The sequence below is a fragment of the Sprattus sprattus genome (assembly GCF_963457725.1).
Source record: "Sprattus sprattus genome assembly, chromosome: 15".
In the NCBI taxonomy this organism is placed as follows: Eukaryota; Metazoa; Chordata; class Actinopteri; order Clupeiformes; family Clupeidae; genus Sprattus; species Sprattus sprattus.
In genome coordinates this window covers 20,130,088-20,200,385 of record NC_137913.1, presented here as the reverse complement: position 1 = coordinate 20,200,385, position 70,298 = coordinate 20,130,088, and the positions used below count along the sequence as shown (strand labels likewise).

At 41.4% G+C, this 70,298-nt stretch overlaps 7 protein-coding genes across 8 annotated transcripts in view; 3 read left to right on the top strand and 4 right to left on the bottom strand.

The window, feature by feature from the left end:
- nol6 (nucleolar protein 6 (RNA-associated)) overlaps positions 1-8,626 on the bottom strand; it is a 16,328-nt gene extending 7,702 nt beyond the window's left edge. Inside the window, exons 1-16 of the mRNA XM_080853196.1 lie at positions 8,485-8,626; positions 7,825-8,055; positions 7,468-7,584; positions 7,192-7,368; positions 6,824-6,992; positions 5,897-6,031; positions 5,583-5,746; positions 5,226-5,346; positions 4,975-5,033; positions 4,755-4,856; positions 4,537-4,652; positions 3,301-3,478; positions 2,939-3,061; positions 2,452-2,600; positions 2,116-2,191; positions 1,602-1,742 (exon numbers count right to left, since the gene is read on the bottom strand). Of these exons, the coding sequence (XP_080709322.1) occupies positions 1,602-1,742; positions 2,116-2,191; positions 2,452-2,600; positions 2,939-3,061; positions 3,301-3,478; positions 4,537-4,652; positions 4,755-4,856; positions 4,975-5,033; positions 5,226-5,346; positions 5,583-5,746; positions 5,897-6,031; positions 6,824-6,992; positions 7,192-7,368; positions 7,468-7,584; positions 7,825-8,055; positions 8,485-8,529 (2,103 nt within the window). The 5' untranslated portion in view covers positions 8,530-8,626. The remainder of the gene's footprint in view (positions 1-1,601; positions 1,743-2,115; positions 2,192-2,451; positions 2,601-2,938; positions 3,062-3,300; positions 3,479-4,536; positions 4,653-4,754; positions 4,857-4,974; positions 5,034-5,225; positions 5,347-5,582; positions 5,747-5,896; positions 6,032-6,823; positions 6,993-7,191; positions 7,369-7,467; positions 7,585-7,824; positions 8,056-8,484) is intronic.
- Positions 8,627-11,129: 2,503 nt separating this feature from the next.
- rabl6b (RAB, member RAS oncogene family-like 6b) lies at positions 11,130-20,294 on the top strand. The gene is made up of 17 exons (XM_080853044.1): positions 11,130-11,260; positions 11,688-12,053; positions 12,215-12,349; positions 13,445-13,492; positions 13,766-13,795; positions 14,768-14,820; positions 14,951-15,045; positions 15,141-15,281; positions 15,375-15,480; positions 15,934-16,037; positions 16,218-16,606; positions 17,364-17,517; positions 17,789-17,995; positions 18,131-18,431; positions 19,112-19,295; positions 19,391-19,449; positions 19,586-20,294. Exons 2-17 carry the CDS (start codon positions 11,924-11,926, stop codon positions 19,775-19,777), a joined length of 2,328 nt encoding a protein of 775 aa, XP_080709170.1. The 5' UTR covers positions 11,130-11,260; positions 11,688-11,923; the 3' UTR covers positions 19,778-20,294.
- Positions 20,295-24,343: 4,049 nt separating this feature from the next.
- On the top strand, positions 24,344-27,601 carry imp4 (IMP U3 small nucleolar ribonucleoprotein 4; the record flags this gene model as incomplete). The annotated part of the gene is made up of 9 exons (XM_080852177.1): positions 24,344-24,472; positions 25,215-25,323; positions 25,622-25,705; positions 25,789-25,898; positions 25,990-26,122; positions 26,213-26,367; positions 26,647-26,741; positions 26,836-26,909; positions 27,042-27,601. 9 exons carry the CDS (start codon positions 24,344-24,346, stop codon positions 27,152-27,154), a joined length of 1,002 nt encoding a protein of 333 aa, XP_080708303.1. The 3' UTR covers positions 27,155-27,601.
- Positions 27,602-30,945: 3,344 nt separating this feature from the next.
- On the top strand, positions 30,946-40,992 carry araf (A-Raf proto-oncogene, serine/threonine kinase). Its single transcript, XM_080852394.1, has 15 exons — positions 30,946-31,157; positions 31,454-31,557; positions 31,798-31,900; positions 31,993-32,147; positions 32,283-32,402; positions 32,485-32,629; positions 32,819-32,843; positions 33,255-33,382; positions 33,483-33,685; positions 34,135-34,311; positions 34,763-34,809; positions 35,128-35,246; positions 35,439-35,570; positions 36,313-36,447; positions 36,822-40,992. The coding sequence occupies exons 1-15, from the start codon at positions 31,050-31,052 to the stop codon at positions 36,960-36,962; spliced, it is 1,842 nt and encodes a 613-aa protein (XP_080708520.1). The 5' UTR covers positions 30,946-31,049; the 3' UTR covers positions 36,963-40,992.
- A 3,852-nt stretch (positions 40,993-44,844) lies between these two features.
- LOC308376699 (leukocyte surface antigen CD53-like) lies at positions 44,845-48,533 on the bottom strand. Of its 2 annotated transcripts, none has more exons than XR_013968920.1 (8): positions 48,397-48,533; positions 47,470-47,542; positions 47,007-47,195; positions 46,646-46,720; positions 46,314-46,424; positions 46,112-46,216; positions 45,765-45,837; positions 44,845-45,492 (listed from the first exon to the last, which is right to left on the bottom strand). XR_013968920.1 is itself a non-coding variant. In XM_080853140.1 (8 exons), exons 2-8 carry the CDS (start codon positions 47,524-47,526, stop codon positions 45,421-45,423), a joined length of 693 nt encoding a protein of 230 aa, XP_080709266.1. In that variant the 5' UTR covers positions 47,527-47,542; positions 48,397-48,533; the 3' UTR covers positions 44,845-45,420. The 2 variants fall into 2 exon arrangements, 1 of the variants encoding a protein (XP_080709266.1); XM_080853140.1 differs by having other exon boundaries at positions 45,765-45,848.
- On the bottom strand, positions 48,299-51,699 carry LOC308376329 (leukocyte surface antigen CD53-like; the record flags this gene model as incomplete). The annotated part of the gene is made up of 7 exons (XM_080852624.1): positions 48,299-48,322; positions 49,646-49,729; positions 49,889-49,996; positions 50,132-50,242; positions 50,375-50,449; positions 51,020-51,208; positions 51,637-51,699. 7 exons carry the CDS (start codon positions 51,697-51,699, stop codon positions 48,299-48,301), a joined length of 654 nt encoding a protein of 217 aa, XP_080708750.1.
- Positions 51,700-52,890: 1,191 nt separating this feature from the next.
- On the bottom strand, positions 52,891-59,272 carry lman2lb (lectin, mannose-binding 2-like b; the record flags this gene model as incomplete). Its single annotated transcript, XM_080852969.1, has 8 exons — positions 52,891-54,705; positions 54,836-54,958; positions 55,332-55,446; positions 55,751-55,912; positions 57,067-57,149; positions 57,263-57,380; positions 58,135-58,253; positions 59,077-59,272. The coding sequence occupies 8 exons, from the start codon at positions 59,270-59,272 to the stop codon at positions 54,563-54,565; spliced, it is 1,059 nt and encodes a 352-aa protein (XP_080709095.1). The 3' UTR covers positions 52,891-54,562.
- Between the last annotated feature and the right edge of the window lie 11,026 nt (positions 59,273-70,298).

Below are 70,298 nucleotides of genomic sequence, written 5' to 3'. Positions count from 1 at the left end.
TCTGAAAGCATTTCTTTATTTATGGGTTTCCTCTGGTTTTGGTTTTAGGTCTGGTGTTCAACAATCTGTGTGTGTGTGTGTGCGCTTTGTGGTGAAAATCCATGCGAGTCTAGGAGAATCTATGCACATTAGAATGGTATGAAAATGTCACATTGCAATTACAGTCACCAAAATTATCAGGGTTTGGGGGTGTAATGGTGCTATTGATAAAAATGTGCTGAAAATCAGAATGGTGGTCACACTAATCCCCCTCCACAGAAGCAGCTTTCGTGCTGCACGCTCCATGCCGCGTGCAGGAGACAACCATCTGGGTCACTCAATGGGAACTCAACAGAAGCCTCCAGAGGTCTTGATTTGGAAGGAATGGCAGTTTCGGTTGTGCTGAAGACTGTCACAAATTGGATTATCTCAACAAAAACAACTGTTTTATTTTTAAACAAATCAAAGGAGCCAATGGACATGGAGCATGGTGGCAAAAATGAAGCCCTGTCATACGAAAACAAGAACTGTACAACTGTGACAAAGACAGTACCTAACTAAACTCTGATTTGATGCACCAAGAGTAACTACAGATATCAGCTTCCCAATAGGGCTAAGCAAGTATGAACAGGTACACCAGAATAGCAGGGCCTCCGCTGACATCACGAATCATATTTTTTTGACAATTTTGAAAACCACAAACTTGTCCATATAAGGGCTTACAGCTGCCAATGCATGCATGTGTCGATTGTGTCGAGGCACAGATCTAGAGAATGTTAAAACATAATTTTTGCTGCACTGAAGGTTTCCAAAAGCAGAGGGCTCCATATTCTTCAATGGAAAATGTCTGACAAACAGCCTTTCTTGTTAGAGGTGTAGATTTCTTCCTATGACGGTAAGGAGGATCTTGGCCGTCCATCATAGCTTTACTGAAGCAGACTAGAGGATCAGACTCACACTAAACACAGTCTCAGCATGGCTGGATACTTTGTGGGGAGACTGTCAGCTAACTGGGGTTGGTCCTGTACAGGAGGCCATTTACCACAAGGCCTTGGCTTTTTCAAACACAGTAATCTGATACAGCTAATTATAGAGACAAGAAGTTATAGAGCAATTAGAAATTGAGACAGCATAATTACCACAGGATATTGTACTATATTAAACAGTCGCTCCGTGTGAGTGTGTGTGTTTGATTGCCTGTGTATGAGACTGACCTGTATTCATCTGAGGGCAGGATGAGCTTCTTATACTATGGTGATAGAGAGTGTGTGCTTCTCTCTGTGTGCTGCTGTCTGTCTTTTTGTGTGCTGCTGTCTGTCTGTCTGTCTGTCTGTCCGTCCAAGAGGGCATGGAGAGCCTTTTACATTTAGGCGATTCTGTGTCTGTGTCTGCGAAAGAGACAGTATATGTGAAGGCTGTGGCATGCTTATAAGCTATGAATGCTTATAGACACACACATATCTGTGTGTGTGTGTGTGTGTGTGTGTGTGTGTCTATACGCATTCATAGCTTATAAGCATGCCACAGCCTTCACATATACTGTCTCTTTCGCAGACACAGACACAGAATGGGTGTGTGTTTGTGTGTGTATGTGTGTGTGGGTGTGTGTGTGTGTGACTGACCTGTGTGTATCGGAGGGCAGGGTGGGCTCCCTGGACTGAAGTGATAGACAGGGGCAGATTCTCCAGCTGCCACAGCTTACGGCTCAGGTCATCATAACTCTGAACAACCTTCAGGCTCTCCTCCTCTCCTGTGCCACAGTTCTGTAGGATGAACACACACACAATGAATCACATAGCTGAATAAATTATACATGTAAAACAATGCATGCATTCAAAGAGCCCTTGTTCTTATAAAGACCAGTGACCATGGAATATCTTGCATCATGATCCAAACTATGAATGCAGCACTGACTCCTTCTGGATAAAAGTGGCATAGCTGTTGAGATACTTTAAGATGCATTTATTTTTATTTCCCTAGAATGTTGTGTCCTAGAGCTTCAGTAGAAAATAAGATTTTAAAAAATATTTAAGAAAAACTAAACTGAAAAAGTCCTTCTTGAATTGGAAACCAGGAGAAATGTATAGAGCATTCATCGGCTATGATTTGACAAAACATTACAGGTGCAAGACCTACCTCTTGTCGCACTATGATGACATCATCAAGCAGCCCACCAACGTAACGGACACAGGAGGAGGGTAGATCAGCATGACTGGAAGAAGAAAGAAAATAACCAACACTTACACTTGTTTCTAATGGAGGTCAAATGTTGAGGTTCTTCCCATCCAATCATGTATTTTGTTAATGTTGAGTGCTGACATTTCATCACTGTTGCCCCCCATTACTAACAATCCAAGTGTCTTATCCTATCAAAAATGTAATTTCAGGCTTTCTGTCCTACGCTTTCAACTCCTCCCATATCATTCTACCCAGACACACTGCTAAAGAGAGACAGAGGTAGGTTGAGCTCACAGCTGCAGCAGGTGGCCGATGATCTGCTGAGGCACCAGCCTCTTGAGGCAGGCAGTGGAGGCCTCCCACAGCACCGCCTCAGTGATTGAGCCGTCCTGGAAGCGCCGCAGCTCAGAGCGATCACCCCACAGCTGACGAAACTCTTCAGCCTGGGGAGAGAGACACACGCACACACACACACACACACAAGTACGGACACATGGATACAAACACACACACACATACAATCATGTGGAGCATTAGACACCATACTGAGGGAAAGTGATCACATATGACTGGCTTGAAGAAATCACAAGGCATGGTGAAACTGAATCCTGCTAAAACCAGTGGAGCAGAGACACAACAATGTAAAAGTCAAGAGTTCAATCTTCAGACAGCACACTGCCTAATCAAACTCCTAGTTACTGTAATCTGCTTCATCTAAGGCAGAAATAAATAAGGGGAGGGGGGGGGGGGGGGGGTGTTACTGATGTGCAGTGATGCTAACCTGTGGGTTGTCTGCAGCAGGTCCCTTATCCAGCACAGAGGCCAGGTGTTCTGGGTTGAGCAGCAGGCCAAAGGACAGGGGTGGCTGGTCTTTGTGTTTCGGGGGCTCACTGGTCACTGGCCACTGCAAAATCACATCAACCACGAAATCACAAACAGCCTACTAACACGGGGCATGTGAAGCGTGAAAACTGTACAACTGTTAGCTCATCTATAATTGGTTAGCATTAACTTTGAGTATCAGCATTTTTATGTGTTTATAATGTCATCGTGGGAGCTTAATACTGGATCTGTCGCACATGAGTAATCAATAATACTATTCTGCATAAACCTATATACCATGACGGTACCAAGAAGCCTCACCTCGAGATCAGGAGCCAGTGAGTGGGCAAGCAGGCGGATCCGTTCTCCTAGTCCTCGTTGCAGGAGGGACAGCAGAAGAGGCAGGGCAGTGCGGACGTAGTTCCCACTGTGGTCCATGAGCTCGCTGAAGAGATTGAGTTTCTTGCATGAAGACTGCAGTTTCGCCAACCCAGACAGCCTGACAAACAGACAGAGAGAGAGAGAGAGGAGGTGAATTGTATGGAAGAGATTGAGAATGGGACACACCAGTCATGAAGAATAAGGGAGAGATGAGATATCAATATATAGGCAATTCAGGGATATAGGGACATAGTTCAACTCAGCTGACATGGTGCAGCGATGATTGATCATTGTACATACAGGCAATACATTATATGTGGTTTGAGAAATTCCATTTGGAATTACAAAATTCATATTCCAAATTAAGCCCCCACTCCTCCATTGCCTATCTACTTAACTAGAGGAGAATTCGTTTTCCAGCACCAGACACTCATTGCGGTAACATGATGGCATAACCTCGATTTCGGCCAAAGCCAGACTTCTCTATCCATGGGGGGTTAACTGCGTTATCTCACGGTACATGGCAGAGACAATTCCTGATCTTGGCTCCGTCAGTTCAAATCAAATGTGGAATGTTTACAAGCGGGCATTTGCTACCGTTGATTATACAGTAAATAAGTTGTGAAACGAAACAAAAACACATCACAGTTAAAGTTGTATTAGTATTGATTGATTCACATCGATATGAATGGATTACATGACTAACAAGTGGTGGAAAAGTAATATGAAAATATTTGTTCAGTGAATTAGCGCGTTCTGTCCAAAACAGTCGCAGTCAACGTTTCAGTTTCAGTTTCGTTTCAGTATTTCAAAGTGAATGAGAGAGAGCACAAGAACAGTGAGCGTCTAGCAGCGATTATCATATCATAGACATATATGATGCATGTATATATGTCTATGGGCAGGATCTCAAGCATGCGCAAAAGTTGTTGTTGTCCAGTTGTAATCTAGTTTCGAGAGTTGCATGCGCGCGTTGTCCGATTTCCAGCGTAATCCCATCACTTATCTGGGGGTGTAAATCGGATTTCAGTCGGACACAGGAAATCTAGATTTGGGGAGATACATGAATTGGATCTTCGATTGAACCCCGACTACGCTCGGAAACTGGACACATGTAACCGCACTGACAGACACTACTTGGCATAACCAAGCCAGAGTGATCTCTCTGCTACTCACTGGAAGACGTGGTCGTAGGTTCTGATGAAAGGTTTAGCAGTCATAAGCAGGGCCTGGAAACTGTCCATGGTGGGGTCGTCCCAGAACCGCACTGACAGCGAAGCTTCGTGCTGGATCTGTGGGAGCGGGCGATTGCGTTAATATCCAAATAGACACTTAAACAGTCCACACGGCCTGCCATCGGCTTACAGAGGGTAAGTGTCAATGCATCATCTCACCTGTTTGTAGGTATGGGCTGTCATATCGGCACACAGGTTAAGGTGTCCAGAGGGGTCAACAAAAACCACTGGGAATGCACTGTGGAAGTCTGAGAGACTGGGCTGATGGAGGGGTGGGGACAAAAAGAAGAAGACGGGTGATTGGTTGATGGCTTACAAATGAAAAAAATGAGAAGACAACACAGGCCTGACATGATTGGACCTTAGATAAACAACTCACAGCTGTTGAGTCGGGGCTTCTGGCCAGGGTGATCCCATTCTCTGTCAGGTCTGTTGAAGCTGAGAGGAGAACAAATCGAGAGGTTCACATGCAAAGACACCACACAACAGTGAAACATGGAGATTTAATTTAATTGTAAGAGGGTGTTCAGAGCTAGGTTTTAATTACAAAATGTAAACACTGTCTCTAAGGACAGCTTACAACAAGAACAAAAAAGAGAGTTCCAAGGAGTGAAGAAACAAAGTCCTCACCTAGGAAGTGCAGGGTATTCCTGAGCAGCTGATAGGCAGACATGTGGTTGCTGACTTTATGAGACGTAAGAAGGTAGGACACCAACATCGACGCCAGAAACCCACCAAAACACCCAGAGCCCTGAATGGAAAGGTGAAGAAATCAGGGATTTTAGAAAAATATGTTTAAGGTTGCGCTAAAAAGCAAAACTTTTTGCTGTTACCACAACAGGACCCAGATAAAACACACTTAAAGTAACTCAGAGGTGTTCCACAAACCAAACTTAAGTGTAAACCTTTAAATTACTTTAAAACACACTTCAGTAGTCCAACATGCTGCCCGTCACAGTGTCAAATGAGTGTATAAGGAGAACCTACCTGATCCAGCTCCCTCTGTCTTAGCCACACCTTGAGCAGGGCAACCGCGTCTTTGAAGGCCCCACACTGGTCACTGACTGCAGAGAGGAACTGTAGGTGGGCACCAGGAAGATGATCTCCCAGCACTGTGCTGTTATAATGGGGGGTGGGAACATCAGGCCCTCCTGGAAAAGACAAAAAAAAAAAAAAAAAGATCTTAGTTTAAGGACTCAGTAAGCAATAGCACTCATAAAATAAATGCTCTGATGCTCATGTCCACAACCACTCTCTCTAAACATGAGTTAATTAAGGCGTATCAAAGATGCTATATTTACCTGGCTGCGGGGAATCAATACCAGTGAACCACTCTGTCCGAATTTTGCTCTTCTGGGGGTGGAGTTGACCAGGCTTCAGGAAGTCAGGTGGGGGGCAGGCATGAATGCGGAGTGTCAGGCTACTAGCGTCCTTGCCTTGGAGGTGCACAAAAGTAAAAGAACAAACATCTTTTTTTTGGTCAAGGAACATTAAGTGTGTGTGTGTGTGTGTGTTTGTACCTGTGAGAGTGAGAAGGAGAAACCTAAAACAATTACTAGCAATCAAAAAAATAACACATTGTGCGTGTGACAAAGGGAGTCATGTTCTCTCCAGCATTGCCCAAGCAGGCACAGAGAACGCCAAAGGGTTCCGCTCAAAGGAGAGCTGTTAATCTCTCAGCAGAATGCTGATCCAGACCTACCACACAGAAACCTGGATCTGCCAAGATGCTGATAAAAGCGGTTATACCCCGAAGACGAGAAATACTCCTTCCTGATTGGCTGGCAGGTGTCCCGATATTTAGTTTAGTTTAATCATTGTTTTATGTCAGCGCTCTAGAAACTTGTGAACTGAGTGGTGTAAATGTGATTAATTCCGTGGATAAACATGTTTCCTTGTGGCCCAACACATATTTCCTTTGTGGGCCATTCCTGCTTGCCTGAATAGTTGTGTCAACTGGGGTAGAACTGCCTTTCGAGGTGTCCTGCTACACAAAAATACTGGACTTGGCTTTAACGTCATGGAGGTCCTTGCCTCTGCCTCGTCCAATTTTTGTTATAATGGGACACCTCAGACAAAGAGTCCACAGATCAAACATCTTTGGTTCAGTTTGGCCTTCTCCCCGTCACACAGACCTGCTTTCAACATGGCAGCAATATCCCTGTAAACTTTAGTTTCTAATTTGGGAAAGTTGAAAAGAACATACAGGAGGAGACCGGACCATTTACCTGGCGGTGTCAGCAGCAAAATGGGTCGGAGACGGTTGCCATGGAGACAAGAATAGTGAAGTGTTCCAACCTCCTTTGAGGAGAGGAGATGCTCTGCCAGGCCAGCAAGATATAGTGCCCTCTTACGCGAGTAACGCTGGTTGATGGCATCCATTGGGTGTACTACACTCTGAGACAAGGCAAAGAAGAAAAGCTTCAAGCATAAATGGTTATAAAACATACTGCAATAATCATTTAAAAAAAAAAAAACAATATTAAAACATATGTAATGAACAAATTATGGGTGCATAATAAGTAACAGACAATCTTAAACATGAACGTTTATCACAAAATTCAGTGTATACTTGATTTCCATAACTGTGACTTACAGAAGGAATGGTGACCATTAAGTCAACAGCCACCCCTGGTTTAATGCAGGTGCCCAGAGGATAGCTGCCAATCATGGCCACAGAGGTAGGGGGCTCCATGTGGAACTTGCCTTTGGTCGATTCGGGGACAAGGATGAACGGCACCTCCACGTTTGCCAGCCAAGTTGTGTCGCTCAGCTAAGAATGAGAGAGGGCAGAATGACACTAGTCTTTCAGAAGCCTGCTGCAGTTAAAAAGCTGTGCAATGGGCCAAACATACGGTCACAATGTACTGACCTCGACCACAGGGGTCTCTGGTACAGACTGGAGAAGCTCAGTGATCTTCAGCACGAAGGAGTCCACAAGTCGCTTTTTGCTCTCACTTAAAACCACCTCCTTCAAGAGTTCCTCCATCTGATCATGAGTAAGGGTAAACAACTAGTTAGCAAAGCAATATCACCACAGACTACACAACTATAACATCAAAAATACACATTGCATGGCGATGTAATGGGTAAATAGGTTAACAGAATAGAAGTAAACGGCTCTGTGTTCACAAATGACACATGATCTCAAATGCGATGTACATAATGTATAGACTCCCAACGTGACAAAGGTAGGAGTGAGCCATATCCATCATAATCCCAAACTGACCTGCATCTTGAGCAGGCTGCAGTGGAACAGACTCTCGGTCTCTTTCAGCTGGTTCAGCTCCTCCGGAGTGGGCGCTTTGTATAATTCCTTATTAGAAACTTTCAATGGTCGAATGAGGCCAGTATTGGAAGGCTTGTCCTTTGAGTCGCTCTTAAGAGCTTTCGTCGGCCTCTCGTCCTCATCTTCACTTCGATTCGCCTCAATGGACTCTGTCTCGACATGGCATGTAGGCTTCACATAAAAAGAAAAGCAAGCTGGATAACTACAGGGAAGCTCTAACGATAGCTTGCATTAAATCGAAACACAACCTTTCGCTCAGTGCACTGTCATCTCTTCCTTAAAAATATGAACGGTGTTATCAATAAATCAATATGAGCTAGAACACTACCTCAGAAACAGACTTACGCCAGTAAAAAAGTTTATTAACACACACACAGGCCTGTCAAAACGCGTGAGAAAATATATATTAGTGTTGAAGTCCTGATCTTTGAATTGCCAACAAACATATGGCACAGAACGAATAGCTCAGTTAGCTAAATAATCTGAACTGAGTTTATACCACGCTATTTGATATCAGGCATGCTAGCAATAGCGGTGGCTAAAATATATGAGGTGTAACGTGAACTACTCTCCAATGCCATAATGTGACAAGTATTTTACCTCACTGCCAACCTCCGTAGTTGTTTCTGCCACCTTCCTCTTCATTTTGATGGAAATTAATCACAAACACTTAACACTTTAAGAATACCTAAGAATTTGTACTGTACAAAATAAACGTGCATGGGCAAAGCATTTCTCACATGGCCAAAGCATTTCTCACATGGCCGGAAGCAGTGTGTAGTAGACAGCGACAATACAAAACATTTCAATATGGCCGCCATTCGTACATTTTAAACAAAATAAGAGTCGAAATGCATTTTTTTTTAGGTTTAAATTTGCAAGGACGAAAAATTAAGATTTATTAAATAAATCGTATGTGCTACCAAAGACACAATACACGTAAACGTGGGAAAATACCAACCAAAAAGGGGGGGAAACTATTGAAATGCCCTTATAAATGCATATATATATATACAAAAAGCCTACTTAAAAAATATAGTGCATAGTGTAGTTCACCTGAAAAAAGTAATTTATTTGTCCATAAAATTCTGGGAAATGTCAAATCCAAAAATGTATTTTCAAGAGAGAAGGTGTTCTGAGTAGATAGATGCTGACACTTGAATCACTTTTCTAGGTACAAGGGCATGATAGACTCCAGCAGAGTCATATACTATAGGCCTAGGCCTACACTTATCGTCTACTAATAAACTTTAAATTGTGTGGCTGAGTCAATAACACATTGTACATGGAGATGAAATGTTATCATTATAACAAGTACTTTAAATAAGTCTATAGATATTTAGGCCTGAATCGACCAGTGCAGTAGATGGAATTACAAAAATACAGGAACACTTCCTTGTGGATATAAATATTGTGCAGTATGTGTATGCTTGTGTACATATTGTATATACATATATATTTTAAATAGGGAACACAATAATGGCACTCTTTAACTCTTTGCAATTAGTTGCATAAAGATGTCAACAGGTCCTTTTTAGAAAGTACAGTGCATACTAATATTGTGATCTGAATCGCTTCGCCTTTGTATGTACCCGGGTATAATAACCTCAGTCGACTGGCATATACAACGTACTAAGTCTTTTTTAATATATAGACATTGAGGCCTGAATTGAGCCTAACAAAGAAGGCTCAGCAGATAATTAACTTCCTGAGGTTGCTGAAGATGTTGAACTTGCCAAAGGCCATGATGGTGCACTTTTACACTGCCATCAGTGAGTCCATCCTAACCTGCTCCATCACCATCAGGCACACTGCCAAAGACAACCGCAGAATGCAGCGTATCATTCGTTCTACTGAGAGGGTGATTGCCTGCAATTTGCAATCACTCCAGGGCCTGCACAACTCCTGGGCCTTGGAGCAGGGAAGATTATGGCTGAGCCCTCCCACCATGGTCAGGTCTTTTTGAAAAACTCCCCTCTGGTAAGAGACTGCGGTCTATCGGGACCAAAACCTCACGACATCCCCGGCAGCCGTCAGTCTTATCAGCTATTCATTATGTCATAGTGGCCCAGCCTCGCACTGATTATCCTTTTAAATGCATATTTATTTTATATTTTAATTATATAGATATTTAGCTTCATCTATGAGAATTTGTATCCAGAATGCTATTCTATTTGTCTATAGTTATGTTTCTTTTGTATAAAATCATGTCCCCATTGTACATATAACCTATGTGTAAAATTGTTGTATGTGGAAACCTACTAGGCAATAGTTCTATTTATGATTCTGAATCACTTTTGTAGGTACCAGGGCATGCTAAGCTCCAGCTGAGTCACATACAGTAGGTTTACAGTCTTCGCCTACAGATGTACAGTGCCTATGTCTTCCTAACTGATATGGAGTCAAAGGTTATTGACTTAGTTATTTGTTATTAAATAATTGTCATGTGTTAACTTATTATTAATAGCTGTATCCTGCAAAAAGGAATTGTTGTTTTTTCACGTGTTCACCAGCACCACTTTCATAAAAGTATGCGTTATATATATTTATGTATGTGTGTGTGTGTGTGTGTTAACAATTTGTACTGCATAGTCACATAATAGGGGAAGTTCAACTTGCAACACTTTTCTGCCTATTCTTATATAACAGTCTATAGGCACATTTTATTAATTTATATTCTATTTTTTTTTTTTTTTTTATATTCTATGATTCAGAAACAGTATACATAAAGCACTTTTTATCAGCTATATGAATCTGGGAAATTAATTAATTTCAAGATGACTGTTAAAATGACACAAGCAGAGGCATATGCCGTGTAAACCACCTAAACAGTTGCCAAACCGGATTTTCAAACAAACGTTGGCGGACTATTATTTTGACGCTTTCACCGTTACAGTGTTGTTTACTGTCGCTAGCTCCACGGAACTGCCATGTTTACAGATAGATTCGTGAAACCTTGTTACTTTAGGAGTACGACCGATACTGCCACCTTTCAGTCTGGGTGTAGAATGAATGTGAATATCTGATTACAGTGAAGTATGAAAATATGTGGCATCATCATTCTCAACAAATTGTCTTTTTAATTAATAAATAACTTATCAAATAATGCAAGAGTTATTTCCCGAATATACTTTCAAACTTAAACTTAAAAACGTAACTTACAAAAAAATGATTTGCAACAAACAGTAGGGGCAGTAGTCTTCCGGGTGCCTGCGCTCTAGTGCAGTGCAGTGCAGTACCAGGACCACGAACCCAGGAAGAGAGAAAAATGGTTGCTGATGTAGAGGAACGAAAGAATCAGTGTCTAGGTCACGATTAACCTAAATGGATTGGACTTACGTTTTCACACACATGCGCTTTGTCATGGCTCATTGCTGTAAGTAAAGGCCAGGATAGACACGTTAATCTTAATTGGTTGTTTTGGTTTTGTTGTGGATGGCTAGCTACAGTTACAGCTGATAATGTTTAGAGGGTTCCAATGTGATGTTACTCTATAACACCAACGAGATCGTTGAAAGCAGCGTTGTTGCAAACAGATAGTTATGCATATGAACATTTGGTCGACGGATTGCGAAGATTAACATGTTGTGACATACATATTAACCTTACCTTGCTACACTAGCTATCAAGATCATTTCTATGCAGCCTGCTGAACTCTGCCTGTTAATTAGTCAGGTGGTCTTGCACGTTATCATAAAACCACAACAGAACGGTATAGACAAGTCAGTGGTTTCGAGTCAGTTGTTTGTGCATCGTTCATCCATTGCATTTCTAAAGCAACCTTTTCTGTGGTGTTTCCTCAGGGACTTACTTCTAAATGCCGATACACAAACATGACTTGGAACGTTGAAGAGAGTTGACCTCAAGTCCAATGATATAGTGCCCAATATCTAAAACAGATATTTCATGATGGAACACTACATTTAGTCACTCCTATTTTGCCTCAGTGTTTTACATGGTGACAGTCATTTTTTTAATGACCTAGTCAAGTCCTTTCTTCCACTTTACCAAAGTGTAGTTCAATTAGTCCTCCATCAAAATGTTTTCTGCACTGAAGAAGTTGGTTGGCTCCGAGCCTGGGCCACCAAAAGAGAAGAACATCCCTGCAGGCCTTCAGTCAATGAACCAAAGCTTACAGAGGCGCTATGCAAAGGGTGTTCAGTACAACAGTAAGTAACTCTGCACCGTAGTTCTGTTGTCCAAATGTGTGTGCTAATGATTTTGTTAATGGTGTAGAGAATTTGATCATAAACCATCATGAACAAGTATATGCAGGAGGAATGTCCTTTACAAGTACTTCATACATTTTTTTTGTCCTCCTTTTTTTAAGTGAAGATAGTCATTCGTGGAGACAGGAACACGGGCAAGAGCACCTTGTGGCAACGACTTCAGGGGCAGAAGTTTGTGGAGGAGTACATCCCTACTCAGGAGATCAAGGTCACAAGCATCCACTGGAGCTACAAAAGTATGTGGGCCTTGTGGCTGGGACGATCATTAAGTCATTTTTAACCTTTTTTAATGAACTGTATAATATATAAAGTAAATATTTTAGTGTTAGGGATGTGAAGGGATATCCTTATCTCCTTCTGTTGAGTAGTCAGAGATTATCATTTGTCGCTCTGTTTGGCCTTTTCTCTGTATTTTAGCTAGTTCATCAGTTGTTCTGAATTTTATTTGATTTCATTTCCTTTTTTTTGTTCAAACCATGCCTTTTCATTCACTTCAAATTACATCCAAATTAGGTGCCAACCAAGGTAAATTAGTTTCAACAAAACTATTATTCTAGTATGACGGTTTCTTACTTAGAAATACAGCAGATTCTAGAACAGTAATGGTTACAATTAAAATATAGTTTTTTGTGTTTGCTTTTGCTGACAATAGTGCTGTCCTTTTTATATATATGAAAAATATCTATAAGGAATATATGCAAATTAACAAACATACATACTTATCTCTCACAATTTAACAATTAGGGGGCAAGTAGCGTTGTTTTTTTGTTGCTTTATAGTCAGTTAGATTGAATGTATTAATTAGAGTAATAGTGATTTAATAATAGTGAATAATAGTGATTCATTAGAAAAGCCTGTAGGCTGTCCCTTGTTATTTTGTGAGCAGATGTCTTCCACTAGTCTAGGGGCTCAGATACACATACGCGTCTTTTTTCAGGCAGAATCGCTTCAGTAACGCCTTGGCAAAGTGCGGCGGCCAAAACAGAAGCGGTGCGCTTCCCTGCCTTGCGCTGGAAAGTTGAGAATAGTTCAACTTTTAAGCGCACCTAAAAAATGCTTAAAAGATGCAGCGCGCGGTGGAGAAGGGGCGCACGCTTTAAACGCGCCGTAGCATAGGAATCAATGCATTTGCTCGCGTCCCGTTTTTACAAAAACGCGTATGTGTATCTGAGCCCTAATGCATGTGACTAGAATTAGTAGTCAAAGGAATCCATTGAATTCTAAACCCCTTGGGGTGGAAACTAATGCTTTGATGATCTCACAATGCAGCATATTAACCAATCTAAACCTTTCTTCATGTTTTTAATTGTCCTTATTTCTCTGTCCTGTAGCAACTGACGATGTGGTGAAAGTGGAAGTGTGGGATGTGGTGGATAAAGGTAAGTTTGCAGGGGAGAAGAGTTTACAGTGTTACCCTGTTCCCAAAACTATGTAACTGTAACTGTCATGTCAGCCATGGGCATTTATCATAGACAAGCTAAAGACCATAAGATGACAATGTGTTGTCACTCTGTCAATGTATTGGGTGGCTCATGACCATTTTATCTAGTTCTGATTCTGATCTGAAGATGCTTTATGGATGTTTAAGAATAATTTGTACTATTAACGGTGGCATTTTTGTCCCCCTTTGCCTGAACGCATAACTCCTCAAGGCCAAAAATATCCTCTTCCTGAAGGTGTAGGTGAGAGTTACAGTAGTTTGTAGAGGTTTGACTGTGAGCTAACTGTGTTCAGTAGGTGTGTCTTTACACTATGCGCTGCTTGTGTTGTTTGACTGCAATTATTCCCTGGCCTGTTCATAGATGTGGCACAGTTGTGGTACAGCTGAAGTGCAGACAGAGATTTTCTGTTCGAACTCTCTGTCTACGCGACTTGAATTAAACAGTGGTGTTTTGTTGTGTTGGACCCTGTATACTGTATCTCTGCATTGGGCACAACGCGTAGGACTAGTCTGGTCAGCCGCTCAATTTGGATTCGCCCCCACACAAACCTAGACCCACGTAAACCTAAATTCCTGTGGAATCTTTCCTTGTATTTTAGGAAATGATGTGCTACTTAATTTCACAGTGACAATCAAGGAAGTTCCACTTCAAAACAGCCACAGAGCGTATGTTTGCCAATGCATATGTACAGCGGTTATAATATGCAATATCATCGGAACAAGACTCGGTTTGACTGGCCTGGTCTAATAATGTCATTTATTATGCATAAATGTCTGTTTATACTGCAGTAAGACAAAAAGCATGAATGGCTTAAGCACCCCTCGAATGGCACCGACTAATGCAATAAGTGTAATAAGCTTTGCCAATGGCCAATTAAATGCATAACCGTTTTGCTGTCCATTGTAAGTATGAACAGAAAAAAAGATATGCATTACTTTAAAATTGCTCCCGATGCAATTCAATGGTACTAACATTGTGTTTTAAGGTGATATTCATTCCCTTTTAAAATGTATTACGTGAAATTAGTTTTACTGTCCCTCCCCCTCCCCTCCCTGAAATGCAGATTTGCAAGATATTCTTGGTTTTATTATTCTTTTTTTATTCTTGGACCTTTGCATCACTGTTGTACATACCTGAGATTATGAGTCTCTTTTGTCATTGTGACCCCTCCACACCTCTTTTTATATGTTTCCTGTCTTTGAATCTCCAAAGGAAAAGGAAAGAAGAAAGGTGATAACCTGAAAGTAGAGAATGAACCACAGGAGGCAAGTATGGCAAGATACTGAAGGCCCATCAGTTTCTTTAGTATTCTTAAAGCCTGTTTGTTGTCAACATTCGATAATTTTTTTCAATAGTTTATTTGAATGTGTTCTGTGTTCTTTCCTATTAATGTAGCAATCAGACAATGAAGTGGCTTTGGATGCAGAATTTCTGGATGTTTACAAGAACTGCAACGGTGTGGTCATGATGTTTGACATCACCAAACAATGGTAATAACATTTGTTTACGTGAACACGCACAATCCCTGTCAGTTATTCACGTCGTGATAAGAATCAGACCACAAGTGTGCCTTCTCTGTTTGCAGGACGTACAATTATATTCTAAGAGAGCTGCCAAAGGTGCCCCACCATGTGCCGGTGTGCGTCCTCGGCAACCACCGTGACATGGGCGACCACCGCATCATTCTGCCGGATGACATCCGCGATTTCATAGCGGGCCTCAACAGGTAAAGCAATGGATATTTCCGTGGCAAAGCTATAAGCCTACTTCAGCGTGGAGCGATTAAGCAAGTTTCGCGTGTGCTCTTGTCTTTCTGCAGGCCGCGCGGCTCGTCTTACATCCACTACGCTGAGTCCTCCATGAAGAACGGATTTGGCCTCAAATACCTACACAGATTTTTCAACATTCCTTTCCTACAACTGCAGGTATGCCCTCCTAGCACCTCAATCTCCATACATCCCTCGACTCAAGCCCTATCCGATTTTTAGTGATTTAGATCATGGTTTACTTTTTTGTTGAACCTTTACTCCATTGTGGCCACTTGATCTGTGTCTTAAAAAAAGCACCAGCCCTGTCTTAAGGTTCCCTTCATTATTGATTGAGTCGGAGAGGAAAACAACACAGGTGATAAATGATCCTGCTGTAAGCCTAGAACCAGTAAAGACACAAGTCACGTGCTGAGAAGATGACACCAGTAGCGAGTCTATCAGTGGCCTCCTTATGTGTCGGCAGGTTATTTAATATGCAAGTCTGGATCCACTGGCTCATGCTGATAGCCTTTGACTAAGGCAGTGCTAGAGTGAGTGGTTGCCCCGGGCACAGTCACTTGATTGTTCTTACGGCTGCCGCTCTGGTCTGCTCTGCTCTGTTCTGTGCAGAGGGAGACTTTGCTGCGGCAGCTCGAAACCAATCAGCTGGACATTGACGCCACGCTGGAGGAGCTGTGTGTGCAGCAGGAGACAGAGGACCAGAACTACGAGATGTAATCCACCTTTATGTGTTCTGCTCTTTAATCTTTCGGCTTCAGTCCATTACAGTTGAATTTGCAGAGCTTGATAAAGAAAAGTAATGCTGTATTTCTGCATTTTAATGTATGCAAGTGTGGTGGTCATGTCTTTACTGATGGCAACTTGTTTATGTTGTCTGTGATGTGGATTGGCAGTTTCCTGGAGATGACGGATTCCCTCGGTAAAGGGTACAGCTCCCCTGGCCGGGCCAACGGACAGAGCCCCTCCTCTGGGTCCCAGTCCCCTGTCGTCCCCCCGAGCCGGGACTCCACAGACTCCAGCCCCGGGATTCCGCAGTCCCCCGTCCCCACCCAGTTGCAGCAGTCTCCCCCGTCATCCTCTCCGTCCTCCCTGCTCGAGCCCTCCAGCGCTGCAGTGTCACCTCCTCCTCCAGCTGACCTCCAGGCTCCCGAGCAGACGACTCCCTTCCCTTCCCTCTCCACAGCACCTCCCACCCCTGCGGCCGCACCTCCCCCGAAGCGTGGTATCATATCCCGGCTGTTTGGATCGTCTCCCGTCCTGGAACCTCCTGCTACCAAACCAGGTGAGTCAGACGGCTGCTATTCCTGATTAGCTTCCAAACTACTAAACTCTAAGAGTAATTAATAGATACTGTGACTACACTGTGTTATGGCAAATACTTTGTTATAACTTTTAATGGAAGTCAACAAAATAGTTTTAGATGGATAGATTTTATGGGTTAATTATTGTGTCTGGACTGCAGGGTGTCAAATCTCTTTGACTTTGCTGGGCCATGCAGAGGATTTAGTTCCCCTGCACAGACTGGTACGAGAACTTCAAAGTGCTAACAATGGTCTTCACGGTCTACTTGGCAGTTCTGTGGAACTTGCAGAGACAGGGATAAGCTACTTGTAGTTCTGAGTCAGATGTTTTCACCCAGTGGAGGCTTGCCTTCTTTTTGCCTCCGAGAAGCACTGTCAGCAGACTCTTGATCAATGAAAGCCATTGTACCAGCAATGCTTTAAAAGGACAGGTTTCAGAAACGGCTCTCGTGTCGAAATGATTAGCTTTACTGCTGGATGGGTCCTCGATTTGGCCTATCTGTCTTAAAGCCTTATATTTACTTGAAAGCAATGTCCATATCCTCTCTAAAATTCCAATCAGATTCCAAACAGAACTGCCTGCCACTCACTCTTGTATACACAATGTTGTCAAAGTGTGTGATATTTATCCACTATGAGGAACAACTATGAAGTGGGAATATAGATCGAAATGCAACACTGTGCCATTGTACTGTATGTAGACTTATACTGTAGATTTTGTATGATTACTATCCCCAGAGCCCCCTGCTCCAGTGTGTCAAGAGAAGGTTCAGAGTGTGGATGACTTTGTGCCAGATGATGGTCTGGACCGGAGCTTCCTGGAGGAGAGCATTCCACCCAAAGCCCGTGTGGCACCCCCACCCTCAGCCTCAACTCTAGTGGACAGCGACAGGTATGGAGCACTGCAGAATCATTGGATGTCTGATATATGGAGGACTTCACTGATGAAGCTGACTAACTAAAGCAATATAGTAGTAATTAAAATATCTCCACCCTTGATATGCCTCTGTATTTATTATTTCAGCAGTGAAACATGTTTTGATTTATTTGTTAATGCTTTTTGTTTATTTGTTAACCTGATCACTATCAGATGTAGATTTTTGCTTGTGCATAGCTGTGAGCCGTGGCATATATTCAGTTATTTTTGTTTATCCCCGCCAAAGTGATGGAGAGGGCCAAGGAGGAAACCCAATGGTGGCTGAGTTTCAGGACGACCTCGACCTCGAGGACGTCATGGCTGCCCCCCTCCCACCCCCTAGCGTCTCGATACCCAGCAAAGACCTCCCATTATCAAGTGACGAAGACGAACGGCAGCCCAAAGTCACCGTGGCTCAGGATGAGGATTTGGAATCAGAGCCCCAAAATCTGATGTAAGCACTATGTCCAAAATCCACCACTATAAAAGTATATAAACCGATCTGCTTCGGTTTGCTTCTTCTTTGCTTCTTTTTTCTTGGTGTTATTGTGAACAAGCATGTTTCCTCCTTCTGTCTCCTTCGTAACAGAGAGGACTTGGACTCATTGAGTCTCCACAGCCAGAGCAAAGCTCCAGAGGCAGTACTCACCAGTCATGCAGAGCAGATTAAAATGGACGCTCAGGCCCCAGAGCCAGCCACTCTCTTGCCAACCTCAGTGCCCGCGCAGCCGATCAAGCAGAGCAAGAGGAGAGAGGCGAAAGAGGCGATCGCCCAGGCCGAGTCCTCAGACACTGACGGCGACGCTCCTGTGGCCAAACAGATGCTGTCCTATGTCATGGATGATCCTGACTTTGAGAGTGAGGAGTCAGACACCCAGAAAGCTGTGAAGGTAAGCTGAACTGAGAAACATAGACTTCTGATGATATGTTAGCGTTGGCATAGCAGTTCTGGTCATATTTTAGGTACGTGAAGATGTGTAAACTTGCTAATCCTATTGTTTGCTTGTTGTTTTTAAGACAAACAATATTAAAATGTATCATTATTAGTATGATTCAGTGTTTAAAATGCTGATGATAACTTTCACCAACATGGTGTCTGTGTCTGGATAACTTATCTGTATAGGGGAAAAATGCTTGTTAACAAAAACAGAAGGCATTATGATTGTAATGCAGTCTTATCCACTAGATCATGTTTGATGGTAGTCTGTCTGAATGTTTTGTTTGGTATCAGATAGGTAAAATGGTATATAGGTGCGTACAAAATATCCATCATTTGATTATTTAATGTTGCGTGCCAAACATGACCTCGGATCACATGACGGGCAACGGGCATGCATATTAATACCAGATGTAAATGCAGAGAGATCAGAGCGTTTGTTATCTAGACGCTGACATCCGCATACATAGTCCATGTGAATACAAGGTGGAAGTGTGGCCACAAAGCTAATGGTGAAGTTTCTTTTCTTTTGTGTGCAATACATTGCAAAAAAAAAAAAGGAAACCTGTTACCTGTCATACACTTTGGCTTTGTCCAACATTTATTATTAAAGTTATTTTCCCTTCTTTACAGGAGTCGTTTCCTGTCAGGAATGACCTCTCTGACCTTTCTGATGAAGACATCATTCCGGAGAAAATGCCCGAGCCCATGAAACCCACACTGCTGTCTTTCAAAAGCAAGAATGAGAATGACCTCTTCGGTTTGGGTTTCGAGAACAAGGCAGCGACAAACAAAGAAAGCAGTGATGAGCAAGATGGCAAGTCCTCTATTCACCTTCTACTCAATAATGCCTGGTATTTTCTATTTGTGTTCCACTCACATCTGACGGTTGGCTTATTTGTTTTCCTTCAGTGAAAGAGAGCAAGCCCTCTACCAAAGAGAAGAAGAAAAAGAAGAAGAAAAGCAAAGAGGTGAATCACAGTCATAGGATGAAGGCAGGCAAAGAATGTAGCAGTCATTAGTGTTTGACGTTGATCTTGTCAACGTGTGTAGGTTCATGTGCCAGTGGAAGATTTCAGCCTCTTGACTCTCCTAATTTGATTACAGGAGGAGGATAAGGCCAGCAAGAAGAAGCACAAGCACAAGAAGAAAGAAAAGGACGAAGGCGGAACGGGAGATGAGAAGGAGAAGAGGAAGAAAAAGTCTCGGAAAAGTGGCGGCTTGGACGACCTGGAGTCCTTCTTGGCAGGTGGGGCGGAGGTCGCGAAGAAGGACGAGGGGGATTATGAGGAGCTGTAGAGGCCTTCCACTATGGTGAAGAGATTGGACTGCGTTTGGATTGTCCTATCCACGACGGGGGACTCGCGAGCAATTGCCCCCCTTCCCCCCGAGCTCTGTGGCACTGGTTTATCCTCCACGGTGTCCCACACCAGTGCCACTGAGCCAAGACACAGCGCAGAGGGGGCACCCAGCTCCCACCTCGGGCACAGATTGCAATAAGTACAGATGCTACTGAGAAATGCTAAGTTTTATCCTGGCTAACTAGCTTTTTATATCGGACATAGGAAGCGCTGAGTATTATATACTGTTACTCTTCCCACTTTAAGACATACCACTCCAATTTTAGTTTGGGTCCTGCTGTTGTAGGCAGCGCTGTAATGCATGCCTCTTTTAAGTTGCTAATAGATAGAGCCTTTGTCATTGGATATTTCTCTTGTTTACCTAGTAGTAGAATTTCGTATGAATGTAAGAGTTGTCAATTTTTTCTGGGGTATATGTATATTTTTTGTGAAGAGAAGATATGACTTTTAAAATATCCGTATTGAGTTTTTGTCTTTTTTTCTGGCTTTCATGGTGAAAAATAGTATGCAGCCCCTTCGATTAATGCCTTAAAGAAAATCACTGCAAAAAATGCATGTTCTGGTAAATGCCATCTACTCCATTTAAAGTGGTCTTACTACAATGTCTATTATCATGTCAAGTTAATGAATTGTAATTGTGTTATAGCTGTGTGACAAGGCACCTTATGGTCTTTAGTCAGTCTGTCATTATGTCAGATACATTTCTAAATGGTTAAACTAAATGGCGGCTTACATTTTTCTATACAGGTATGGTTTCTTTTAGATGCTGTCATTAAGAAACTTACTGGCCTATTAAAGTTATTGGTTGAGGTGGATAATTAGACTACTTCATTTATCAACAGACTTTTAAATGATAGGATTGAAACAGTGCAGAGACAATAAAGCAAGAATGCTGTACATTTCAGAAGTTATTTGTTTTTCTTTTAAGGGTTGTGATGGTATATTTGGCAAAAGCATTCAGTTAAAGATTTGGTTTAAGTCTGTTCTGGGTGTGTAAACACCACCACAATTGTATGTTGGGTACGGTTTCATTTTGTACTCAAAGCTGTCCTTTAACTTGAGAGTAAAATAGGGGAGATTCATTTTCCTTCACTTAACCATGACAAAATCACAAGTTTTTGTAAAACATTTTGTCAGGGCGTTCTGATATGTGCTTTTCTTTTGTGTGGTTGTGCTCAACCATCTCTTGCCAAGAGATTTCAGAAACCTAGGACGTCACGACAGATCTCACTACCTAGAGGCAAGCTTTTGTGACAGCCCTCTGTGCAAGTGGAGGCTCATGTTGACTTGACTGTGTGACTGCAAATGAGAAGCATGGGCTGTACCACTCAGGCTCTTTATATCAATGATGGCAAGGATCTCCATCTTGATGAAGGGGACAAACTGCTGTGCATGCCATGTTAAGTTCTCTTGCCATGAAACCATATCACCTGTGCCCTAATGGCTGTGTAATCATGAACCTCTGCTTTGTGTCTCTGTTTTTTCTTTTTACCTGTGTGGTTTTGTTCTGTAAGAGACTGAAATTTAGAGGTTATAGGTGTTCCAAGTTGTCCTCAAAAAATAGTGACTGTTGCATGCTTATTAATCATGTAGGCTGTGCTCCCTATTAATAAATACACTAATGAGAGACGTGTGTGTTAACAGCGAGCTCACATGGCTTTAAAATACAGCCATCTGGACATTTCAGCATCTGCAATAGACCTCAGCTCTTTTATGACACCAACAGATGGCAATATTTTCTCAAGCTCTACTTTCTTGTTTTTATTTCTTTTGAAGCTAACAAATGCTATGCATCAGTCTAAATGGCAGTATGCATTTGTACCATTTTATCTGAACTCCACAAATGGGAAAATGAATGCACTATCCTCTTCTGTAAGATTTGATTTAACAACAGACGGGGCAAATCCTTGGAAATTAAGCCTGAATTAATGTTTATTCAATGTCAAAGACCTGTCATCAATTAATATGTACATGTGTATGCACTTGTGAAATAAATGGCAGCACATTTTTTAAGAGTCAAAAAGGTGTTTGTTGTACGTATATTGCGATAAATAATTAAACATATACCGGTACATGAGCATTTTTACAACAGATCCAGGACGAACAATTGAGAAAACCAGGAACACAAGTAAATGAAAGTAAAACAGTAATATTAATAGTAGAAAGTAAAAAAAAAAAAAAATGAGATAATCACCGATGTGGTTTATAATTCTACATTTTCTAATATTCCTAAACACAATTAACATGTAGTCTAATTACTACCCTTTACATTACGACAAAAGGGATGTGTTGAACCACCACTCTACTTCTGCTGTTATGCCTCAATGACGATGTCAGCCTGACCATCTGTGCCTCTGGTGGCACGCAAGGAGACATCCTCGTATGTGCAGTCATCAACCTAGGAGAGAGGTTAGGTGGTGATAAAGACAAAATGTGGGCACGTTGATTCTCTGTAAATTGTAAACTGTAAAACAGTCAACGAGCATACCTTTTCCTTCTTGGCTGTCTCTAAAAGTGGAACAATGAGAGTAAACATAAGAATGTGTTTTCAATTGTTCACCTGATTTGACAAGTGAATACATAGACATTACATAATACATTTGGAGAATACATACTGTGTGTGAACAAAAAAATACCGAAGGATGACAGTAGGAGAAGGGCAAAGAGAATCCAGCGTAGAAGGCTCCACACATAAAATGGAGAGTCTGTCAGAGAGGCAACAGAGAAAAGTGAGACCACCAGGTCTGGCAACCTAGAACTGGGCACAGTTTTTTTTTTTACTCTATTTTTTTCTGTTGTTTTGAACTGATTGTTAAGCAGATTATTAAAGCAAATCTACTCCTCTTATATGCCAGATGTCTTAATGATAAAAAGAAGATTCAGACACCTTGGTGTCCTTTCGCATAATTAGTACGAGGAAACCAAACAAAACCTGTATTGCAGTTCCTGTGTCTAAAAATAGCATATAATACAAACCACACCAGGTTCTCACCGGTTGAAAAGAATTTCTCTGCCAGTTTAATGATGGTTTGATTCTTAAACATCAGGCCACACCAGTACACCCCACTTCCTTGGGTCAGATTTTGCACTGTCACTGTGAAAGCAGCCGCTGTGTCGTTGGTTATCTCCACACTTCCATTGTCAAGGGACATTATCTTCTTACCGAAGGCAAAGCCCGTACAGCATTCTTCAGAGTCTTTTTTGCACCAGACTCTCTCCAAGCTTGCATATTCAGAATCATAGCGACAGACTAAAGTCTCACTCTTCTCTGAGTTACATATGTCTGTAGGATGTGGATATAGAAAAAATATTCAGGTCTTGTGATGAGATAACATGAAAATCTTCACTGTTTAAAATCTGAACAAGCCTCAAACCTTATTGTTCAATGTTTTATACGGTATGTAAAGCCATCTCTAAATGCATCTAAAAACATTTAAATATATTTCAAATGTGTTCATGCATAGGTTCCTGTGGTTGTATGTCACATATTGTTCAAGCAACTTATTGCACATATGGAATCACCCAGTATTCATACATGTATTTTATCCATTCCCAAAGTAGATAAAAATTACCAAAGAGCAAAACATCAAGGTAAGACTATATTTCAGCAGAGATAAAAGTACATTCTCTAGCTATAAGATTTATCTAGAATTTTCTGTTACACAAACCTTACAAAATCTGCTAAAATATATAAAATCTATTGATACCTATAGCCATAATAATCAATTACAGTTGTCTTTATATTTACACAAGTTTTTATCACTTCCAATGTATTAGCAATATTAGGTGTACATGCACAGTAGTTCATTTATATGACAAATAGATATATATTCCTATATATCACTTAATGTATGACTATATGAAATGTGAGAGACTTTACCTGTTAGAATGAACACAATTATGAGGACAAAATAGAACATTTCACAGACACTTTCACAGACGAACTTCACATATACTTTGAGAAGAGGAAAAAATCCTCTCATGACAGCTTCTTCAAATTGTAGGAAGTTGAAATAACAGGAAATGGCCAGCAGTACATTTGAAGCAAAAAAAGTCAAGTCAGCCTTCATTTACCATATCTCTTCCCCCACCACGTCCATATAGAAATCTATGTCTGATCATATAAAATAAAGAAGCACATGAAGAAGTGAAACACACATTGCTGTTAAAATATGAAGATATGAACTTAAAAATGCATGATTTGCTTGGCACATTCTTGTACCACTAACCATTCTATGTAAGAACACAAGACACACATAATGATATTAAGTGGTAGTCTGAGCCAGTCTGATACATTTAGATGCCCTTTCTCTAAATAGGACATCTTCTAAGAATTATAGGGTGCCGTTACAGGATAGTGGTCCTGACTTGAGAAAGTTCCTGGAAAATAAGATTTACAAATTTTAAATAATGTTCAATGCTCGAACAAAATAAATAATTAAAAACAATCAATCCACTAAAGAGTTGTGTGACTTTTAATTTGTTTAGAGACTCTTATTTCAACATGTTTCAAACGCCAGTTTTGTTTGAGCAATCCCATTGGCTATTGGTGTTGTCCAATGACAATAACTGTTATTCAATTGATGCGTATACTGCACATGTGGAGCAAGAGTACATAGTCAACGTCAAAATGGTAAGTTTCTTTATAGCTGTTTCTCTTCATTAATGTATCATGCCATAGGACGTATGATTACAAAAACAATAGGAAAACTGGCAAACGTGTTGACTTTTAATTGTTAAGCTAATATAGCTAGGAACCTTTTCTGTGTAGGTTAGCCTGATAGTTAGCCACGTTAGCTAACAGTCTAACAGTAGCAGTCTTGTTAAGGTAATGCTTGGACAATTATTAAGGTGGGAAAACTCATACTTATGTTTGCGTGGTCACGTTGATGTGTTGTTTTTCTGCTGTAGGCCACTACCGCTGATGCAATAGTGCTTCACTGTAAAGTTGCCACACGTTACTCTAATATAGCTAAACTTCGTGTGTCTGTGCGGGAGGGTTAATCAACATAACTAGTGATGTCTACAATCTAGCTCATATTGGGAGTCACATATAGCTTATAGCAAATACTAATTGTGTAAGTTATTTCAGGTGAACACAAACTATTTTTGCAATGACCACAGACCATAAGAAGACCGTATATATAAGGCATAGACCTATTTTAAAGTTTTCATTAAGACACTCCCTAAACGTTCCTGTTTTGTTTATGGTTGTGCACAGCAATACATGAACAATCAATGTCCTCCTATAGAAAAAAGGATCAGCACAAAGACAACAAGAAATACGACTCATTGACACTTTTTAGGTGGTATTGTGTGCTGGTGTATTTTTGGAATAGTAACCTCATATGAATTTTGCTGTTGTCCCAATCTAGTTGCGGAGAGAGGTAAGATTACGACGGGAATACCTGTACAGGAAGGCGCAAGAGGACAGACTGCGTACCATTGAGGAGAAAAAACAAAAGCTCAAAACCTCTCTTGATGGTAAACACATCAATTTGATATTCTATATTCTACCTTGGACTATGTTGTCAATTCTGCTTTATGATTGTATGTTCATGTTTTGAATGTATGTTCAATGCAAATTCAGCAAGTTCATGGTTTCAAGTCAGCTGCTCTTTGCCATTGTGGATGAACATAATTATAGTTATAGACATATTCTCCTCGTTATTGCTGCTGTTGATGTTAAGCGATCAACAATGTTTTCTACAAAGTGAAAGATTCATGCAAGTTTTTCTACTCACTGATTTTTCTGATCTGTTTTTCTCCTTTCTCTTGACAGAAAATCGACTAATCCCAAGTGAAGTGCAAAAAGACGCCTTGCAATTGCAAAAATTGTTGGAGTATGATGATGAGGGCGGCGAAGGTAAAGGAAATGGTGAAGTTGTAATGTTTACAATCCTTCTTTTAGGGCTTCCTCTTATTCTGTGGGTTCCATGATGTTTACAGGTGTCAGTTCTCACATGGATGATGAGTATAAGTGGGCTGGTGTGGAGGACCCTAAGGTCATGGTCACAACATCTAGAGACCCCAGTTCCAGGCTGAAGCAGTTTGCCAAAGTGAGTCTCATTATCTAAGCCCACTCTCAATCTGCTTTAGCGAATTAAAATAACAGTAGCTGATTGTACCATAATGTGGTCTTTACCAAAGGAAGTGAAGCTGCTGTTTCCTGGTGCACAACGCATGAACAGAGGAAACCATGAAGTGAAGTCACTGGTCCATGCTTGCAAGGCCAACACTGTAACAGATCTTGTCATAGTTCACGAGACCAGAGGACAACCAGGTGTGTTGTAGTTGATTCCTGCCATTTTAAAACCATACCTTTTCAGCCAGAGACATTGATGTAAACAAATCTAAATTCTGCATTTTCTAGACGGATTAGTAGTATGCCACCTGCCATTTGGACCCACAGCATACTTCACTTTGTACAATGTGGTGATGAGGCATGACGTACCAGACATTGGTACAATGTCAGAGGCCTACCCACATCTCATCTTTCACAACTTTACCTCACGACTTGGCAAAAGGGTGAGACATGTTGGATGTGTACGCTGTATGTTCTTCCCAGTTTTATTCAAATGTTCTTTAATGGTGCAGTAAATTTACAGTACACCAAACATGATCAGACTGTGTTTGTGGTTCTAAATATATTAAATGCATTTTCTCAAATGAACTTGAAGTGTTGGAAGAGGCAAAGCTGAGAATATATCCAGTGAAAATATTGAAAAGGAAGGAGGCATGAGCAGTGTCCTTTTATGCATGAGTAATTACTGGTGTTTTATGACTACTGCGAATTGTCACTCTCAGGTATCCAATATCCTCAAGTACCTGTTTCCAGTACCAAAAGATGACAGCAGACGTGTCATTACCCTTGCCAATTATGATGACTATATCTCATTCAGGTGAGGCAGTGATACTACAATGACTGTGTATGGTATATTTGATATGGACTACCCCAAATGTTAGATTTTTATGAGCTTTAATTGTTATTTTCAGGCATCATACATATAAAAAAACCGACCACAAGAATGTTGAATTGTCAGAAGTGGGACCCAGATTTGAAATGAAGTGTAAGTTCATTCCTAGTCATAGCTCTCATTTCCTTCCCATAGATTTGACTGCTACTATCAATTTATTATTAATATTTATACACTATCTGTCAGACATAAGCTTTATAGTAACAATGAACATTCTTTTGTCAGTATACATGATCAAGCTTGGCACCCTGGACAATGAGAGTACAGCCGATGTGGAATGGCGTCACCACTCATATATACGCACGGCCAAGAAGAGGAAGTTTTTAAGCGTGGAGTGATGAAGACTAGTTTTATATGGACTGGTAATATGTTTTAATAAGATGTACCCAAAAGTCACGATTAATATTTGGAGGACTGTTCTGTTCAAGGACTCATTCGGCTCAAAGGTGTGACGGGAACTTTGCACACAGGTTCTTCCTGAACCATCAAAGGACTACTATCTTAACTGCCAAGAATTTTGTTGCGCTATACTAATGTATAAATTGGGACCGGTTATATTGGTTAGTCACTAAAAATGTAAAATTCCTTGTCAAATCTCCCTGTAAGCAGTCACATCTGATGGGTCCAGTACATCTTAGGGTCACTAGAAAGTAACATTATGTCAACAACTGGACTCATTACCCTTTGGGAAAATATCATATATTTTTTTGTACATGTAATCTTGTGTTCTTTTTGTACATGGGATGAGCTACTTTACAAAACAATAAATCTCCACTTTTCAGTCATTATGTGTGTTGTGTTCTGTCTGAAGTCATGTCCTCACAGAAAATGAGCTTTCTTTTCCAAGCAAATGTGGAATCATGGATTTTGTGTAATTAGTGGGGATTATGAGAAGTAGGTGTAAAGCCTTGGGCTGTAGTAAGTGAAGTAAGTAGAAAGTGTACTGGAATGTTTATATGCTGTGTAATTGGATAAATCACCTCCTGGCATACATGAATGTAGCCCAAGAAGCTTGCCAAAAATGATCAGTATCAGACCTGCACTCTAAAGACAACAGGTGCAGCCAAAATATAACGTTTGTGTGAAACTATAAGTGATGTCCCTAGACTAGGGTTCCCAGAGGACATGCGTGGCATATTAGGGATTACTATTGCGTGTCTAAAAGTGATGCATTTATCTGACATTAGGCCAATGACAAAATACTGTATCCATGCACTGATGATTGTACCCGCCCTTCATAACTTGTTTGTGATGCACTAGGTCTGTGCACGCAGGAATGGACCAATGAGGATGCGTTCAGGAGGTGTTCCGTTTTCCCTGAAATTCTTTACTGATCCGACTTGTTAGAATTCAAGATGGCTGCCTCAGGTAAGTATTTATCTTACAAACCACACTGTAAAGTATCATATGATGCTATGAACAAGGTTCGTTTGGTCTTACAGTCCCTGTTAGAGAGAGGCTTTTCTGTTTACTACCATATTTACTGAAGTTTGCTTTAATTATCGATGTGAAAACTGTTGACTAAATAGCTAGCTAACATTAGCATTGCTACTGGGGTTAGCTTCCAAACAGTTGGCTAGCTGACCATCTAATCCCTTTCCGCCTCATGAAAATAGCATTCCCTACTTCCAACGCATAAAAAACACCTGATCGGAATTAGGAAATTATAAATAACTTCAGAAACGTTCAGTGCGTCTTGAATTCTATCGAAATTATACATCACATAGTCGAGTAAGCGAAGAAATAGAAATGTATTTGGCCACTACTCTAAATATTAATGAGCACTCAAATCCCCTTTAGCTTCACGGCTGGCTAGCTAGCGAGCTAGGTAACTACCTTGCCATCTCGCCAACTCAAGCGTATCCATAGTGTTCATACTGGTAAACTGGGCATTGACATCTGGGATGCAACCAAGAGCATTAATCGCATTGTCATCCTACTGTGTCGGCGTTGTAGCTACTGCTCATAGTTTTATAATGACTGTAACGTAGCCAACTCGCTCCCTGGCTTGTAAGACATAGTTACACTAGCTTGCAGGCTAACTTGGATGCATAACATTAACGATAGCTTTCAGACATGTCAACTGTTGCTTAAATGGGGCGTGCACCCATATCACTTCTGAGCTGGTTCAACTTGCAACGAAACTTTGAAAACGTTTTAGAACAGAATTTCTTTTGAGATTCTGAAGTTTGTTTCAAGTGACGTTGCCAGCTAGCTCGATGACAGCTAAGATAATGTGTACACCTTAGCAATCATGGCTTCACGGGTCGACATTAGGTCGTTCAGGTAAAGAGGAAGTGGTCTGGTAGGTCACACAAAGGTTTGTCAATGTTCTCATAACAGACAAGTGAAGTGTATTTACACCATTAATTGCCTTGATATGTAACTTTAGTGGACTTGTAGAATACTACCTTTGGCGAATTGTCGTTCGTTAGTAGACAGGTCTATTCCAAATGTTTTCGGATCATGCTCAAACTATTTCAGATATCTTGCACTTGAACCAGTTGGCTTTCTGGGGGATGCCTTGTATTTATCTAATTAAACTGGTAAGGTATTTTGTTTGTATGTTTACGAATTACGGTAGAGTAACGTTAAGTGAAGGTGATGCAGATGCGCATACCAAGATGTTAGGGTGCAACAAAACAGTGAATACATGTAATAAACAATTCACCAGTTGTGTCTTATGCGATTGTAATACAAGAATATAACATTTTTGATGCAATGGTACTGTAATGGAATTGTACGGGCATACTGAACTGTTATCGCTGAACTCAAATTCTAGATCTTAAGTGTAAGCGGTTGATGATTAAATCAACTATAATCGATACAGTGTAGCATCACAGTAGCCTATTTCTTGGCATAATGTTATTTCGATATAGCGGCGCCAAGTATCACAATATTTGTTTATTTACTGTGATGATCTGATAACATTGCTTTTGAAGTTCACCAGACAAAGTTCTTATCTTGCATCTCAGCAAAAGTTAAAAAGGGAGTCAGCCTCGAGAACAAATTGACCGCACCAAGATGACTAGAGAATGCCAGTATACAAATAATAATGAATGAATCAGAATCATAAAACACTTGACGAGATGTTAAAACGGTCCATTGTGCCAATAGATGGTATGCACTCACATTAGATTTGCCGTGATGTTGACAGAGTGGCATGGGAGGTGTATTTCTTAGATTGGGTTAAGATGTCAGTTTGGAACACATCCTCAGTAGTGTGCCTTCGAATCAGTGGGTGTGTCGGCCTTTACTCACTAAACACCCTCATCAAAGGTGGCCAGCTAAAGGGTGATCAAGCCTTAGCTTGTGTACCATGCCCAATTAAGATTTCCCAAGGGAAAATGTTTGAGAGAAATTAATTGCAATGTGGAGTCTAACTGCAATATCTGCTGTATCGTAAAATGTGAAGAATCATCATGGTCTAAATATCGTGTTGTATCGGGGCCTCTGTAGCAGTTTTACCCCTATTGATGATAAAGAAATAGACAACATGTACTAATATGTCAAAATTATGTATTTTAATGCTGTCTTGTGTTTTCAATGTGTCATTTAAAAGCCAAATCTAAACATAAGCCAGAATGCTAACAAGGCAAGGTCTGAGTGGTTTGAATTTAATTTGTTCTTGAGAGCTGGTTTTAAGAAACTGTAACATACCACTGATTATCATTCAACCTTTTAAATACCAAGCGGTTGGAGTGTAGGATAACATTCTGAATTTCATCCTACCTTCCATCTTTTTTAAAGCTTTCTTCCATGTCATGTCCTACAGGCTATCTATCCATCTCCTTTTCCCCCATGTCCTTTCTCACTCTCCATCCCTCTGTATCACTTCACTTCACTCTTTGATCCCTCAGAATGGCCCAGTTATTTAGCAAATAGACGAGGCTACTGCCTCACATCACATTGTGTAATTCTCAAAGAAATAGGTCCCTGCAAAGACTGTGAGTGGATAGAACACATTTATATAATCCCACAGAAATGAAATATCAGTCAGTGATTTAACTGGCAGGAAGACAATAGATGGAACCTGGTAGCTCAACGAGCTTCAGCCTTACTTTTTCAGTGCTGTGAGTGTCTGTTGAGTGGCTAAAATGAGACCGTATGTGTCAGGTTCTAGGTGAGGGCTCTCTCCTCCTGCGCCCCAGTGGATGAAGTTTTCTTGCAGCTGAAGTCTCTCACTGCTGCTCCCCCCCCCTCCCCCGTCTGCGTCTGTCGTTTCGTTTCAACATGTCGTCCTCGTCCTCCTGCTCTTCATCGGGGGAGACCAGCCCTGAGGATGTGCCTCGTGGTGGGGGCACCATCCGTGTCTACCTCCCCAACAAGCAACGGACAGTGGTGAGTAATTCTTGCATCTGGTGCGAGTTCACACTGGTCTTTTATTTTATAAAATTATAATAATTGTATTACACATGGTTGCAATAAAATAAAAATGTCTCTCCTAGCAAGCACTCTTTTGAATTTAGGAGCTAAACTCACAGGAGACATTTTCCAGTGATTTTTGTGGAACGGGCTTTAGAATCCGTCTGCTTTTGATGTGCGCTGTGTTTGTATAAGTATTTTATTGTAGTGGCAACTTCACAGAGCCCCACTGTTTTGATTGTAATGAGCACTGCTCTGTGATGTGTGACCAGGTGAACGTCCGGGCGGGACAGACCGTTCATGACAGCTTAGATAAGGCCCTGAAAGTGCGCGGCCTGAGCCAGGACTGCTGTGCTGTGTTTCGGCTCTTGGAAGGGTAAGTGCACTCATTGCACTCTGCTAGCATGTGAAACGGTGCAGACCACAAGTTAGAGAGCTGTGTGTTTTTTCTTACTTTTAGTTCTTTCTTTCTTTGGAGTTCTGCATGTAGACTTGAAATCACTGTCCATCCGAAAGTAGGATATATGACACTGCTCTAAGGGTGTATGACACTGGCATTGTGACTCTAAAGCTAGTTTAAATTCAGTGTTCTGATTGATCTTCTGATGTGTTCCAGTCGCAAGAGGCTGACTGACTGGAGCACAGACATCACCCCACTGGTAGGGGAAGAACTGCTGGTGGAAGTGCTTGACGATGTCCCTCTCACCATGCACAACTATGTAAGTTGATTTGGTCGCCTTTTCGGCCATATTGTCAGTCTCTGCTGAGTAACCTCTTCTGACTTACTATAGCTGCCGTGTTTTCTTTGCAGGTCCGGAAGACATTCTTCAAGTTAGCGTATTGTGACTTTTGTCACAAGTTTCTGTTTAACGGATTCAGATGTCAGACGTGCGGCTACAAGTTTCACCAACACTGCAGCAGCAAAGTTCCAACAGTGTGTGTTGATATGGACACGATGACAAAACGGTAAGTCAGCCCAGAGGTACAAACTAAGGAGATGAACAGACAGTCTGAAACCTTCTCCATACAGTGTTAATCGAATTTGAGTTCTAGATAGTATGAAGTTCATGAAACATGTCTGCGTGTGGTTCATGTTAACAGGTTAATTCGCCCCAATTACACGGACAGCAATTACACAGACGACTGCCCCCAGATATCAATACTGTTGCCAGACAGCTCCATATCACAGAGTGATATAGCCTTAACACCAGAGCCCACGGGGTAAGTTTTTCCCCTCTCCCCCCTGCACAGTCTGTTTTCTCCATTGTGACCGACCCTTAAACAGATTTTCTTCTTCACACAGGCTGAGCCTCCTGTCCCCCACCTCCGCCTTCTACTTCCCCGTACCTGGGGCCGATGGCCAGTCCCTGCAGCGGCATCGCTCCACCTCCACGCCCAACGTCCACATGGTCAGCACGGTGGGGCCCAACGGCACCAGCATCATAGAGGTGAGGTCACTGACTCACTGCAATCCCGACAGTCCCACATTACATGCCCGTCAGGGGGCCTGTCACTGTCCCCCAACCCCCCCCCCCCCCCATTCATGTCCCTTTTGGTTGTCATGGTTACACAGTCATGAGTCTGAGTGGTTGCCAGTGTTTTTCATTTTTTATTTTCAATGTTTGTCGTTCTCATAGGATGCAATAAAAAACAGCACAATGGGTGAGTTTTTGTTTTGATGTTTGTTGTCCATCACACTCATTTTAGTTAGTCATCAGTCTTCATATTTGTCAAACACATTTGGCACCAAAGTTGTCAAATGTGTTTTACCATAAAATTGTCTAACCACACATGTGTAAATCTATGGTCTTGCTGTTGAACACAATACAATCCTTAAAGGTGGATATCTAACTAGAGCTCTGATCATTTACTAAATATGATTTGATTGAACATTGAATTGAGATCAGTAATTCTACTTAAACTTAACGCTAAACCTTTGAAAAACCTTTACAAACCCTTTGAATTCTCAAAAAGTCATAAATTGTCTTGCAGTTTTTCATTTTGAGCAGGTAAGTATGAGGTTAGCAATTCCCTGGTCTATATTTGTCTGAGTCATGCTTCTGTGCACATCAGGACCAGAGCCTTCCCCTAAGCTTTCTACCAGCCCCCCTTCTCTGGGCTCTCCCGGCCGACGACCCCCTAAATCCCCCTCAGAGCACAAGGAGCGCAAACCTTCCTCATCCGACGACAAAAAGAAAGTGGTCAGTGTTTCCCCTCTTTTACCATCGATCAGTGTTTTTCATCCCACAAATGTGCTTTGCTTTTACTGATGCTAATCTGATTTTGCTTGAACGGCTGCAGCACCGTGGAGGTTACAGAGACTCCAGCTACTACTGGGAGGTGCAGTCCCGCGAGGTGAACATCCAGAAGAGGATCGGAGCCGGCTCCTTCGGGACGGTCTTCAAAGGCAAGTGGCACGGCGACGTGGCCATCAAGATCCTCAAGGTGACGGAACCCACCCCTGAGCAGCTGCAGGCTTTCAAGAACGAGATGCAGGTTCTACGGTGAGAACCAGCCAGCCGCTCCCTTATTAGAAGTGCATCAGAGAAAAAGAACCTGTAGAGTGGACATTCCCATTTATGATGAAGCTTACACGAGGTATCAGATATGGAAGAGGAAGTAATTGAGCCATGGGGATTTCAAATACATCTTTTGGTAGATATGTTTATGCAGTGGTTAAAGTGAATGGCGTTTGTTGTGGTACGCATCATTGGGGACAGCAGATAAGTAGGCCAAACTGTGATTTTTGACTCAACTCATTTTAATGGGTGGATGGTGGCACTCGTTCACTTAAACATATTGTGTCCAAACTGAAGGAAGCATGACCTTTACAAATATGGCCCTTTTTGAGTGAGTAATACTATCTTTTATCCTGCCCTTCTTTTATATCTCTCTGTTTGTCTTTTTTTTTCTCCCACTCTTTCTCTCTCTCTCTCTCGGCTGACCTTTACAGAAAGACGCGTCATGTCAACATCCTGCTGTTCATGGGCTTCATGACTAAGCCCCACTTCGCCATCATCACGCAGTGGTGCGAGGGCAGCAGCCTCTACCGCCACCTGCACGTCATCGAGACCAAGTTCGACACAATGCGACGCATCGATGTAGCGCGCCAGACAGCTCAGGGCATGGAGTAAGAGAGCGCAACCTGTTTACTTGATCCCTCACGCTGACTCATGTAGAGTGGAGGAGTCGTGAGGGTTTTGTTGTGGCGGGGATAGATACAATCTGGGTCAAAGAAGTGCATTTCTCAAAGTTTGTAGTTTTTAAGTCATCACCAGTTTTATGTAGTCATCTTATGTGCGGGTGCACTTGTTAAAGCCAAGACATTTAGCCTGGCTATGTCAGTTATCGGACAGTGTCAAATCGGCCATTCTGTTAAACAATCAAAATGCTAAGTTTAATAATGGATTATCACTCTATAACTTCAGTTTAATAATGGATTAACATCACAACACAAACGTTTGCCGATAACACACGCCGTCCTATAATTAACACCGTTACGATAGGTGCCTTTGCTTGTGCCATGTATTTGCGTTAATCTTAATGTTCTAACATGACTCACTTTTCTTTCTTTCTTCCAGTTATCTACATGCCAAGAATATAATTCATCGGGACCTGAAATCAAACAGTATCCTTTTTTGGTTTACAGATTCTTGCATAATGTTACTTTTGTCTGAGGTAATACTCTAAGCAGTAAGTTGTTAAGCTCATTTGGATTGACCTGTGACTTCACTTTCAGGTAAGTAGGGCAATGCTCTAGGCCACCAAGGGCAACGGCAGAGTAATTACAGAATTACTCAATAGGGAAACCACTCGCAAGAATTAGTGAAAGCACTCCTTTTCTGCTATTGGACCCACTTCAGACATGTTCTGCTGCCGGGGTCTATTGTTCCCCTGCACCCCTCCCCCCTCCTTCTGCTGTGCTGCTCCTGAACTCCTGTGCCAGACATCTTCTTGCACGAGGGCTGGACGGTGAAGATCGGTGACTTCGGCCTGGCCACAGTGAAGTCCCGCTGGAGCGGATCACAGCAGGTGGAGCAGCCCAGTGGCTCTATTCTGTGGATGGTGAGTCATGCAGAGCAGCGAGCGACGTGGTGCCCCAAGACGTGGCCCCTTATGTGGATAGTCATACTGACCTCTTCATGTGATTAAAAACGGACTTAGTCAGTCTGTGTTCCTTTAGCTTCAGATTTGAGCGTCATGTGATCTTGTTTTTCTGTGACAAACCCAGGTGTGTGTTTGGCTTTGCACCCACAGGCTCCTGAGGTGATCAGGATGCAGGACACCAACCCCTACACCTTCCAGTCAGACGTGTACGGATATGGGGTGGTTCTTTATGAGCTGATGTCCAGCACGCTGCCTTACTCCAACATCAACAACCGGGATCAGGTGGGTCACTGCTTAGGCTAGAGGTAGAACCTGTAGGGCTGAATAGAAGTGTAATGCATAAAGCTTGACTAGAGATTTTTGGAGCTATAGATGTTGTGTCTGTGCTTTTAACTGCTTTTGTTGTAGCAAAAATTATGTTTATTTTCGTCCAAGGAGAATGTTGTCACTTTGCACTTGTCTCATTGCTGCACTGTTTCACTGATCCAGCATTGCTGGATCATGGTAGTGTTTGTTAAGTCCAAAGTAATCCCAACCTAACATTTTGGCTATTTTGGGAGACTGCTCGTTCAGAATGCTACTTTGTCTCAGACTGGACTTAATCCCTGTCTGGGAAGTTTGCCCTGCGAGTTCTTGTGTTTATGTTTTCTTTTTGTCGGCATCACACTGTGTGTTCTTTTGTACTGTCCAATACCATATCTGCTGCAAAAAAAACCCACATTTGAAATGTTCTCCTCTTTCAAAAGTATGAGCTCTTAGGGCATAGTTCCCCTAGGGATTGAAGACAGTCTTAGAATATGTCCGTGGATTGACTTGGATATGAAGAGATTTTTAAAGCCTCTGTTATAGTACTGCTGGATCTGTCAAAAGCGTGAGATATGGGACCTGCCTCTGTTTCTGCAACCTATGTAAGAGTTGGGGAGGACAGGTCAACTGGCTTATTTAAATGTAAGGAACACACAACACCATAAGCACCTGCTCTGCCTTTTTGATTAAGTCCGTTTTCTTTTCTTCCCCCACCCAGATCATCTTCATGGTGGGCAGAGGATACCTATCCCCAGACCTCAGTAAACTGTCAAGTAGCTGCCCCAAGTCCATGAAGAGGCTCATCATCGACTGTCTCAAGTTCAAGCGAGACGAGCGGCCCCTATTCCCACAGGTGAGTCACCTGCCCATCTGTCATTACCAGCACAGTCAGTGCAGTAAGGATCTGGGATGAACAGGGATGCTTTGCTCAGAGTTTTAGTGAAGGCCCAGTCATCCTCTCAAATACAGCTTTCATGTAGTGGGTGTAGTAGTATGGTCAACCACACTTATAATGGAAAGTGCTACTCAGTCAGTGAATTGATTTAGATGTTACTCTGCATATATTTACCCAAAACAGTTTGCATTTTCTCTCGTCACCACTTTCGGTTTCAGACATTTGTACCTTGTTGTTCAACAAGTGGTTTAACCTTCAAGGATGGGTGACCTAAATTTCCCTAAACCAGCCTTTGCACAAAATAAAAATGTGTATCTCTGACTTGTCTGCAGATCCTGGTGGCTATTGAGCAGGTCCAGGACCTGTTGCCAAAAATCGAGAGGAGTGCCTCGGAGCCCTCCCTGCACCGGGCCGTGCACACCGAGGACCTGAACCCGCTGCTGTTCCACACCTACAGGCATATGCCCTTGTGAGGGCACCATGCCACATTATGCCCAGAGGATGCCAGAGAGAGAGACGAAGAGAGAGAGAGAGCAGGAAGAAAGAGACCAAGCAACTTTCCAACCCCTCACGTTCCTTCTGGAGCCATCTTGCTGCTGCAGATACCCCCTTTGAGCTGCCACAGATCATTGGCTTCAAGAAACAAACTTGCACACACACACACACACACACACACAAACACGCAGACACACGCCTGCATTTGGGTATACACATACAAATGTACACACAACAATTGTGGTTCTCAAAGGCAAATCTGGCTAAACTCTTTGTTTTAGCAGGGGGGTTTCTAGACGCTGCAGTAGTGCAACAGGCTTCTATTGGCTTAACGCTGCAGATGAAAGTTGGCTTGGGTTGGCTAGAGGCAAGCAATGTTGTGGCGCTCCTTGGAATTTCATGGTGTTGTGCTGGCGTCATGCTGGCCAGGTCCCCCCATTCCCCCAACCCCCTCCTTCACCTTTTTATCTGTTATTTTGGAAAATTCTTCTTGAGAGAAGACGCAAGCGTTTGTCCAGAAACCCCACTAAAAACTTCAGGGACAACTTGAGTGTTTTTGTATGTGGTCATCAGTGATTTCTTTTCAGTTTCTGGCTGGCTTGCTGAATTGAGTGTTTATTTGTTTTTGTCCTTTTTTTTTTGTTACTTTTATACAGCAGAATGTAAATATATCAGTCAACTGTTCTAAGTAGTTCTTTAACATCAGCTAGCTTTTTAACATCAATCAGTTTTTACATAATCATGTAATTCTGAGCTGCCGTGTTCTCTTCTTTGCTCAAGTGCACATGTGTACGAATCCCTCCCCATTTCTTTGTGTGAGAATGTCCATTCCGAGACGAAATTTTATTCCCGTTACCATGAGCTGCTAACTTTTGAAGAACACTCTGGCTACTTTTCGTTGTTTATGTGAGGGGGAACTAGACTCGTTAGAGGCTTCTTAAATGGCACCCCTGGGCCTTAGCATGTGTTAGCAACCAAGCTAATGGCCATGGCTAATGCGCTTGGTCAGTGCAGAACCAGAAACACAGATTGTGGGCTCAGGGCCAGTGGAGATTAAATGACCCCTATGGTGTAGACATGTCTTGATTTTGGAATTGAACTGGTGAATAATTCGACATCATGCGTTTGTGCCTCCTTGAAGTGAAGTGCCCAGCGCACAGCATACATTGGAGGTGGCCAGAGTCAAGGTAGCGTCGTGGCATATCTCTATGGGTTAACTAGATTTGGTCTGTGGAATATCTTGTTTTTGTTTGTGTTTCTGTGTTGTCTCACTTATCCAACATTTGCTATTTCAAACTTTTGTCCTTCCTCTGACTTTGCAATATAAGTATTGCTTTTGGTCAGATACAATAAGGATAAACCATCCTTTGTTCTCTTTGTCGTAAAGGCTAAAAAAAGACCTTTATTAGATTTGTTTTATTAGATTTTATTTGTTTTAATCTTCCTGGAAGCCAGCCTGAGTGGAGTACTGGATCATTTCAGATCTTCGTCTCACTGTTTTGATCGTGGGTTTTCTGGTTTAGTTTTATATGTCGTAACATTAACTTTTTAGGATTGCGTGTCATGCAGACAAGATAATGTTCCCAAGAAAGGGAGTTCTTAAGAATAGCGTTTTTGATCGGTGCAGGGAAACAACAGTGCGGGACAAAAACATAACTGTTTGCAAGTTGGGCCCCACACATGGTGAGCAAGCCATCTTGAAACAGGCATTCCATAAACCACACTAACATCCGTTTGTGTCTTTATCTTTTTTGCTCGCTTCTTGTGAAAGCTTAGTGCTGAGATCCTTGCAGAGGTGTAGAGAAGAGGTTGGGGAGGTGCAATGAGACACTGGTGGCATACGTGAGCACAGCAGCACGCCTACCGCAGCACTGACACCACCCTCCTCACCCTTCTCCAGCAACAGCGGCTGCGAGGCTGCCGCGCACAGGCGCTGCTAGCGGGGTAGACTGCTTGGCAGATGTTGCAGCGGCATCTTGCGGTGCTCACAGCTGACTTAGATTGTGCATGTTGCAATATCTGGCTGCATGTTATTTTTTCCGGTTTGGCTTTGCTTTTCTTTTTTAGTTTAATTACATAGTCACTTTGCACCACCCGCACGGAGAAAGACCACTTATTCAAGCACACCCTCAGCATCAAGAATGCACAGACACAAATAGACATTTCTGCAAAGTTCTGTCTCAAGTGGCATGGTGTCTCTAATTGTGTTGAATGATGAATCTTTGAGTGCTACTGTAAAATGGAAGTGTGGTTTTCCTTTTTAATTTAAGTCTTTGGAGTTATTTGTTTAAAGTGCTTTGGATGATTCCTTGTTTGGCTTATGGTTACAAGGTTGCGTCTGTCGGCTCTCCAGTGTGAGATTGAGCAGTTCCTATTTCGTTCAATGTTCACAGTGCCTCTGCACCCTTCTCAACCACCATTTTATCAAGACGGTCAAGTCGGCCAGCGCAGTGGTTTCAGAGACCAACAACACAGCGCATCAACACAAACCTGTTGTTTACCTGTTGTTTAAACTACAAAAGAAGTTTTGTCTTTCTTGTTGTTGAAGAGGGAATAAAAACAGAAAATATGATGGGATTGTGGTCGCAGACAAAGTGCAATGTTGGTGGACCAGGGGCACCAGCAAGCCACAAGGGAGTGCTGTTGGGAGCATGGCATCGCATTATAAAGAGTTGACATTGCGGATGTTGATCTGCGTGTGTGGGGTACATATCCAAAGCCTGTGTGGGTTTAACCACACCCTTAATGCAGACACAGAAGTCAGCATCAGAGCTGAGGCTGTGTTTCTTGTGGCCGAGTGCTTCGACAAGGAGCAAGGGGCTAGTTAACTAAAATAGGTTTTTTCTGGGCATAATTTATTGGTCCAAATAATACAAAACAAACAACTGACGTTGGTTTCATTGTAGAAATATAGGTTGTATTCTATAGAGTTGTATTTGAAATGGGGCTGGGTACCCCTCTTTAAACTGCTTAATTTGAGGAAGATGGCAACGGTCAACTTTGAATAGCACACACTTTTCTCTGGACATCAGAGCATGTCCACAGAAAATGGACTTAAGAGTGAATCCCTTTTCTATTTATTACCTAAAGTCCCAAAAGCAGGCGATTATATGACCTGTTGGCTTGGGACGTATAGGCACGGATTGAACCTGAATAGACAGGACAGGGCTTTACTGACATGACGGGGTCTGGGGACTAGAGATGTGCTGTTGCAGTCTGCTTGTGTCTCTCTCAAACAAATGGATATTCCTCCTCACCCCACCCCAATCTCCTCCTCATGCTAGGTTAGTGTCCTAGTGTCAACCTCCAAAGAATCCAAGCTGGTATTTATTGGTGGTCTTGTGAAAGGGGAAGAGGGAAGCATTTAGCATGATGGCGCTAACCCCAGGAATCAATATGCACAAGGTTGAACTCCCACTATCATGATAATCCTTGCACATTTCACTGTAGTGTACTGTATAGTGTGTTTATATTTAATCAATCCATTATGGGGAAAAAGTTCACTGGCTTACAGACCAGATAATAATGTAAGGCCCGGTTAGATGTTGGTGGATGAAAAATAATGCGTCGATGGTGTTGACTCAAGAGAAAGCCATACATCATGTTTTTACGATTTGTGGTAGATGCTAGATCAGTTTGGTTCTACCACATTCAGACCTTAACACCAACTAAAGAAATTGAAGAGCTTTCAATTTGAAATATTACTCAACCAGGCATGTACATCCAAGTGTTTGGAGGGCAACCCCTAACCCAGAATTACATTTTCTATCTTTCTTTTATTTTGAGCAGAGAAGAGAATGGTTGGTTGGTTAATTAATGTGTTGACATAGTTATGTGTACTTTTAGGCAATTTGCAGACATTTTGTGTGTATAGTTTCTGGGGTGTTCTGTGTGGAATAAAAGTTGTACTCTGCTGTGTACAGTTACATTTTTTTTAAATTACGAAATTGTACTTGTTTCTATTTTTTTGTGTGACGGTTTAAAAAAAGAACAAAATTATTTTAAAAATGTAAAGGAAATCTTAGTATTTTTTTAGTTTCTTTTTTTTGGGGTCTTAAAATATGGAGGAGACAGGATTTTATTCTTGAAATAAAACTGTGGACTGCTAATATAGATTGTATTTTTGTATTTTCACTTGTGTGTGTAGGAGTGTGTGTGTGTGTGTGTGTGTGTGTGTGTGTGTGTGTGTGTGTGTCCGTATCACACTATATTCGACCCTGGATTTTAAAAAGTGGTATGACATAATCACTGCTTACAGTTTTTCTCCATTGCTTTGGCTCATTTCACGAAACAGAAATGACATTCTCACTCTAAAAACATGTGCAAACCTCCAAGCCACTTGGCACTTGTTACCAACAGATTGGAATTTCTCATTCCTTTAATCAAATTGGAATTGTATTAGCATGTCCTTGCAAATGACAATTACAATTGCCTACAGCTTGCACAAATTTCAAATGATTAAGCACCTCTTTACAAATGGTTAGGTACAATTGCCTTCAGTTAGCCCAATTCCCAATTAAATATATATTGCTGTTCTAAACTGACTGTTGCTTCACATGTTGGCATCATTTCCTTGCTTACATCATCACCTGCACAATAGTTCTCCACTGTCAAAATCTTTCAGGCACATAATACCATGAAAAATATGGCATATATGGATCTCTTGGATCATCGGCCTAATTTTCAGCTGCAACGAGAACTTTACCAATCAAGGGGGAGTTTCACACATCCAATCACACAGTTTAGTTAGCTGTAGTCAGGTGCTATCCAGGAGTATAAACGCTTCCATCAAATATCTAGAGCTTGACCAAGTTCTGTACAAATTGTGAACATGGAAGCACCTGGCCAGGGAAACAACCGAGGGCAACTGCCTGCTTGAGGAAGAGGAGCAAGGGTACGTGGTGGTTGAGTAGGGGGAAGTGGCCAAGGAGGACGAAGACAACAAGCTGTGCCAGATGAAACTGGGCTACACTTGTGGAGCATGTGGTCAACCATGGCCTCACAATGGCAGAGGCAGGTCGTCGAGTTCTGCCTAATGTGCCAGGCTCTACAGTGTCCTCTATCATCCAAACATTCTGCAGGGAAACCAGGTATGTGCTCAGTCAACTATGGAATTTTTGATGGTAGCGTAAACTAGTATTATTCTATTCAAATGGAACTTAAGTCAAAGTAAAACAACTAAATACAAATGGTAATAGTGTCTATTTGTGAATTCCAACGTATAGGATTGGATGACAACCTGGTGCGGGTGGCAGAAAAGCAATTCTCAACCAACAGCAAGAACAAGAAATCTGCAATATTGTCATGGCGAACAATGTTATCACACTGAAAGAAATCCGGACCACAATCCTAGAGGGCAATGCTGGCATCTTCCAGAGCGTAAACGCTGTCAGCATCTCGACAATTGACAGGGTCCTGATCACAGTTTTTAGATGCGTCCGGCATCTCTATAAGAGGGTATGTCCGTCCGTCTGTCGGTCGGTCTGTCTGAAACGCATTCTTTCAATTGTAATTCCATCCTGTGTCCACAAGGTGGCAGAGTTGAGTTGACGCATCTTGTTGTCCGCTCGGACTTGTTCTCTATTTCTTTGGCTCATTTCTAGAAACAGAAATTCTCAAAACAACACGTGCAAACCTCCAAACCACTGGGCACTTGTTCACAACAGATTGGAATTTCTCAATCCTTTAATGAAATTGCAATTGTATTAGCACATCCTTGCAAATGACGAGTACAATTGCCTACAGTTTGCACACATTTCAAATGATTTAGCACATCTTTGCAAATGGTTAGGTACAATTGCCTTCAGTTAACCCAATTACAAATTGAATATGTCTTGCTGGTCTAAACTGACTGTTGCTTCCATCGTTGCTCGAGGAAGGAGAAGAGGAAGAGGAGCAAGGGTGGATGTCCCAGGCCAGCATGGGTGCTGTGTGCTGCCATTTCAGAGAATGGTAGTCATCCACATTCCCAGTCTAAGCCCATTGAATGCCCAGAAGCTCCTGGTGTTCTTGGACCGCCTGCACTTCGATATTATCCCTCTATATGAGAGGGGTTTGGTAAGGCCTCACTTGCCTACATTTGTCATTGTGTGGGACAATGTAAGCTTCCACCGTGGCCAGCTCATCAGGGCGTGGTTCACTGCCCATCCGAGAATGCTGATGCTGCTCTTATCACCTTACTCCTATACCTCAATCTTATCAAGGATTTTTTTTCTGCAAGGAGGTGGAGGGTCTATGAGGATCGGGCTCAAAACCAGCGGTCCCTGCTCCAGGCAATGGATGCTGCTTGTGGTGATGTCACAGCAGATCAGTGTAAGGGATGGTTGCAGCATGTACAACGATTTACCCCCCGTTGCATAGCAAGGGAGAACCTCAAATGTGATGTTGATGAAAATCTGTGGCCAGACAGACAGGAGCGCGAGGATGAGCAGGATGCAACTAGTGAAACTCCAGCTTTGCTTTACTCTCTTACTGTATGTGTTGTTAGTGTAGGCTATACATTATTTTAGTTTTGATGTGCTTATTTTATGACAGTTTATTGTGCTGTATACATTTCCTGTTACTGTAACTACAATGTATGGCAATAAATGTAACAATTTCCATTTCCAATATGTGATGTTTCATCTACTGCAGTAACCATTCAGTGTCAAAGGACTGAGCCAAGATTGAAATGTGCACATGAGGGATATTTATATGGTCCACTGCCATACTGACAAAACATCTAAACATTTTGACCTGTAGTGTTTACCCAACGCAAAGGGACTTTACATGTTGAGGGCACTGACTATTTGTATGAGAAAGGGATTTAGTTTTGACTGATGAGTTGTCTGTTTTGGGAGAGATATGACCTTTTGCCGGTGTGCCATGGAGCTTTTGCTGAACCATCTAGGTTATTTTAGCAAATGTATTTAAAGCTTTGAGAATGTCCGTTTCCCCCAAAGAGATGAGCCACAGCAATCGAAAAAGGAACTTTTCATGTTGGGGGCACTGACTATTTATATGAGAAAATGACTTGGTTTTGAAGCTTGAGTTAACTGTTTTGGGTGAGATATGACCTTTTGAATGTGATCTATGTATGGTTGTGCTGAACCATATAGGCTATTTTGCCAAATGCAGCTTTGAGAATGTAATTTCTGAATTGAGCCAAACCAATGGAGAAAAACTGTAATGCATGACAACACACACAACGGGGTCTGATTTGTGCTGGGCACAGTACTGACCTCTCTCTGTTGCATTTCACATCTTAAGAAACTATTGTACCAGAGAACAGTCTGTGTCATCATTTAAAGTGTAAGTTCAGAATTGGGGGTGTGGTTTTCAGTTAGTATGTACGGATTCGGATAGGGACTTTCTCAAAACACCCCCATCCCCCCGCCCAGTGCTTCCTGTTGAAGCCACAGTCAAGATGAAGTGAAACCTAACGTCAAAAATACTTTTTTATTTTTTTAATGAGCGCCCCAGGTCAAATGGCAGAATGTATGAAACAGGAAGTTTTTGAGTGCCATGACCTATTATGTGCAGCAGGTCTTGTGTTTTTTGAGGCAAAAGATGTTTATTTTAATCTAACAAAGTAGTGAGGTTGAAGGTCTTATAGCCATAATAACAGCAATGCCAGGAAGATGCCTATAGAGGTTCATGCAATGACTAAGGAAGAGGAAATGTACAGAATTACATTCCAGTAGTACATCTGGAGGTGGGCCACTTGTCTCTCAATTCTTGTTTCTATTTTGCTATTGTAAACGTATTTGGTAGAGGTCTACAAGGGACTACTAGCCTGGATACCAGCCTGAACTCCGCCCACAAAATGTTTGGTCTGGGAGATCGTCAGGCTAAGGGACTACAGTCCATCTATGAACAAACAGTTTACACTTGACGTCAATTTGCTTTAGCCTATACAATGTTGTGGGCTTTACTGAGGAAACTCACTATGGAATTATGGACAATATAGCAAAAATCAGTGGTCTTTATGTACAGGTGGTTTTTCAAACACTAAGCTTAATAAACAGTCTCTGAATACCTACTGAACATTTAACATAGAATATTTTGTTGATATAATCATAGTCGTCATAATCGTCAAAGCTGTTGACAAAACTTGGTGATGCTAAATTAATCTTGTTGTCCTGAAGATAAACTAGCAGAAAGCAATCAAATAACCTATAGGCCATAACTATCAGTTATGTACTCAGTGTTGACAAACAAACAGGTAGCACACGTTACAGGCTGAATAGGTACTAGTATAAAAGTGGAAAATCCACCAAACCAAATATGGTGGGCAAAGCCTGTTTCAGGGATATCAGTCAAATGGTGCTGATAAGCCAGTGATTGCATTTCAACAGAATGTTGGCCGTAAAACCCAATTTAATTCTAAATGAGCACAACCCCTTTTTGTGACTTGTAGACTTCAGGCAGGTAATCTCATCCATGTCGACCGGGTCTTCAGATTTTATACCCCAGTCCAGAACGACTTATGTGGCAGAACAAAGTCATTGAGAAGCACATGCCCAAGACCTAAAAAAAACAGTGATGTCATGAGCACTTGAACCCTATCTGTGGACATAATGGAATGCATTTTTATGGTTTCCTTTTTGGACCAGGTTTGGTTACTTGTTTGTGGTCTTCAAATTAAAATAGTCATCTTCTAACCCTTGTAAACTACAGGGTCACACATGAACAGGCTCTACAGAATAGAACAGGCTCTAAGAAAATCTCTTAAATGGTTATTATGTATTTTATAATACTGCCACATGTAGGACATTTTTTTGCAGCATTGATGTTTATACCTCGATACTGCAGACCACAATCACACCAATACCAGTGTTGAGCAGGTTGTCTTCAAACCAGTTCTTCATCTGACTGTAGCAACCCTGACATGAAAAAGAGGCAATACTATTAGTATCTCTGACAACAACATAGTTATACATCACAATCACACTATAGTCACAGTTGATCCATTTAGGCATAAAACAGGTATTGACCATTTATAATGTAGCAGGTCAAGGTTACCTTAATTGTTTGGCTGCCAGATATGATATTGTTACAAGATGACTGAGTAATGCACTGATAGGTTTTACTTTTATAAAAGATGACAGGAAAAAAGTGCAGCTTATTCTAGCCAATGGTCCCGTACCACTTTCCAGTAGTCGATGGAGTCTTTGCAGGCTTCCTTTATACAGCAGGAGGTTGGAACAGGAGGCTTCCAGTCTGTCACATTTTTTACTCCACAGCACTGAAACTATGCAGAGGAGCAGATAAGACCACATCAGCACTTGCACAAATACCTGTATTACATCTGAAAGAGAGAAGGGAGAGAGGGGGAAGTAAAAGCTCACTTTGCTCTGGAAGAGGTCCCATTCAGAAGCAATTATTGTAACCGTTGTATTGTCATGCCCTCTGGCGTCGTTCAAGCTTTGCGTGAGGTCCTTCTCGATCAGTCTATCAATCTGTGAAGCAAAAGACATGGCTGAATTGTTACCGGACAATCTCATCACTGTGGGCTGTTTCAGTCAGAGCGCTGGGGGTTTCCTATCCTGATCCTATGAGGAAGTGTGCACTACGTAAATCATACGTACATACTAAGGACATGTACAGAGAAAGAAACAGACCACTGCTGGCCACTGAGGTCCTTTTTTTTTATATCGATATTTTGTATGGGAACACTTACATCTCTTTCATAGACCAGGAGGATGCAGGCTCCAGCCAGCTCTATCAGCATCACAATGAATAACAAGATGAAAAACTAGAAGAGAATAAAACCAGTTAGTCCTGTGACTATCATAAACAACCACAATTTTACTTATATGGGAAAGGTGAAAGCTATAATTTCTCCCTGTGGATCATGTCTGGGCATTTAAATAGCACCTCTGGCTCAAGGCGCACATGTCAAGGTGCTCTGAAATTAGAGCATTATGGTTGCAAGTGTCAGTGTGTGTGTGTGTGTGTGTGTGTGTATGTGTGTGTGTGTGTGTGTGTGCGTGTGTCGGGAGTGTGTGTGTGTGTGTGTGGGGGGGTGTTCTCCTAGTCACCGTGATGAGGAGGCAGCGGTTCTCCTTGTAGGCGCCCAGGAAGCCTAGGAAGGACACACAGGTGATGATGATGCCCGTGATGAAGAGGATGTTGGTGACGCTCATGAACGGCAGGGAGGGGAGCATTGAGGAAAACTTGGCCTGCGTCATCATGAATATCCCAAAGCCAAACAAAGCTGCCCCACAAACCTGACACAACAGGGTGGCAGAGAGAGAGAGCTATTACATACCTGACAGCACCTCACCACATAAGGGTGTATCATCAAAAGACTTATAGCAGTAAACACCCATGAAGATTTTAGTATGTCCTTTCTCCCTGTTCTGTTAGTGGTGGAGTAGGGCGATGCCATTAGGCCAGGCTATTTCCCAGAGTTGACTTTGAAGATTGCAGTACATGAAACTGGGTAAGAATATGATAGGTATATCATTTTGTAATAAGAATAAAAAGTTTGAGGATACATACAAAGAATAAGAAGTTGGCAAAGCACATCGTATACTTCAAACACTTGAGGCAAGACATCTTGACTTGTTCAGTTCTGAAATGTGAAAAAGAGGCACATCAGATGTTGGCAGACAGTCCAGTACATCCTGCCATGACGCGAGGATGATGTGTTTTCAGATATGTACACACACACTCTCTCTCTCTCTCACACACACACACACACACACACAACCACATACACACTCAAAACACACACTGTATGCATTGCAGTGAACAGTGCATTGTTCAGAAATAAGTGTGGTTTTCATGAGTCAGACATTTAGTTTCCCCTTTCTCTTGAAAACTGATGAATATAACTGTTCAATCTAAGGCCTAAGGTCTAGGGTCTATGTAGCTCTCTGTGAACCACACCTACAGATAAAAATAGATACGTGTGCCTCTACATTTACTTATACATCCAGATTAACTCCTAACAACGGATTAAAAGGGTAAATCTTTTGGTTTGTATTTATATGTAACCATGATATCAGAAAATGTTGAAGAATATTTTTCTGATTAATAGTTTGGTTTCAGTTAAATGGAGAATTCTCTTTGAATAGAGCAATAGAGCATTTACTATAGAGAGCTATTTTTCTCCTTTTTTATGTTCAATCAATGAAAACATGGTACTTTTTGTCTACCACAAACATATAAAATGTAAGATATATTGGTATTTAATTGTATATTTCAAAACAGTCCAAAACCACCATCTCCTCTTAACAGTAAACAATTCAGGAACAACAATATACTTTTATGTGAAATGAGTTTGTCCAATTCTCTGTAACCTTACACATAAATACACAATCGTTCTCTAACCAAGAACAACCAGGAAGCACTGGAAAATCAAAAAGAGGATCACAACTCTACACAACAATGAAGTACATTTCTAAAAGTGAAACATATTCTTACCTGCTCAGCTAGAACACTTGAACTTGAACTAGACAAGCAAACAATTCGAACAGTTGGTTTAGCTGTAGTTGGGTAAATGGAAAATGTCTTGTTGCAGTTTGCTGGTCACACTCAGTTTAGTCAACACTTTCAGAGCGTCACGGTGCATCAGGAGACATGACTTCCTCCTCAGGGGACCGGATGTCAGTCGAGCACAAGCTGTAGCCAAAGCCTTACAACGGTAACTGATAAAAGCAGAAGGTGCCCGGCAGTCGGTGATGGGGCAAAATAGATGCTTTGAGCAATCTTCGTTTTTAAACTGCGAAAGTCCCTTTTTATAATTCATAAGGACAGTGGGTCATATGTCAGATAGAAAACAGGAAGAGATAAAAATACAGTTTCAATAAAATGGGGGCTTTTTATTTTTTTCTTCCTACAAACTTTTTATATCATCCCAAGAGGAGAGAAATCAGTGGTCATTTGATCAGTACATCAATATAACAAAACGTTTTAACCTCATCAGACAAATAGGAATAAAAACAGCAATTTTCTATATGTTTTCACAAGTTTATAGTTAAATGTATTTACATAAAATCTAAATATATTATAAATACTCCCCAAAGAAAATCCCATTCAAACCCAGATTAATCCTATGTGACACATTGTGGCACCATTAGCTGTGAAATTACTCACTTTCGTAGAGTATTAAAACAGGAACAAGCCGATGACAAAAAAGAAGTGACATATTTTTTCTTTGAATTGGATGCTGTGTAACTTTGTTAGGACAGAGTACAGTGACATACTTTTAAGTTGAACCAAGAATGATTTCTAATCCAGTTGACTACCACCATTTTTACTTAGTACTTTTTGATGCTAAATGTTAAACCTGAATTTACACAGAACTACAGCTATACCTGATGAAAATAAAATAAACAAATGAGTGGCTGATTTTGACTTTGTACTGTACATGCCAATACATAAAACAGAAATGATGTGTCGAGAAGAGCCCAGCATTCACTCGAAACCAAGTTAACCTCAGACAACGCAGGGCATCTTGAGGTTTTCCATCACATATATCCTCGTCCAGTCACCCAGAAGTTGCACATAAGTGGGCAAGAGAAGACCAAGCAAAGTGTCTGTAATTTGGGGAAAAAGATGCTCATGAAACAGTGTCCTCTTCCTTTAGAGCTGCTCTGTTCTTTATTTATCAAATGTATTGTTAGGAAGGGAGCAGCACAGGTGGGTCTAGTTATTCATGTTTGGCACATACCTGTATAATGGCCAAAGACACAACTCCTGCACCTATGTTCAGGAAGTTCATTTTAAACCAGGCCCTCAGTTTCCCAAAACAGCCCTTGGAATAAGAGGGAGGGAGAGGAAAATGGGTAAAAACACGAAAGTCGAATCTCCCTATAGTTACATTGCATTGCTACACAAGTGCAACAGTATGGCAGAACTATCCTAAAGTATGCTATTTAAACAAGACACTACTTTGTGTAACCTAGCAACCTACCTCCTTCCATGGGATTACAGGAAAGATGTTACAGGGGTCGTCAATGCAGCAGGAGATGGGAGGACGGCCTTCCCAGTCTGATGGCCCATGGACCCCACAACAGTCAAACTAGACAGGAAGGACAATGGAGGGGGCAAATGCATTTAAATAGGGAATAATCAAGAACGAGACTCGCCAATCTTAACAGAGCCTTTGGCAGGCTGGACGATAGTGCCAGGCAAGGTCAGGCTGATGTGCACTTACCGTGGCCTGAATGGAATGGAACTCATCTTTCAATGTTTGATTTTCACCACCGGACGATAGCTTATAGGTGTCCAGAGCACGTATAAAATCATCTTCAAAGTACCTGTCGATCTGGGAAAGCAATAAAAAACAACCACGTCATGGCAGTGTCATGTCAAAGCACAGGAACACAACCATGAAACACTTCCTCTAAACATGGGATCACTTGTCAAACTCTGTGGTGTAATGAAATGGTGGTCTCACCTCTCTCTCAACCACCAGAAAGATGCAGGCCATAGCCAACTCCACCAGCATCAAAAGAAACATTATGATATAAAACTGTAATAAAAACCAAATGTGACATGAACACAAACACATCAGATTGGTTATGTGCAATCAAAAGCCATGTCTCAAATACAATACCCACTCTTTTTTAATAGGTATGTTTCCTCACTAGATTTACTAGATTTAATATGCCTATTACAGAGCACGCTACAACGAGTAAGCATATGTAGTATACAGCAGAACATTATGTACAGACTTAAATACACGGTTAGTAAGAGTTTAGAATCCTCAAGGTGGATTATATGGAATAAAGTGGAAATTCCACATTTAGAGAGTGTTTGCATGTGTGTGGCTGTGTGTCTACAGGGTGAGTCAGAATGTTTTCAGAAGTTCTATGCATGTTTCACAGGCAGCAGTAATGTGTGAGTTTCATTATGAATACAAATGGCCACTTTCACCCTTGACAACCTGTAACATCTTGTCCCAGCAACAGCAGCACTGTTCAGTGACCAACCCACAGCAACAGCAGCACACTCAGTGACCAACCCACAGGCCAAACAAGGCCAAACACTGATACCCAGCTGTGAATGTACCCTTAATGGGAGCTCGACAGGCCAGACTCACAGAGATGAGCATGCAGCGGTTCTCTCTCAGGGCACCCAGGATCCCCAGGTAGCACACACAGCAGACGATGGCCCCCGTCACAATCAGGCAGTTGGAGGCGTAGTGCGGTTTGAAGGTGTTGATGATCAAGCCGTACTCGGATTTAAACATCCCGTATATGCCAAATGCCTGGACAAACGCCCCACTGGTCTATAAAACACAAACCGATAGAATGGGTAGGGAATGTGATGAAAACAGATATGTTAAAATGCACAAAATATAAAGAAAATACATATATTTATGTTATATATATACAGTATAAATATTTATAAAACTCAGGATGTATGTTGAACATCCAAAACCCAATATGTACCCCTATCATTTTAAGTTGGGGTTGGTTTTAATCTATCATCATTCTCTTTCTATAATAGAGATATGGGTATCAGCTTTAATTCACAGGGAACCAATTAAGTTGAACCAATTTACACTTTTGCACTTTTCCACATCTTGAAACTCAAGACTAAATCTAGCAACTACCCAACAAGGATTAAATGATATGTTGATTGGTGCATAATAAGTGATTTTATTAATCCTGGACAGCTGTGAAGTCAACAGTTTGAAAGAAAGAAGTGACCTACCCAGTAGAGCATGTGCAGAAAAACCATCCACCTTTTCAGACAGGTTACACAGGAGCGATTCATGTTTCCACGGAAAACCACTGTTTATCCCTAAAATTGGAAACATTTTCTCAAAAGTCACCTTTCACGATTTCCTGTTCGTTCACTTGTCTTGTAAAAAGTAATGAAACATCATCTATGAGATAGTTCAGTTATTCCACTTGACATTCTGTTTAAATTGCCATTAACTGATCCAACTTGTTTTATGTAAAGGGTTTGTTGATGTAGACAGTGTCCTCTCTGTTGTGGTGGAAGAGCTAGTGTTTAGCATACAGTACAGTTTGGTATGGAAACACAGGGCCTAGTGGTGGAGTTTATCTTCTGACGTTGTTTGAGAAAGCCAAGCAATTAAATGTGATTGAGAAGAAATGGTTCTACATAAATAGAATGATTTATTTCTACTCAAATTATTTGTTCCACTTTTATTTGATAGCCCCTCCAAAGCTACAGCTCACAATAAGGACCATAAAAACTCATATAGCCTGCTTGTGTTTGTGGGAGTGGGTTTAAGCCATACTAAAATAAATTCTTAACTGAAATAAAGGAAAACAAAATGCTATTTGCGTCAATAGTTTCACAATGTTCTGTCTTTGTAGTTTAAGAGTTAAATTATCTCTGAAGAGCACATCGCACAAACTTAAAGCAGAACACTGGATTTTGACAAGAAACTGAATTTACACTGATATAAGTTTCAAGCATTCAATTTACTTACTCAGAATTCTCATGTACTACTCTTCAGGTTAATAGACAGGATTCTCTCTGACATGCGTTTATTCCTTGCTGTTGTCCAATGACTGCAGATAGGTTCAGTCTGAACACAAGGTACAAACACACACACACACACACTCTCATGGTTTGCTTCTCACCTGCACACTCCACCCCCTTTCCTCCTGCCAGCTCCATCTAGTAAGTCTGGAGAGCTCTCTTATCGCTCCCTCTCAAAGCAAGTAAATACGGAACATGAAAACAAACAATTAATAGTTAATCTACATAAGAATAGTTGAGGTGGGTATAGGGGGAGTGAGCACATTGTGTATGTGTTCAGAGGGCCGCCTTTCAAACGCTTAACAGTTTCTTCCAACATTTACATACAGCTGGCTGTGAAGAACACCTTTGACGCCCACAACAAGGAATTATTGAGTTTACCATTGGGAGTTTCGGTATATATTACAATAAAGGAGAACAGAGGAGTCTAAGGCATTCATTTATGGAAAATCATCTTTAAAATTTTATTTAGAAGATTTGACAAAGAACAAATGGAACCCAACGTCTTTTCACAAACAAAGAAAATTCTCAAACATGTTTTTTTTTTTCCTCTTGATGCTATGGCTCCAACAAACTGAAACGAGTTACCAAAATCAATTTGTACTCCCTCGTAAGGACCAGGCTTAAACAAATCAACTTGTATTTAAAATCCTAGCGCTATCAACGGATGAAGACTAAGACTTGTGGGGTCAAAAGGTCACCACAAACATGATTGCAGCAGCACATTACATCGCTGGAGGTAAAAGACCCTGGTGGTGTCAAGAACCCCGGTGATGTCTCCACACTGCTTCCCTAAGCATGGCAGGATGCAGTGTAAAAATGTAAGGCATCTACCATTACGGGTCATAGTGGTTCAGTAACATATAAATCAGTAAAAAATGTCAAAGGAAAAAAAAAATAATAATAATTTCAGATGCATTGTGATTACCAGTAATTATAATATTTTTTTTTATATCAGCTACAGTAATTACATTACATGATTTGAGAACAGAACAGCACAGTCACAGATTTGGCCAATATTGCATTAAATTGGTGATCAGACTGAATATAAAGCATCTCACACATTTTTGATGAAATCATTCTTTGTTTGTTTTGAATGTAAACAGCCAGCCACTTTCACCCAGAAGCCAGACTTGCAGATTAGAACTAGCATAAATGGCAAATTTGAGAAGACAAGGGCTTCGCTTCAAAATCAAGTACAAAGAATCAGCATTTTCACACAGTCTAGTGCAAGGGCCACGTGTCCAATTGCTGAATTGCCCCGATCTCTATTAAAAACCACACACACACACACACACACACACACACACACACACACACACACACACACACACACACACACACACACAGACACAGACACAGACACAGACACACACATGTTGGGACACCAGAACATAAATTGTACTACATTTGATTCACTGATAAATAAGACTTGAGCCCTCATCACACACACATTATCTTTTCACATTAACAATGATTTCGCACAGTGAGCATACCGATGATGAAAGCAATCTGTCTTCATCACAACCACATTAATTACCCCCACACACACACACACACACAAACAAAAGGGGAAGACTTTGGAGACGTAGAGCAACATGCTGCGATAGGCCCAGGAGATCTCTAGTAGAAAACGCAGAGGGATACAAAAATAAATCGGATCTTCTGCTGTAAAGTACTGAACATCTGTGCCGATATCAACATTGTGCCTCCCGAGAGACCACATACAGTCCATGTCCAGTGCAATTATACAGCATTCACAGGGCTACTAAAAAGGGGGGAAAAAAACTTGGTTAAGGTCCAAAGAGCGCTCTGTTAAGTCACAGTTCACTACTCTTCACGAGTGGGTTTAGGGAAGGCTCTGAATGACGTGTTTGATCAGACAAGTCCTTCATGACCAAATGGCGAGGTAATCTCCAAGTTGAGGTACTGTAAAGGCTTTATGGCAGAGCACAGGTGGGGTCGGTCTCACCAGTCAGCTCACACCAAACACACCACGGATGCTCATAGTCGTCCTCTATTTCTGTCTTTCTCGCTTTATCTCTCACACACACGCATACACACACACACACACACGCATGCATGCACACACACAGCCTAGATTTATTTCTGCTCAGGCATTTTAGTAGAAGCGCTTGCGGCGGCCTTCCTTCCAGCGGCCGTACAGCAGAATGGCCACGACGATCAGCACGAACAGGCCCACCACTGAGAACAGGAAGGCGAAGAAGCGACCAACGGGGCCCATGCCCTCCTCCTCAACCTCCACTAAAGACAGGGAGACACAACCACGCAACATTAGTGTGCTGTTAACAGTCCTACTTGCATTCCTGTCCCCCCCTTACGAGGCCTCACTATTCTGATTTGCACGGTCATTGTTCGACTCCCTTTGGCTTACCCTTGGGAAGCTCAATGTAGTCATAACTGGGGATGGTGACTTCCTGCTGGTCCTCTTCCTCTTCCTCAGCGGTCCTCTGCACTGTCAGCTGATAGAGCTTCATGGAGATCAGGTCATGGTTATCTGCAGAGAATCAAGACAGGATTGTTGGTGTGTAAAAATAAATAAATGTGGTTTGGAGAGTCAGATATGTCGCCCGTTTCTGGCAGTCTCGCCAGTCTACTAATGGTTAAGCAATGACTGCCACTCACCACAGTCAGGGTGGACTGTGGTAAAGCTGAGGGAAAAATCTGAAAATGTCAACTGTGCGTCAATGGTTCACCCAGCCATCACACTTCCCCAATATAGGCAACACAAATCTACTCCAACAAGTAATTTCTTGGTAGTGTAAGGCACCATCAATTTACAGCACCTCTCTCCCAGTTCACCTCAACCCCATTCATTCATCTGTAGAAATCCCTACCCTAGCCAGGGTTGGGCTGACACAAAAGAGTACCTGATAAATCTCCTGTGGCTGAGGAGGCCCCAAAAAAGTACCCCAGTGGCATATGCACCCCCGGCACATCCAGGCATTCCCGCCACTCTCGCTTCCCATCAACGTCCATCATCAACTGCAGTGAAAGATACAGTATTGTTGGGTATAACCAGTAGAAACACAGTCAAATGAATAGCAACCTGAGCATAGTGCCGGTATTTCATAGATAGATACATATGTAAAAATGGCTTATCCTGCCAGGCCAAACTATTATCTGCACAGGTAATACTTTGTGACTCCACTGTCAGAGCAAGGTGCCACACGTAGCTAAGGTATGAATTCTACCCATCTTTAAGTTTCTTTGGATAAAACCATCCATGAAGTGAATTTATGAATATGGCAAGAGTGAATATTTGTTCTGAGCTGTTCTTTTGTCTTACGGTCAATCTGTTTTTCATGTATCGGATGAGGAGGAAGGTGTCGTGGTTGACGTTTCGCACGAGGGCTGTGCATCCACCCAGCTCTGTGGTCTTGCCATCACGGTCGTGGTCATATGGCACAGTTCCATTCCCCACCATCACTGAGATGTACGGAAACACTCTCTGGGAGGAGCGGAGGCAGAGAGAGAGAGAGAGAGAGAGAGAGAGAGAGAGAGAGAGAGAGAGGGGAGAGAGAGAGAGAGAGAGAGAGAGAGAGAGAGAGAGACAGGTGGAGGGGTGGATTTGTTAAATGATCTAAGCAACGGTCACATTTTTAAATGCTGATGTGCTAAATGATGTCGGGATATGACAGCATAGTTTGGGCTTGCCGATACTTTTGGGCTTGCCGATACTTTTGGGCTTGCCGATACTTTTGGGCTTGCCGATACTTTTGCAAAACAAAAGCTTGTGTAACTAGTCCTACTACTAGTATACTACTAACCATGTAATCAAACCCCTCACACATATGTGCTAATGAACTATGAACCCAACACTAAGAAGGGCTAGTGTGACTTCTAATGTATGTGATATGTGTACTGGTTAACTAAGTACCGAACACAAGGAAGACCTAGTGTAACTGGGATGGGAGAGTGACTGTGGGGGAGGATGGGACCAGACCGACTGTGCTCGTCTCCAGAGGAGGGGTCAAAAAAGAGCAGCACAGGACAGCGTGAACCGGTTTGCCCAAGACGCCATGTGGGAATGTTTTCTCAGATCAACTGCCCCTTTCAAGCAGACTCTAGAATCTATCTACATGATACTAATCTGACCCACTTGGGCTAAAGAGAACACTTCCCAGCAGGTCGAATCAGACGTCCACAGATATAATTGTCTTAAGAGCTTTATCAGTTCCAATTCCATGCTGAAAATGTGCAGGAGTCAGAGGAATGGATGCATCTTCCTGTCCGTAATGACAAATGGTTTGTCCTAAACAAACCATTTTGAATGACAAATAGGCCTACAACTCAACACCCCAACCCTAACAGCAATACATACAAACAAACAATACCATGCACTAATACCAGTATTCCAAAAAAAAAAAAAACGTATGTCTAATCCTTCTTTCCTGCATACATTAATGAGGACTCTATACGTCGCTAAACAGCACTCTCCAGTGGTCTATGCAGAAGTGTTCTCATATGGACCAAATGTGGCTCATGTGACAGGCCTCATCACTGCTCAGTGAAATCACTTCCTGTCCCTAGGGGAGAGGTATGGCAGCCGAGCGTCACCACAGTGGCAAATATGCTCTAGGCAGAGAGACAAGGCTGACATACCTCATGACTTTTGTCCTCGTTGGGGTAGGTGTCCACAAACACCCCAAGCCCGGTAAACTGGTTCATATTCCCAAAAACTGGACCTGCAATAAAAGACCAACTTTCAGCTCACATTTAGATTACTCAACACAAAAAACCTCTCCAGTTGTAAGACAGCTGCATTTGTTCAGCGGTCGGTGGGGTGTGGGGTCCTTACCTTCCTGCATTCTCTCTTTGGTCAGCCACAGAGCCATCCCGTCGCCATTCAGGTTTTTCTTGCCTTGGCCGTGAATTTTAAACTGCACTTGTAGCTCCCAGTCGCGTACGAAAAAAGGCTGTGAAAATGTACACAGGGGAAGAAGAGATCACATAAGACAATTTGAAATTACACCAATTTCATCTGAACCAGGACACAGATGGAAAACATTTTTGACAGTACTTGTTGATATCTGAATCCCTGACCTTAGCAAAATTGTGCTTAGTGGCCCAGAAAGCTCAGAACACTGTGTTCATGTTAAATCATAATGAGCCCCTGGCATGACTTAGAGGTTCTCCACACAGTAAAAGAACCGGAAGAACTTCAAACAGTAGGACTGAGTGAGAGATGGTGATAAGGAATCCACCCAGAAACATCACAAAAATCTCCACAGGCAGGGTTGGTTTTGCACACTATTAAGCGTAAAATAATCTAGGTTTTATGTACCTTGCCACTTGTTTGTGTTAAAAGCTTACTTATACTGAGGTTTTTTTTTTTAAACACAGTAGCATCACTCACTTTTCATGACAAAATCAAGTTAGACCATTTGACTGTAAGATGCATGTACTGCCCTGCCTCCAAACTAGCAGAACAAACTTAAAGGAGAGTCAACAGTCAAACTGTGTGAGGTGATGTTGCAATACAGAAGATATTTCAACATTTGGTCACACTGCAGGTTTTGACATGGGTGATGATGACTAACCACAAAGCTGATTTTCTAGTTTGTTTTACACATTTTTTATATGCTTGAATAGTGAAGAGTTACGTTTTACTTTTCTAGACCTATATAGAACAACTTGATTGTACAATGACTGTGTAATATTACAACTCACTATTCGGCTCCATACTGCTCCAACTCTGCTTTGAAGGTCTGGGGTGAGCCTCACATTGTCAGGTGTCACCATTGACGTACCCATAAGGTCCCAGTGGGACGAACTGAAGGACCCCACACCTGAAAATAATAAGGTTGATGTATCCCAAACTTACAATGAATGGATGCGTAGTTATCACAAACGGAAATTACCATGTGAACTGGTTAGGTGAGGTTAACAATTTGTCTTCAAAGTACTGACATTATTGTAGAGTGGTGAGTACATTAAACATGCTATGCTAGCGAAGAAACAGCCGGCTACCACATAATCCCACAAAAAAAGTTCAGAGAAGCAGCTTTTCACCATAACGAATATGGGTTATCGTTACAAGTGCAATCCGGGATTCTAACACCATATACTTTCTGTCAATCATTCATCTGTCAACATTTCAAATATCGAATACCGGACTGCATTTTGAACGTAACCTATCCGTGTGTTGATATGACTTGGAGCGTATCTGATGACCAATTACTCTGCTTCCCTTTGCCTCGTATTTACACTGAACTATTGGTAGTTGGCTATCAGAACAAATAACATTTAAAGGACAGTTAAAGAATGAAACTGGGAAAACTGACAGAGCAACCGGTTGGATCAGACTGGCCTGTTAACTTGCAAATTAGCGGTCGCTAACATGATTAGCAGGCACAGATTTGGCCAGTCAGCTAACTTAGCTAGCTGAATTAATTTAATTGAGTGCGGCAGATGGCTATATTAATGTATATCAGACGACTAATTTGTAAACCGGTATGGTTGATACTACCAACTGAATCTATTTTGTGTCATCATGTGGTATTTTACACATATATGTCTTCAGACAATGGCTCAACAATAGATGACCTATCTGTGATTTGCTAAAGTTAGCCAGCAACCTAGCTAGCTGACTAGCTAGGACAACTAATTTACCTTGATAAGGTTTTGTCAGTGAATATTCCCTCTTCAGAAATTCTTCCAACTCCAAGCCATCGTCACCCTGACACCGACTTGTCAGAAAGAGTAAAAACGTAACTACGAAGAGTTTCATAGCGACGTTCCTCATATTAAAAACTATATTTGGCACGGGCAAACTACTCAGTTTAAACATGTTCATCGAGGCGGCCATGTTGCTCCTCCCACAAAATATTGGGTGTGTTCTCGAAGACACAAGCAGACGAGTGAACAGAAAACTTTGTAAATATGAAGACACTTCAGGGTATTTCTAAACCGCAAATACAACAACACGTATGCACGCAAATGCAACAAACTTTAGATGCTAATGCGCCTTAACCCCAAAGCAAAATACGTTTGCCAAAATACAGAAAATATGCGATCCTAACGTTCAAATGTCACAGTTGATTAGAATGATTCATTAAAGCCTAATTTTGGATTTTTGATTATTATTAATATTAATAGGCTAATAAAGCCTATATTTTAAATATACTCAACTAATTACTTAGTAGACTACATAGTTTCGAAAATCAAACTGTAGGCCTACATCTCCTTGGCATAAATTAAACACACGAGTGAATAGCCTATTAAGTAGACCTAGCCTACGGCATAGCGGTCAGTGACCGCCGCCTATAGAGAGAGACTGAGATAAGATTTTTTCGGTTCCAAGAAAAGTGTGTTATCTTGAATGATTACGTCAACAATAAACTAAAACGTTTCTTTTATATATTATTCTGAGTAAAAATGTAAGGAACTATAGTTGTTGACGTGGCGGCTGTGTACACTGAGGGTATTACGTTCTGCTGTTTTGAGACTAGTGATAATGGAGGAGTGATTATTTAGCAGAATATGTTCTTGCTGTACGTTTGAGAATGTTCTGTAATTTACATATGCAACAATATGAGCGCCATTATATAACTGTACTTGGCATTTATTTACCAAGTTTGGAAACAATATGCATGCCCATAAAATTATTATAAGTCGAAAGTATATGCTAAAATACAATAGTAAATGGATAGTAAATGCTACATATAGGCGTAAAGGTATCATTTGTACCTATGCAGTATGGTAATAATTAGTTTGAACATAGCCACAAACAGCCATCAACGGGGGTCCAAGCAGATGTGCGAACTGCCCTAAGTAGGGAAAGGTTGGATGATTTGACCCCTCCAGCAGGTGAAAGACAATTTTGTAATTTTTGGGATTTAAAGACTTCCAGAAATTCATTTTGAAAATAGAACAAACCATGTGAGAGGAACAGGGGAAAGCATGTCGTAGCCTGCTGTAACTACACCATATGGCTGATTTGTTTAAAATTGGGTAAATAGCTTCTAGGCCTATATATGCCATTATCAGTGAGTCTTTTTTTTGACCGTTGATTAGGGTGACCATATTTAAGTTTTAAAAAAGAGGACACTTCCTCAAGGGCAGGGGCGCAGATAGCACTGGATTCATAGTGACCCCGATCCGTCCCCCCCCCCCCCCCCCCCACTCTCCTGACGAAAAGCGCCAATCATCAGTTAATAACTCTGCACAGCTGATTAGGCGATGTTAGCGTCCCCCCCAAGTTCAAAAATCCCATCTGCACCGCTGCTCACGGGGGAGGGGCGTGGTAGTGTATAGCATATAGATGACCCGCACCCTACCATAGACATATAGACCTATCTATATATTTCTATATGTCTATGCACCCTACCCCCGCGACGATGTTTTGCCATCTTTTTCGTGCATCTGGCAACACTGAGTGGGCGGTCGTCCGGTCGACTAATGACAGTTATCTCTACAGTAAGAGCTTGAGCAAGAAGGTGGAACTAAGGGAGATACCCTTTCCAAAACGTGTAAGGGCGTAAAAACTAGTTTGTGAAAGACCCAGAGAAACACAAATATCCGACGAGGCCAAATCCCAGACAATTTTGGAATCCCTGCTGGACGCATTTTTTAGGTCTTGAAAAGTGGACATGTTCAGGTTCAGTCTGGCACTGTTCAGTCTGGCACTGCTCCATTGTGGAGAAATTATCAGTTTTTCAGCAAAATGATCTGACCAATGAAATTGTCAGGGTGGGCTTTATACGATGATGGACAGATGATCAACCAAGGCTTGAGTTGAATTAACGGTAGATTCGAAATCGTACCAAAAATATTTTATTTGAATTAACACAACTTTTTTATGTCTACATTGACTCGGTTAGTTGTGTATGTGCTACATGAATGTTACAGAATATTGTAGGCATTTTTTCCCCTGGTTTGTTGAAACACGCCCCATTATCACAGCTCAATGGAGCAGTATCAGACTCATATTCTGACTAGAATTATTAGTATGACATCGTCAGGCTAACAAAGCGTAAGCCAAATTCAAAACCTCAGGTTATGCAGTTTTTTAGATATTTAAAATGTGTCAGTTGCAGTGTCCTCAATGGATTCAATTAATCAAATTTGGTCAGCATCAAAAAGCTGTGGTAGCGATGCAGCGTGTCAGATTTAGTGAACCTTTATATCACAAGATGTGGGTTAGTAAGGCAGTATATTTTTGCATTGAACATTATTTAGCAGGTGGCGCTACTCCATAAAGTAATGGCAATGAGCTAGGCCTATACACCTCCTAAAGGCCAACTCCATATACAAAAATCTTAGTTTTGGCTAAACAGTTTTCAAGCTATTGACATTTATCCATTGCAGTGCCCCCTAAGAAAATTTCACTAGGTGGCGCTACTCCACAAATTAGTCTTGATGAGCTAAGGTTATGTGCGTCCTAGAGGCCAACTCATTATACATTCTTTTGTAGTTTTACACAAAACAGCTGTCAGGCTATTGCAAAAAAAAGTGCTTTAAACCTACCACACTTCAGGGGGCGCTGGAACAAAGGGCCACGCCCACCTAGGTACACAAACCTTATATTCTGTATCAGCCATGTGGGGGCTACAATCATGCCAAGTTACATGTGGAAGGCCAAAGTATATGATATCCTCAGCCAATAACAACAACAACAACAACAACAAATGGAAGAAAAAAACGTTGACAAACATTATCCGACCGCCTTCCGTTGCAGTGGCTGTCACAATGATAAATATGAGTGAAGAGTGCATGGCTGGGAGTAGCCTACAGAGTTTTGATGCCATATGGGGTAGCTGCTGTCTCCCTGTGGTCCATGGTGGCAGAGGTGGGATGGCACTATGAGAGCCCAGGGAGAGTGCCATGCGTCATTGTTTGAGGTGAACTGGAGCTATGAGAGGGAGTGATAGGTGGACCTCTATAGGGAAACCTCTGGAGGATGAGTGGGGCCACAGTGTTGGATTGCATTGTTTTTGAAGGAGCACTTCCGGGGATAGAAACATATGTACCACAGTATGAGTATGTTACACTTGAGACACGCATGTCATCAAGCCTAGCTGTTCAGTTAGGAAGCAGCTCTGTTGTGGAGGCTTTCTATCACCACAGTCCAGTCCTAATATAAGATAGGAAGCAGTATGTGATGATCACAGAACTGATGGGTCATTTTTTTTAATGTATGAAAACTGGACAATAAAACTGAATGGATATCCACAGCCAAAGGGGGCAAAACGCTAACAGAAAAAAAAACACTAAAGAGTTTTTTGTGATTTGTATTCATTAATGCATTTTTATTTGTTATTGTTCACAGAGGAAATAGTAATGGTACATCAAGAACAATGCTGCTTGTTGGTGTTGATGCTCAAAAGCATCATCGCTTTAAAAAAAACAAGGAATATAGCCTAGTTTGGAAAGGGAACTATGCCCATGGGTCAGTGGTTTGCTAGACTTGTCACAATATGCCAACTTGACACTTTAGGCGAGAAAACTCCAGTTGATAATCTTGCCTTTCCTTTGAAAATGATGGCGACTGGCTAAATTACCCCGGGTGTTCGTGTAACTATCGTGCTCATCTGATAGCTTCGTGAAACTGTATACAGTGGCATGACACCTCCGAGCCTCAGACACTATGTCTGACTGCAGTGTGGCATTGATTTTGATGGGCTGTTTCGGGCGATAATGATGTTCATCTGTTCACGCCCAAACTGTCACGGCTGATTATGCCGTAGACAATGAATCTATTCACACTAGTTCAAGTTACCTTTCTACCTCAGTTTTTGCTTCTTTTTCCCACACTCCACACAGCATGTCTCTTGCACAGAATCCACCACAGATTTCCCCACTCTGCCTAAGTGTCATTGTAACATTTAAATTTAGGCTTTTGTCTTATGCAAGTTGTGTACTACTGCCATCACAGTTCAAACAAGTGATCTGTAATGATCTCTAACAGGAGTCTAACCTACAAAGCAGTTCTGCAAAAAGCAAATGCAAATATTTGTAAAATCAATCCCCTTTAGTATTTCTGATGTGATGTATTTTGATCTAATTAACACACTAATATAATGTATGATTATATAAGTGTTCATTATTACAGGTTGATGAAAAAAAATCAGATCGAGGATGTTGCAGTTGTGTCTTAAACACACTCTAGAGGGCAGTGCAGTGGTGGATTCCTGACATTGGCAACCAAAAGTCCAGTGCTCAATCCCTGTCATGTCCTAATTACCAAAATGACAAGTGCCTCAAATCACTTCTAGAGGGAAAATATCACTACATTTATTACATATCTAGAGGGCCTAAGGAGAGGAAATTAAAGTTTGAGAAATTGCCTGCAGCTGACTGACTTTTACAGCATATTTAAAGTGGTTTGTCTGATTAATATGCTGAGCATTATCATCATTATTGATGCACAACAACATTTAATATAAATCTATTATGAAGATTTAAAACAAATATTTTGCCACTGATGGTACAGTGTCTTACTATATTTGTCTACTGAATGTATCTGAGTCTGAACGATATTTGGACTGTGTCAACATTTCTTTTGTATGATTACAGATTATAAAACTGCTTACAAACATCTTGTTTATGATCACAATAAAATGTCACAATAAAATGCTTTTCCACATGCCACATCTGTAGAGCCTTACTGCATCTTCATCTTGTGAAGAGCTGCACTAAAGGGACGTGAAGTGTGTGTAATTATTAAGACCGAACAAGACAAGGACTTCCTTTCCAATCCATACTCCTTCCTGCCCTCCCTCTTCTGTCTAATCTCACAGAGAGGGTGATGCTGGACCCCTAAGATAAATGAATGGGGCTATTGACTGCTAATTGGCGCCGCCAGGCTTTCACCGATACTCCTGGGAGGACTGACAGCAAGGCCAGTTTAGCCAGCCTGGGTGCTTATTGCTCCCCGTGGAGGCCGGCTATGGAGGGGGCAAAGAAAAGCTAAGGAGGTGTTAAGCCTGCTGTAGATCATATGTTTTGGATGGGGCAAGTTTCGTTTTTGTCACTAGCATTTCCGTTTGCTTGACAGATGTCCCGTGGGAGGAGATTACTTACATTGAGGGGGCTGGGCCGGGCACTTTGACGGGACAGCTGTAATTCGAAACACCTTATAGGCAGAGACTGCTGGGCACACTGTCTGCAGTATCAGTGCCCCCCTGTGTCTTCTATCTTCGTCCTTTACAGGAGGAGGAATCTGTTCAGCGAGTCAGAAAGTACAATTATTGTTCTCGCTGTCCTCAACATTGTCTGCACCTGCTCTGCTGTAACATGTGTGTAAAGTTAAACAGCAGTCCAGTGTCATCACAATCACTTGCCATTTGCACTTATCTATTACACCTGTTTCCTTTCAAAATAGCGTAACAAATAGTTATTTTATCATATATTTGAAAGATGGCAGCATTCTGCAAGCCTTTTTAATGCTAGTTTTGAGGTACAAAATATACATTTAAAGTACAAAGATGTTTAATGGAGAGCAATCAGTTTCAAACTTGGTTTTAAGGTACATTAGTTTATGCTATGAGCTTGGAAATACCTGTATGTTAGTCTGCAGCTTTTTCTCCAAAATGGCTGGTAACATACACCAAACAAGGAATCATTAAACCAAATAGCCATAAATGAACAGAAAAGTTTCATGTTTTGATGTATACCCTCCAGCTTAAATTTAAGATCATACCCACATTATCAGTTGAAATAAAATGTCCTAATCAAATTAAGCTCTGAACCTGAAGCTACGGCAGACATCCCACATTTAACCAGCCTACAGGAGTGTTGTGCTTCATTTCTGCACCTTTAGCAGTTTGTTGGAATGCGCTGTAAAAAGAAATGCGGAGAACGTCATGTCAGTGGGGCCTTAATTCACACACCTCGCACCTATCTATTATCTACCTGTAAATAATTAGATAATGAAGAGCCCCTAATGCTTTCCTTGGCAGATCAAGCTGCCTCAAATCCATAGCCTCTTACAGTGGCAATAACTGTCCTGTTTATCTTATGGGAGACAGAAGACATTAAGAACCGAGAAACACCTTTGGACATAAATATTCACACCGTTTTCAATGGGAGGCAGTGAGTGAGTGTAGCAGGGACGGTGAAGGGGAAGACAGATAAGCGGCTCTTTGTGTAACAGCACCCTTAATGTGTCTCCCCCTTCCGTTGCCTTTGTGCTGACAGAATTGTGAGAGGGGGCAAAAAAAAAAGCTCAAGAAAAGCACATCTTCTTAATTGAATAGGATATTTCTTAACCAATCTCTATTAGTGCTGCTGTTATTTGAGCTCTCGAATCAATATTTCACACAAATACTTGTCCTTTACTAAATACGCTCCACAGTGGTTTCTCCTTGGTGCCAACCTTAATCATCTGATGGCTTTTGGGGATTTTCTGCAGTGATTCCTTGTTACTTTCATGTACTGTAATTCTGAAACACAGACTCAATACCCTTTCACACATTCGCAGAAAACTGAATTACAAATGGCAGCTGTCTAGGCAGTTGCACTTAATGCTCTTCATAATTTTCCTAATTTATTTCTGTTTTCTTCTTTTCTCAGCTGCTTAAGTTCTGAAAAGCAAAGAATTCTTAAGACTTACATTCATGGCAACTTATTTCACAAGACTCCACTGCTGTCTGTTTCTTTACAAAATGACACGAAATATTAAATTGAAAGCAACACATAACTCAGGAACAACTTTATTATGTGTATAAGCCAGAGCATAATTGAAAAGTACGATAACGCTGATGGCAACACGTATACCCAGCTATGTGAGGGGAACAGTGAACATGTGAACAAGACAAGCCTTGAATGTAAGCCTGCTCCTCTGCCTCTGCATCATCCCCTCTAATAGAAAAGAGCAGAAAAGGCCCTTATTCACTCCTAGCCTGATTTATTCTCCCCCAGGAAGACTCCACTCACCCATTATCTGCCTGTCGATATTTACGGCTGCCTGCAATCAATAGGTCTCATTAACATTAAAGCTAACTTTGCTGGGTTTTGATTCTCCCCATGCAGATTATTTATTTGCACAATTTCCATCAGTGAGAGAGAGAGAGAGAGAGAGAGAGAGAGAGAGAGAGAGAGAGAGAGAGAGGGGGAGAGGGAGAGAGAGAGATGCTGAGTCTCTTGGCAGCTCTGACTGGGTCACAGTTTATTCTAGTAAGGGCCCCACCTCTTTTCCACATCCAGCTTAATAGTGAAATGAAGACTTAACAGCAGCAAACTTTGTTTGTCAAGTGCTTTAGGGGTCAAATCAGAGAACAGTACAACTAAAGCAAGACTATCACTTTATTACATTACCAATCAAAACAAACAAAACACTAAACATTGAGAAATTGTGTTAGAAAGAGCAGTTTGATTTTGGTATGCAAATGAACATATTCTTTATTGCAAAATTCTGGTCATCTCTATTACGCTACAGTCATAACAAATGTGGGCAAAGCTTCCTTGTAAGATATGATTATTAAAGGAAATTGTGAGTGTCTAAAGAGCTGCTTGCAAGTAAACAAACTTAAGTTTTTGAAGGGGTAGAAAGTCCCTCTACACTGTCAACCCAAACAGTTCTACTAACTTATTAACATTATGTATTCAGTACTTAAAACCTGGTATTTAGTTGACCCAATTTTAAATGTATTAGTTTTCTGAGCAAGTGAAGACGTTTTAATTGTATTGGAATGTATTTGTTTGTGTAAACATTTCCTGATATCTCATATTTTTTTTAGTATCTGACGTCATCAACGTCATTGAGAACACCATTGCAGAATAAAAGCGTCTGCTAAATCACAGATGTAAATGTACATCTGGCAACACTGGGAAGGCGGTCGACCAATGACAGTTCTCTCTACAGTAAGAGCTTGCGCAAGAAGTTGAGACATAAGGGAGATACCTTTTCAAAAACTTGTAGGGGCGTAATAAGTAGTTTGTGAAAGACCCAGAGAAACACAAATATCCAACGAGGCAAAATCCTGATTTTGGAATAATATTCAGAGTTTAGATAACTTAAAAATTATGGAAATGATAATAAAATAAATCAGCGTAGCCGATGTATAATTTTTAAGTTAAGTTTACTTTAAAAAAAATTATATGCACTCAAATTGTATTATGTAATCGGTTACATCAAAAGTTTAAAGTACTCTGAACTTGTGCAGGTTTACAGTGTATGTGGTCAATTAGCCAAGAAAACTAATGAGCAAAAATAACACTATTATGTACTATATCTGTAGAAAAAAACCCATCTTTAACATCTACAACACGTTATATGTCAACACCTAGATATCTGTTTCCTATGCCCCCTATGTGTAAGCCCCCTATGTGTTAGCATGAAGCACTGGTGAAAGAAGAGAGTGTGTCTGTGTAGCGGTTATCAATACTGTAGAAGGGTTCCAAGCATTGATTTGCAGGCATGTTTATCTGTAAATCCGCTCTCAAAATAGGAGTGCCTTGACAACATTTGATTCCAGAAAGCCATGGCCCTGTGGACCCTGGTGGGGTGCCAAACAAAAGGCTGAACAATCCCAGCATCAATTTTTCATCCTGTCTTGTAAGACATTAAATACCGCAAGTATCTTGCGTAAGGCGATACCCTGCCCTGTTTAGAGCCTGTGAAGCTTAACATCTCCTCATTGTTGACTGTTGCGGCGACTGCTCCCACACAAGCTCTGAAAGGACAGCCTTGAGATACACAATCACTGACAAGTTCTTCTTCCACATAAAAGGCACATTTGGACCTAACCCAAATCTGCCATGGAGTCAGATGATGGATTGTGTATAGTTATAATGAATTCAGTCTATATAAAGGCATTAATATTAATGCAGAACATTTAAATATTTTCCGCAAAATATCTTACTCTTGAACAGATCCAACCCAAATATGGCACATATTTGGCTTGTGAAGGTCTTATAAATTCAGGTGATGCACAAGCACAGAGTCAAAACAGAACATTCAGTAAACAACTGAACTGTTCCACTTGCTAAGAGCTCATTTAGTCTGGTTGTATTTTTTCAAGGTAACAAAAGGTTCACGACAAAAGCAGGTGAATCATTCTTATTAAAGACAGCATCTCACCAATGGTTTAAGAAAAGGGGTGTTTAGGGTTCACAGAACTTGCTACATCAGGAGTACCACCCTTCTACAGTCTCTGATCAAGAAAGACAATATCGACATTTGTGTGCAGTGAAAATGTACTTGTCTAAATTAAGAAGTATGAGTCAGGCTCAGTAAAGTGGGATGAAAAGCTCTGGAAGCACTCCTCAGAGTATTAAACAGGAATCAAAGTAATGAAGGCACACACTGAGGAAAATAAACAGGCTTTAGTTTAAATGAGGTGCTCTTTCAAAGTGTAAGTCACAGAGCACTATAAAGTCTTCTCTCATCTTGACACGGTTTCTTTATTTTTTCTTTGTCTTATTTTTGATGGCCCATATGGTTGTTTGGGACCAGTAGGTTATCTGAGGTTAGATCTACTGTGGTCTTTGTAATGAATCATGAGGGATGCACATTTTCAGGCAGGTGTTAATTTACAGCACAGCACTAATTTTAGATTTTAGAACTGAGTGGAAATCTCACACCATTGGTGCATGTGTCATAAGTGACAGTTAATTCTGAGAATAATGTGGCTTTTCCAGGCTTTGTGGTTTGCTGATGACCAAATAATCAAAACATGACATGGTAAAAAGTACAATTCTGCAGGTAGATCAGGTAGAGAAGAGTTCAGCAGGGAGATCAGGTAGGGTACAGTTGTGCAGGGATAACTTTCATTAGTCTACAACAACTGAAACCAGGGAATAGATTCAACTGCAGGGACCACACAGGAAATCAAGTAAAAGTACAAATAATCCAAATCTGTATTTATCGATCCAGAGGTCATACACAGCAAGGAAATCAGGGTGGTGAACGATATAGGCAAGGAGCAAAAAGGCAAAACTCCTGAAACAGGCACGAAGATCATACACAAGGAAAAAACAGCTAGGAATAAGAAAGGGATTAAGCACCTGAGTACAAAGACAATCAGGCAACTGGGAGGTGAAAAGGCTGGGCTATAAATACAAAACATAAAAAACAGGTGAGAACAGAAACTGGCGGGAAACTAAACAAGTTCACACACAACAGGTGAGGTGCAGGCTGAGAAGCTCATGGTAACACAAATAAACAAAAGCACATGGCAGGACAAAACAAAGAGAGCACATGTGTCTGCAGGTTAGAATTGCAAAAAACTGTACCTTAATGTAATATTACATACCTAACTCAGTAAACATATGGAGTTATCTAGCTGGCACAAATGGTCTCACAACATGTGTTAGTAGCCCACTTGTTTATGAAGGCGTAAGCATAACAGCTCAGAGAAGTAGTACCTACGTACAAGGGCAATACTAGTCTATAGTTGTCACAGAGCACGCACTTTAAAAAAAACCTCTTCTGCTCGCCCATTTCGTTCCCTTGCCAACTACCTATATCACCTATAGCATGGGCCGCCCCTGCGTCATTTCATACTTTTAGGTATTCACAAAATAATAAATATTTAAATGTATAAAAAAAAATGATGTCTATTGTCCACAATAGCATCAAGCTAACACAAAAGCATAACTGTCAACTTGAACAGACTATGAAAAGCAGCCCAGTTCTTCCCAGCTTCCAGTGTCTAATCTGTCATGAAAGTCTCAATAAGCTAATAGTTCTAATGTGTGAAAATTGATTTTTAGGAATCCAGTCCTCCTCCTCCTCTTCCCTCTTTTATTTGTTTTCTGTTTTCCCCTCCTCCTTCTCGGGCCCGGTGTGATTTATGCTCATGTTGCTATTGATAAGCTGAAATTGATTTTGCTGTGTAATAAAACCTGTCGTTTATTTAAGTCATGGGAGCCCCAGCAAAACTGGACTG

Excerpts from the sequence above, each read along its gene's own strand:
- LOC308376699 (XM_080853140.1), bottom strand. The coding sequence starts at position 47,526 with ATGTCTTGCCTCAAGTGTTTGAAGTATACGATGTGCTTTGCCAACTTC. Across the intron at positions 46,425-46,645 it reads TCCTGGTCTATGAAAGAGAT|ATTGATAGACTGATCGAGAA; the intron begins GTAAGTGTTCCC and ends TTTGCTTCACAG. Across the intron at positions 45,849-46,111 it reads CCATCGACTACTGGAAAGTG|GGTTGCTACAGTCAGATGAA; the intron begins GTACGGGACCAT and ends TTTTCATGTCAG.
- araf (XM_080852394.1), top strand. The coding sequence starts at position 31,050 with ATGTCGTCCTCGTCCTCCTGCTCTTCATCGGGGGAGACCAGCCCTGAG. Across the intron at positions 31,558-31,797 it reads GTGTTTCGGCTCTTGGAAGG|TCGCAAGAGGCTGACTGACT; the intron begins GTAAGTGCACTC and ends GATGTGTTCCAG. Across the intron at positions 32,148-32,282 it reads ATGGACACGATGACAAAACG|GTTAATTCGCCCCAATTACA; the intron begins GTAAGTCAGCCC and ends TCATGTTAACAG.
- rabl6b (XM_080853044.1), top strand. The coding sequence starts at position 11,924 with ATGTTTTCTGCACTGAAGAAGTTGGTTGGCTCCGAGCCTGGGCCACCA. Across the intron at positions 13,493-13,765 it reads GTGGGATGTGGTGGATAAAG|GCCAAAAATATCCTCTTCCT; the intron begins GTAAGTTTGCAG and ends TAACTCCTCAAG. Across the intron at positions 19,296-19,390 it reads AAGCAGTGATGAGCAAGATG|TGAAAGAGAGCAAGCCCTCT; the intron begins GCAAGTCCTCTA and ends GTTTTCCTTCAG.